The 69,660-nt window shown below is 47.2% G+C and overlaps 13 protein-coding genes across 13 annotated transcripts; 8 read left to right on the forward strand and 5 right to left on the reverse strand.

Annotated features, from left to right (window-relative positions):
* Positions 1–9,456: 9,456 nt before the first annotated feature.
* PtA15_9A382 (uncharacterized protein) lies at positions 9,457–9,633 on the reverse strand (the record flags this gene model as incomplete). The annotated part of the gene is made up of 1 exon (XM_053172584.1): positions 9,457–9,633. The coding sequence occupies one exon, from the start codon at positions 9,631–9,633 to the stop codon at positions 9,457–9,459; it is 177 nt and encodes a 58-aa protein (XP_053023810.1).
* A 947-nt stretch (positions 9,634–10,580) lies between these two features.
* Positions 10,581–11,567, forward strand: PtA15_9A383 (uncharacterized protein; the record flags this gene model as incomplete). The annotated part of the gene is made up of 4 exons (XM_053172585.1): positions 10,581–10,638; positions 11,087–11,212; positions 11,317–11,447; positions 11,526–11,567. The coding sequence occupies 4 exons, from the start codon at positions 10,581–10,583 to the stop codon at positions 11,565–11,567; spliced, it is 357 nt and encodes a 118-aa protein (XP_053023811.1).
* A 1,789-nt stretch (positions 11,568–13,356) lies between these two features.
* On the forward strand, positions 13,357–14,360 carry PtA15_9A384 (uncharacterized protein; the record flags this gene model as incomplete). Its single annotated transcript, XM_053172586.1, has 4 exons — positions 13,357–13,584; positions 13,678–14,069; positions 14,143–14,265; positions 14,333–14,360. The coding sequence occupies 4 exons, from the start codon at positions 13,357–13,359 to the stop codon at positions 14,358–14,360; spliced, it is 771 nt and encodes a 256-aa protein (XP_053023812.1).
* A 5,763-nt stretch (positions 14,361–20,123) lies between these two features.
* PtA15_9A385 (uncharacterized protein) lies at positions 20,124–24,505 on the forward strand (the record flags this gene model as incomplete). The annotated part of the gene is made up of 3 exons (XM_053172587.1): positions 20,124–20,324; positions 20,390–20,781; positions 21,136–24,505. 3 exons carry the CDS (start codon positions 20,124–20,126, stop codon positions 24,503–24,505), a joined length of 3,963 nt encoding a protein of 1,320 aa, XP_053023813.1.
* A 111-nt stretch (positions 24,506–24,616) lies between these two features.
* PtA15_9A386 (uncharacterized protein) lies at positions 24,617–25,123 on the forward strand (the record flags this gene model as incomplete). Its single annotated transcript, XM_053172588.1, has 2 exons — positions 24,617–24,774; positions 24,883–25,123. The coding sequence occupies 2 exons, from the start codon at positions 24,617–24,619 to the stop codon at positions 25,121–25,123; spliced, it is 399 nt and encodes a 132-aa protein (XP_053023814.1).
* A 1,617-nt stretch (positions 25,124–26,740) lies between these two features.
* PtA15_9A387 (uncharacterized protein) lies at positions 26,741–29,660 on the forward strand (the record flags this gene model as incomplete). The annotated part of the gene is made up of 2 exons (XM_053172589.1): positions 26,741–27,107; positions 29,653–29,660. 2 exons carry the CDS (start codon positions 26,741–26,743, stop codon positions 29,658–29,660), a joined length of 375 nt encoding a protein of 124 aa, XP_053023815.1.
* A 9,155-nt stretch (positions 29,661–38,815) lies between these two features.
* PtA15_9A388 (uncharacterized protein) lies at positions 38,816–41,636 on the forward strand (the record flags this gene model as incomplete). Its single annotated transcript, XM_053172590.1, has 7 exons — positions 38,816–38,850; positions 38,920–39,052; positions 39,125–39,154; positions 40,219–40,419; positions 40,565–40,696; positions 41,355–41,386; positions 41,468–41,636. 7 exons carry the CDS (start codon positions 38,816–38,818, stop codon positions 41,634–41,636), a joined length of 732 nt encoding a protein of 243 aa, XP_053023816.1.
* A 1,626-nt stretch (positions 41,637–43,262) lies between these two features.
* On the forward strand, positions 43,263–45,169 carry PtA15_9A389 (uncharacterized protein; the record flags this gene model as incomplete). The annotated part of the gene is made up of 4 exons (XM_053172591.1): positions 43,263–43,284; positions 43,360–43,606; positions 43,785–44,921; positions 45,019–45,169. The coding sequence occupies 4 exons, from the start codon at positions 43,263–43,265 to the stop codon at positions 45,167–45,169; spliced, it is 1,557 nt and encodes a 518-aa protein (XP_053023817.1).
* An 860-nt stretch (positions 45,170–46,029) lies between these two features.
* PtA15_9A390 (uncharacterized protein) lies at positions 46,030–49,905 on the reverse strand (the record flags this gene model as incomplete). The annotated part of the gene is made up of 7 exons (XM_053172593.1): positions 46,030–46,075; positions 46,149–47,176; positions 47,254–47,688; positions 47,768–47,865; positions 47,936–49,352; positions 49,426–49,472; positions 49,863–49,905. 7 exons carry the CDS (start codon positions 49,903–49,905, stop codon positions 46,030–46,032), a joined length of 3,114 nt encoding a protein of 1,037 aa, XP_053023818.1.
* Positions 49,906–55,665: 5,760 nt separating this feature from the next.
* On the reverse strand, positions 55,666–58,720 carry PtA15_9A391 (uncharacterized protein; the record flags this gene model as incomplete). Its single annotated transcript, XM_053172594.1, has 13 exons — positions 55,666–55,899; positions 55,981–56,010; positions 56,097–56,315; positions 56,389–56,910; positions 56,982–57,087; positions 57,168–57,251; positions 57,332–57,455; positions 57,554–57,594; positions 57,698–58,043; positions 58,135–58,286; positions 58,371–58,415; positions 58,493–58,510; positions 58,593–58,720. 13 exons carry the CDS (start codon positions 58,718–58,720, stop codon positions 55,666–55,668), a joined length of 2,049 nt encoding a protein of 682 aa, XP_053023819.1.
* A 1,073-nt stretch (positions 58,721–59,793) lies between these two features.
* Positions 59,794–60,519, reverse strand: PtA15_9A392 (uncharacterized protein; the record flags this gene model as incomplete). Its single annotated transcript, XM_053172595.1, has 3 exons — positions 59,794–60,190; positions 60,271–60,360; positions 60,467–60,519. The coding sequence occupies 3 exons, from the start codon at positions 60,517–60,519 to the stop codon at positions 59,794–59,796; spliced, it is 540 nt and encodes a 179-aa protein (XP_053023820.1).
* Positions 60,520–61,285: 766 nt separating this feature from the next.
* PtA15_9A393 (uncharacterized protein) lies at positions 61,286–62,049 on the forward strand (the record flags this gene model as incomplete). The annotated part of the gene is made up of 4 exons (XM_053172596.1): positions 61,286–61,415; positions 61,507–61,613; positions 61,720–61,884; positions 62,017–62,049. The coding sequence occupies 4 exons, from the start codon at positions 61,286–61,288 to the stop codon at positions 62,047–62,049; spliced, it is 435 nt and encodes a 144-aa protein (XP_053023821.1).
* Positions 62,050–62,881: 832 nt separating this feature from the next.
* On the reverse strand, positions 62,882–65,239 carry PtA15_9A394 (uncharacterized protein; the record flags this gene model as incomplete). The annotated part of the gene is made up of 12 exons (XM_053172597.1): positions 62,882–62,913; positions 62,991–63,034; positions 63,115–63,409; positions 63,479–63,617; positions 63,689–63,755; positions 63,829–63,896; positions 63,980–64,089; positions 64,181–64,194; positions 64,266–64,295; positions 64,380–64,534; positions 64,608–64,689; positions 64,782–65,239. 12 exons carry the CDS (start codon positions 65,237–65,239, stop codon positions 62,882–62,884), a joined length of 1,494 nt encoding a protein of 497 aa, XP_053023822.1.
* Positions 65,240–69,660: the final 4,421 nt, after the last annotated feature.

Below are 69,660 nucleotides of genomic sequence, written 5' to 3' on the forward strand. Positions count from 1 at the left end.
CTGGGTATTATGTGTGGTGCGGGAGCTGGGTATTATGTGTGGTGTGGGAGCTGGGTGATCTGGGTGAGGGTGAGCTAGGTATGCTGTGTGGTGAGGGAGCTGGGTGAGCTGGAGAGTATGTGTGGTGCGGGAGCTGGGTGAGCTGGGTATTATGTGTGGTATGGGAGCTTGGTGTGGGAGCTGGGTGATCTGGGTGAGGGTGAGCTAGGTATGCTGTGTGGTGAGGGAGCTGGGTGAGCTGGAGAGTATGTGTGGTGCAGGAGCTGGGTGAGCTGGAGATTATGTGTGGTATGGGAGCTTGGTGTGGGAGCTGGGTGATCTGGGTGAGGGTGAGCTAGGTATGCTGTGTGGTGAGGGAGCTGGGTGAGCTGGAGAGTATGTGTGGTGCGGGAGCTGGGTGAGCTGGAGATTATGTGTGGTACGGGGGCTGGGTGAGCTGGAGATTATGTGTGGTGCGGGAGCTGTGTGGGCTGGAGATTATGTGTGAGCTTAGGTATGATGTGGTGAGGTAGCTGGGCAAGCTGGGTATTTTAGGGAGCTGGGCGAGCTGGGTATTATGTGTGGCTTGGGAGCTGGGTGAGCTGGGTATAATGTGTGGTTTGGGAGCTGGGTGAGCTAGTTATTATGTGTGGTGGGGGAGCTTGGTGAGCTGGGTGGGTGAGCTGGGTACTATGACAGGTGCAGGAGCTGGGTGAGCTGGGTAGCATGACAGGTGCAGGAGCTGGGTGAGCTGGAGATTATGTGTGGTGCAGGAGCTGCATGAGCTGGGTGATCTGGTGTGGTTGGTGGAGCTGGGTGAGCTGGATCTGTGTGGGTTGGGCAGAGCTGGGTGAGCTGGCTACAATGAGGTGATTCTGTGAGCTGGGTGAGCTGATGATTTATTTCATTGGGCTGCTGTACTCTCCTCAGAATGTGGAGAGCTGGCTCCTTTAGCTCAGGTACCTATACGGTTAAAAACCATTGATGTGCAGAGCTGGCCCCCTCAGCTCTGGGAGCTGTACGGTCGCAAACCAAAGATGTGATCACTTTTTCTTCGGTTTGGGACCGAAGAATCCGTTTGCCAAAACTCATTATTCTGGTGGGAATGCACATCCACTGGCAATGCTACCTCTTCAGAAGAGTGCTGCCAAGCTGTGCTAGAGAGTGCTACAGCCTCCTCTCACCAAAGAAACGTGGAGGGATCCTGGATTAGACAAGTTTAATCCAGCCACAATTTTTTAGCTTCCTTCTGGATAGTCAAGGTTCTTTAAAGGGAAACCTATGTGGTTCATTTCTTACAAAAACCACAGAAAAAGAAAGCAGTTAAGCAGGGACAGCCCTGTGATCAAAAATGAGGCAAAGGCCAGCAAAGAAGAGCAGATCAAGCAAGACACAGAGTTGTACCTCTGAGATAAACAAGGTTCAGTGAAAGAGGTTATTTACTGTCAATATCCTAGGCGCCTGTGACGGTAGGTATACTGGGAGTGTTGTAAACTCTTTGGTGGTGATCCTGGGGTTATCTGGGGTGTGGTTCTGGTGTGCTGGAGTCTGCAGATCCGCCTCAGGCAAGGGGGATCCTGACTACAAAAATTTTCACAGTTTGCTTATGTAATTTACATATGTACATGTGGTTTGGCGCGCCTGGTGGCGCCGACACGTCACAACTGTGCATGCGCACCACAACTCAATAACTCAGGGAAGGAGTATAGTTACAAGGAATTGATAAGTTGTAACTAGGGTTAAAATTGCCTGAGGAAACAGAATATGAATTCAAAACAAGGTTATCTCTTAAGATGAAAAAGATATGAAGTAATTCATATGTAAAAAGTAGAAAAAGGCAGACTTTAGGTCAGCTGAGTTGACTCTAAGGCTGACAATGCATCAGCGCACTTATCTTAGTGGTTAAAGCAACAATCATGAAGTTTGGAGTCATGGGTTCAATTCACATAGTGCACATCTATCTTGGTTTCTGACATGGTAGCGAGAGTCTTCAGCTTAATAAGCACACCCCAAAAGGTGGAAAGAGATCTCAAAGATGACTGAATCTTGTAGTTGTAAAAGCTATTTATGCACTCTGCATAGAGCAAGGGGGGTGTTATATTCTATTCCTACTCTAAGCATTCTGACACTGACTCTTTCTTAGACTTGATGGTCCTGATATAGTGATAAGCAATGTCAATAACACTTGTCATCCCAGGATTACATACAAGCATAACGGCGTATAATATCTAGACTAAATGAGCCCAGCATGCATCAGTGCACTTATCTTAGTGGTTAAAGCAACACTCATGAAGTTTGGAGTCATTGGTTCAATTCCCATAGTGCACATCTATTTTGGTTTCTGACATGGTCATCAAGAGCAAACAACCCTCTTGATGACCAGCAGAGACTGGTCATCAGACTGGTCATCAAGTGGAGCACACCACTCCTCTCAATGACTGGTCCAATTGGTCAATAAGTGGAGCACAACACTCCTCTTGATGACCAATGCTTGTTTCCTCTTGCCTGACCGGTAGAAAGGAGTGTCCAGGTTTCTACTCCAAAAATTTTGGAGTGCATGGTTGGGCACTCCAATTTTTGGGGATTTTTGAAGTATACCATCATCCACTCCAAAGGTTTTGAGGTGCATGGTTGGCCACTCCAATTTTTGGGTATTTTTGGAGTATACCATCATCCACTCCAATATTTTTGGAGTGGACACATGTGCACACCAAAAATTTTGGATTGAACTAATGTTCACTCCATTTTTGGAGTGCATGAAGCAAATATTTGGTGTGCATTTAGCCTGCCCCAAAATAAAAAAACCTGAAGAAAAGCTCTGGAATTTTATGTGTCTTCTGGTCTCTCTTGCTTGAAGTGACACCACCTCCATCTTCCTTTCCAACTTTTCAACTTACTTTATCTACGCCTCTATGCTGATTACATCATGCAGTGTCTGTTGGAACAAGAACAGCACATGGCCCAGGGCACCCAAAAAAGCCACCCAGCCTTGGCTGCTGGCCATCATTGCTGCGCGCTCCTCCTCATGCCGCTCATGACCCTCTGACTTCAACCCCGACCGCTCCAGACCCTCAGCTGTGATCACAAAAGCCCATTCAACCCTCTCCCACTTGCCCTCCCGGCCGCCAAGCGGAAGGCCCGGATTGTCAAGAAGGGTGGTGTAGGGACTCTTGTGGGACACTAAATGTTTATTTGGTGAAAATATCCTCTGAGGGGGAAATAAATTGCTAATAGGTTGAAAGGCTATGACAACTTATGGGTGGTTTAAAAGACCTGCCCCTCTAATGGTACTATGCAAATAACTAAGAGTCTTGTAATCAATATTTATAAAGATGTGGCTGATTCCAAGATAGATCTTACATTTGTATAGTAATCTCTATCAGACCTAGATACCTCAAATCACTAATCTTGATGATGGGTTGTTGATGAGAAGGTTGGTAATGATCTCTTCCTTAAAAAATCTCTTGATAAGGCACTTTAATCAATACTAGAGCTCCTGGTTGCTACTACTACTACACCAGGAAAAAAAATTAGTCACTTGATGGCAAGTGACATGATGCAGCTTTGTTTTCAGCTCCAACACTGCTCCAATGCTGCTCCTCTCCAACAGCACATCTAGGGCTTGCATGACAGGTGTCAGGATCAAAGCACTCAATGTGACAAAACCAGATGATGCTCAGCTTTGGCCCTGGCCCAGCTGATGATCAGCTTTTACCCTGGCTCAGCTGATGCTCAGTTCTTGCCCTGGCCCAGATGATGCTCAGCTTTGGCACTGGCCACCTGATGATCATCTTTGGCCCTGGCACAGCTGATGCTCAGCCTTGGCCGTGGCTCAGCTGATGCTCAGCTTTTTCCCTAGACTAGCTGATTTTCAGCTCTTGTCCTGTGCAAGCTGATTCCCATCTTTTTCCTTGGCCTGGCTCAGCTGATACTCAGCAAGCTGAGCATCAGCTGACCAGCTGGCCCAGGACTGGTTCAAAGGTGAGCATCAGCTGGGACAAGAATAGGAAAATGCTGAGCAAGGACTGGTACAAAGCTGAGCATCAGCTGCACCAGGACTAGTACAAAGCTGAGCATCAGCTGCGCCAGGACTAGTACAAAGCTGAGCATCACCTGAGCAAGTACTGGTAAAAAGGCTTTATTCCGGCTTTATTCCAATTCTGAGAGTGAGCTGTGTGAAAAAGCTGAGTATGAGCTGAGTATGAGCTAAGTATGAGCTGGATACCAAAGCTGAGTATCAGCTGGACAGGACTGAGGATCAGTTGGGCTCATCAAAAACTGAACAGGACCTCCTTGGTAAATTTTGGAAGTTGAGGAGATGTTGGGAGATTGGGGTAGATAGTGGATAGATATTGGATAGATGGTGGGTAGCTGGCTGGAGCTGGTGTGATGTCACTTGTCATCAACTGACTATTTTATTTTCCTGGTGCTACTACTACTAATTGTTATAATTGTTGTTGATGAGGTTGGTAATAATCTCTTCCTTAACAATCTCTTGATAAGACACTTTAATTACTACTAGAGCTCCTCACTACTACTACTACTACTAATTAAAACTTGACACTACAACTACTACTACCACTACCACTAAACTACCACTACCACTAAACTACCACTACCAGTAAACTACCACTACCACTAAACTACCACTACCAATAAACTACCACTGTAACTAAACTAACCACCGTGACCAAACCTCTGTAGGCTGATGGGGAAAAAGATCTGATGAGGGGGGGAAAGAGGCCTCCTTATATATTGAAGGGTGAGGGAATTTGGCTCCAGGGGAACTCCTTGTGAGGGATATTTTCTGCAGGGGATATAAGTTGCACAGAAAGATATGCATGTGTTGCACTGCCTGCCAATTTTCCAAACAATGAGGTAATGGATTCTGCAGGAGGGGATATCAGTTGCACAGCAATATATGCATGTGTTGCACTGCCTGCTAAACAATGATGTAACTGATTCTGCAGGAAAACTCCTTGAACACCTTATCTGCCTGCATGTGCTGCACTGCATGATATCATGTGTTGCTAGGTGACCCAAACAACCTTCTGTAACCTACCATATGCCTGCATGTCCAGCTGTTGCCTTCTTCCATCCAGAATATTGGGGGTCAAAGCCTCTCCTCCAATATTGCTCCTTCCTTCCTTCTTCCTCCTCACCTAATTAATACTTCCATCCATATCCCATCATACTGAATCCTAGACACTTATAAAGTAATATACCACCCTTATAAAGATAATTCACCCTTATAACACTGCCTTACTTGATACACCACACCATCCTCCCTTCCATTCCTGGTTGAGACATGTGCTCCCAATACCTTCCACCTCTTTTATTGATATACCACACCATCCTCCCTTCCATTCCTGGTTGAGACATGTGCTCCCAATACCCTCCACCTCTTCTATTGATACATCCCTCCACCTCCCTGCTGTCCTACCTATTCATGTTCCTCCATTCCATCCCTGATCACACCGTCCATCCTACATAATCCTAGTCTGCCGTTCCATCCGTGATAACACCATCCATCATCCATCCGTCTGTAATGACTCCATCCCTCCCATGTACACATACATTGCTTGTATTATATATGACTTCCTCCTCTTATAATGAATGATAGCTGTATCTATGCTGTCCAAATACCTCTGCAATGTGCTTTTGGAATTGTCACGCCAATGGAGCACCACAGCGGGGCTAAGTTCCACACCAAAACCAATGCGCTACGGCAACGCCAATGGAGTGGTTGAGGAACGGGGAAGCCCATGCACCCACTGGTCCAGTCATGTAGGAGGAAACAAATAATATCTGGGTTGTGTTGATGGGGAACAAGGCCTTGTTCCGGGTCATATAGATGCCAACCTGGCAGGCAAACATCTCCGCCGCCGCTCCGCGTTTGCCATTAAAATTTTCTGGTTGGGAAACTTTGGGGGCCTTAGGTGCAGCTACCTCTGCTCCGGTGGTTGGTACTTGCATTGGAGGGAGGGGTGGGTTCTGAGTTTGGAGTGCGTCTGCTAACTTAGCCTTGGCCTGGCGGTGTTTTGCCTCCTCTTTGTTGGCCTTCTTAGTGATGTTGGCCAGTTGTTGTTGGAGTTTGGCGGCTTTGGAATCATCCATTGTATAGCTAGGGAAAAGGGTTGGGTGTGATGTCAGAGCGGAATATTCAAGGTTTCTAGGAGGGGAGTTGGGTTTGGGTGTGATATTGGAGCAGGATTTTCAAGGTTTTGGAGGCAGAGAAATCTGGTTTCTGTTTTTCTGTTTGGTTTGTTGTCTTTGTCTCTGTGAATTAGATCCTGAAATATGTTATGGTCTGTTCTGTGGAGAGGAAGAGGGAGTCTGGGGTCTGGGGTTCTGGATCCTATATGGTTGATTGCAGGATGAGGAGCAGTCCAGGATCTCCAGGCTCTTGAATATTGAGAGTGCCGCCTTTTACATGTACATTTAAGCTATGTAAACGGAGTCTGTGCTACTGCTCATAACAGAACCTAAACAGTCCCATCTCATTCAAAGCTCACCAATGAAGATTGTTGTCATACCCTTAAATCCTCCCAGTGCTCACCCCACACCCTTGCACCCAGGCACACACTTTTTCTTCAATGGGGGGTGGGGGTGGCTGGTGCATCTAGATTGACTTTGAACATGGGAGAGAGAGAGGAGATTGGGCATGATTTGAACTGCTCTCCAAGCCACCTTGGCCTCTAGTACATATAATTATCCATACCAAGCCTCAAGATCTCACCAAATGGACCACAGGAATAGATTCTATGGACAATTTTACCCTTAGTCACCACTTGAGGTGTCACTGGAACCCTGCTAGATGGGAAGTTACACCTCTTTGGACCCCACTAGACACTTATCACATGTTTGACACACCCAGTCACCAGCCTTTCACAAGCCCCAGTCAAGGATCACATCATTATGCTTATACATACCACAGGATACAAAAATAAATCTCCCCATCAGACTACAGTCATTACATAGTGTCAAGTATTCCCTTATTTCCATACTATGACATCATCTTACACTGTGTCTGCAGCATCAGATTTCATTTATACACTCACTGAACCTGCATGACAATTCATGCAGCCTACTGTCACTTCCTGTCACTTTCATGCGGAACCAATGCAGCTTTCTGACATTGTTTATGTACCCCTGACATGTTATGACATCATTTGTACCTGCTGCCACCAGCTAAAATGCCACATAACCCCTTTCTATTCTAGCTGAAACTCTAACACAGGATCCCCCCTCAGAGGGGGGGGCTAAAATATCTCACATTTGTCTATAAAAGGAGCTCCTGATTTTCCACCCAGTTCTCTTCTCCTCAGTTCAGTGCTCACCAGTTATTTACATGCCACCCTCACACTTACCCTTACCACCATACAACCAACAATGGGCCTATACTATACTCTACTATAACCAGGCCTTTCTGTTATTGTATAGGTCTGGTTGTACCTGTGAGAATTCACGCCTAGGTGAACAGTATCTTTCTCACAAAGTGAGAAAGATGCCGGGATCTCAATCAGCTGCGGAATCTGGTAAGCAAAGCAAACCATTTTCCGCAGTCAAATCAAGCGCCGTGGGATCGTAAAACTGAAATCATCTATTGATGCAAACAGGTCCGATCCACGTGAGCAGCAAGATTAGGCTCAAGGAAAATCCTGGCCCCAGATCACTATCCGAGAGAATTACAACCAGCGCCAAAGGTAAGCGGTTTAATTAAAACTCAAGGATAGATGATTAAAAAGAGTTGCTAACGCGTTACATAATAGCTCTAGACAATGTCAGAGAAAGCCAGACCAAACACACCGAGTCCACTCAAAGAGTTGGGAATACCGGTAAGAGTGTTTGCTCTTAGATCAGGCAGACAGAAACAAAAGGCTAAGAGAACAACACCGTTGAACTGTTACAGACAACGTTGCAACACTTCTCTGCTGTTTTGCTGTCGCTCAACCAAATAGGATATAAAAAGGCAACAGCCTTATCCAAGTAAGAAAGATTGCAGCTCAGATAATAGTCAGCAAAGACTGACACTGAACTTGCTCCATTCTTTCAGATCATCCTTAGATCATCTCAAGCCAAAGAACCATCCACGGTTCCTCAAGTTCTCTCATTGAGAATAACTTCTATCCATCCTTTCAGATAGCGGTCTTGTTTCTGCTCTTAGGTAAAAAGGAGATTTCACTTCTTTTACTTTATAACATAATTGTAAATACAAGATAAATTAAACCTGAAGACTAATAAGAATGAAAATCTTAGTTCTCTGAATTCTTTCAGTACCACCCTATACTAATAACTGTACTAGTATTGGCTCTTGCTGAAATTGGCCCATATAGTATTTTGTGGTTTTTCTCTGTAACAAAAAATACAGGTATAGTAACATTTTTTGCCCCTGGTTACCACGATAACGCACTTAAACAGGTGTAAACGTAAGGCAATGACATGTGGGTTCCTGATGATTGTACAGGCAAACCATGCCACCTACCTGGTCCTTGTGGCAATAGCAAGGGCTTATTTAGGAACAACAGGTAGGTATTATTCGGTTGAGAGATTGTTCTCTGTGGCTACAGACGTGGTTGTCTGTTCCTTTCAACTACTTCAAAATCCTTTAGCAGCCTTATGTGGCTTTGTGAGTATTTTTCCCTCTCAGGGGACTTTGCTGAGGCCGGAAAGGCTTTGGGTGCTCTGATCCCCAACCCCAAGAAACAGATAGATTTTCATCCCTACTGAGTAGTGGTACTGGCCACATCTGGCCAGTATAGTATTGTGATTTTTTTTATTTCTTCCTTCATTTGGATAATAGTATTGTGATTTTTTTTATTTCTTCCTTCAGTGGTTTTGAGGTAAGGGAAGGGGAACAGGGTGCTTACCAGCTACGTCATCCAGGATAGAGGGACCCTCTATCACGTCCCCTACAGTAACGCATTGGACACTTCTGCCTAAATATCCTTTGTACACTCCAATGGATGCATTGTTGACTGTTTTGGACCCTCAAGATGTACAATGGACACTCTTGATTGACAATGTCCAATGGACGGCTTTTTTTGATGTCAAACTGATGGATTGGTGGTCTGAGCATCACATGGATGCTTCCAGAAACATCAAAGTGATGCTCAGCGCACCTCACATCTGCTGGATGCCCCCCAGGCATTCCCTGGATGCTTCTCAATCAGAAACGTCCGCGGGATACAGTAGACCCATTTACAACCCAATTCCCAGCTAGCAAAGTTTTATGAACTTATGATTAACACATTTTATGCATACATAAATTTCTACTTTGAACACCGTATACATTTCTGTTAACTTTTTGAGACATTTCATCCTCCAAAATTCATTAGCACTGTTCACGTAAGAAATCTATGACCATGTGAGAGATATACATCAGCATACTTTCCCAGCCAAATTGGCTGGCACAATGGGATAAACTTTATTTCAATCTTGCTGATGTTTAGCTTACGTGAAGAGTGCTATTATTTCCTACATTCTGGTTATTGTGTTCCACAGGGGGGCCCTAGTCGCACTCGTCAGTCGAGCTTGCGAGCTCTGCGAATGCGAAGAGGGCTGAAGAGGGTCGCCGACTCGCTTGGGCTTGACTTGAGGAAACGGAACATAAGGGAATATCGTTTGTCCCGCCGTGATGATGATGTCATCCATCGACGTATTCCGACATGGTTTGGCACAAGTGACGTGATCCAGTACCCAGGATCCAGTCGGACTCGTGGTCTTGAATCTTCAGCAAAATGTCGCCCGCTTCTCCCTTTGCCAGATCCTATACGGGCAGGGATGGCAAACGGGAAAAACCAGCCCTCTCCCGTCCGGCGTTTCAGCGTATCCCGACCAGGGCGATGGCCGTCGTGATGCAAATACCTATGAACACAGCTAATTAACCCCAGCTTAAACAAACTAATATCGGCTTTAACTAATCCAGTGCCCTAATCGCAAGACACTTTGCCCTGGCCAGTCTTTTCGAATCAACTGTACTGGCTCCAATGACGCGAGATTTAGCTGAACTTTTTTTGTCAAACGCACATGACCTATCGCGGCCACCCCAGTAACACCATCATATGTTTTCTATTGCGTCTTGTGATGTGGTGATAAGGGTTCATCAACACCAGTCTTGACTCTTCGCGCCATCGTCTCGCCAGCTCTACTCGTAAGATTGGAACCTCAGTCACCCTGTCGCGTATCATGATGCGTGTCGTTGCAGTCAAACAATCATGCTTTTCAGCCAAGCCAGCTATTATTCCACCTCCGTGAGCCAAAGCCGAGATTCTCAGGTCCAGAGGATTGACCCTTTGATGACCGGTAATGCAAGCGGCGGCCGGGCTATTCCTGGCATCTCCCCACGCTCAAGCACCTGAACTATGCGGGGGCAAGGGCACTTCACAGATATAAAACAAACTACTCTCTCTTTCACCGGCGCCTCTCAACAATCATCACATCCACATTTTCCGATTGATCCTGAAAGCCATTATTGGTCCACTAAGCTTGATATCCCCTCTCATCGGCAACAAGCCAAAAGATTGGGTTTTTCAGTTTTGTTCTTTGCTCGCTGCCTCAATTTCATTATACCAAGTGTACAGAAGATCAGTTCGGACGCGATGGATAAGTGGAACATGAACGACTTGGCGGCTCAAGAAAATCAACCCTTGACATCTGGTAAGAAGACATACCTGGTTCTCGTATTAAAGCGACGGAATGAAATCTTGAGTTTGGACCAAGAGAGCTGATATACTCTACACTTTGCCCCCTGGTCCGAAAAATGAAAAAGATGACAGGGTAGATTGGGAAAATTCATTACCACGTAGGGAGAGGGGCCAAACGTTCTTGGAGAACAATAATTCTGAGCGCCAGAGTGAGTTTTCCTTTACTCCTTGCAACTAATTCCACTAGGAAGAGAGAAATTTTTGCTAACTAGGAATTCCTTCTCATGTATAAGACCTAGTCCAAAACCTTACCAGGTTGTTTGGCGCATTTCAGACCAACAAAAAAGTACCAAACGAGGTAGTCAATGAAGCCCAAGAAAATGGTAGGAACACGATTCTCCTGACAATTTTTCTTCTTAAAAGTCCAGTGTTCTGAAAATCTGTGTACGCGCGATTTTCAGGGTGCGCGGCTCATACTTTGAATGCCATTGACTCTACACCGGAACCGACTAACGAGGCTGAGTCGGCCGCCAGCAAAACACCTACCCGTGCACCCAATCGCAAAGGTCATGCAAGAAAGCACACGAGTTTGTCAAGACTCCAAATATTATTACTTCTATAATTGTGTTTTCATAGCAGCAGGATGGTGTCTCGCACATGACTAATTCAGATGCTCTCTCTCTGATCTTAGTGGCTCAGATTGACTACCATTTAATTCCAGAACCTTTCAGCCTGGGAGAGAGCCCTCCAGAAGTTAAGCGGGACCAAGGCCAGGTTCAGAGTGGCAGTCAACACAAGTCGTCCCCGGGAAAATCTGACATGGTGTGTATCCTTACCCGCCCATGAAATATTTCTGGTGATTTAGTGTTCATTTCAAGCTTAATTTAACCCTTTGAATAGTCCGGAACCTTTGCCTACCCATCCAAATCATTCAAGTCGTGATTCTAGGGATAAAATCGTATATCACATACATGCTTATGCTGGACATAAGTTGGATCTTCGAAATACAAGTTGATGTATCTTAGTGGTCAAAGAGAAGTATATCACACAAAAGCTTCTCTATCCGCGATGTAGTGTTACTTCTTTGGAGAACTTTCTAATATAAACGAATTCTATTATTACATTCAATTGGAAGTTTTTACTGTTTGATTAACACCTAAGCCCTATCCTGAGGCCTTCGAAGGCTTTTGAGAGGGGATAATTATTATTTCCAAGTTTCCAATTTTGAGTTCAAGCAAGGTTTGGCAGTGTGGGTGCAAGCAACAGTGTATCCGCTGCGCTACGCTACAAAAAGCGGCCTTTTAGCTTAGCGCAGCGGTTGACCGCTACGTGACCAGACCAAAAAGCGATAGCGCAGCGAGAACACCGCTGCGCTACTCGCCACGCGCAGCGATTGTCCGCTACCCTCCCAGGGCCATTAGCAAAAGCGCAGCGAAAGCGAAAATTCGCTACGCTACCCGCTAAATTAGCGGATAGCGGAACAGTTTTACGTTCTAAACATGTTTTTATGTGTTTTAAAACCTTTTTCCTTTTTTTTTTTTTTGGCTCCCATATGGCATAGAGAAAAGCGGCGCTGACCGCGACGTGATCGCTTCTAGCGCGCTATTTTTATATTTTTTTCCTGGGAGAATCAAAAAGCGCGTAGTGCAGCGATCTGCCCGCTGCGCGTAGCGCGTAGCGCAGCGATTTTTCGGGTCGCTGCGAACCGCTTCGCTACGCTAAATGCAGCGCAGCGGATACACCGTTGGTGCAAGCTTGGATTGTCCTCAATTGTTTGTAACATAACCTTGAAAGATTGACTTAACTTAATCCATTTTTGATTGGAGAGGAGACACTGTCCTGCAGTGACCCTCCGAAGAAATTTCCTACCCTTACGCACTAATTCAACCCCACGGCCTGAGATAATTTGGAAAAGGGCACTGAAGAACTTCCCGGGGGCTAAATTGCTTGATCTAGAGGGACAGGCTAAACTGTACTGCCTGGTGGAAATTGATCATTGAGATCAAGTCTTTACCAGCAAACAAGGGTTGGTGGACCCTTCCAAATCAAGCTATTTAGGCGACGGGAAGCGCTCCACTCTTCAACACCTATTGGGTGACTTCCCGTGGGATCTGGGACCCTCCCAGATGCCGCTTTAGACCCGAAAATTCTAGATTTTCGCAGGGAAATCTAGCTTTTCGGGCTCTAAACCGTTTCTGGGAGGCTCGCAGATCTCGACGGGAAGTCATCCATTAGCTACGCCATTTATCATTGCGTAGTTAAGCTTTGGGGCAACAAAATATTTATGTACAACATTATGGAGAACCTTTCCATATTATCCCTGATTGTTTTGGCTCTTGAGTGGCCCTCAAATTCTAAGAGTCCCACCCACAAATCTGTGGAGTGTTAAAATACCGGCTTAAAGATTGCCAAGTGGCGGGTGCCCGCGGTGTGTTCCTGTTTTTCATGACTTTGGAATCCGTCCCCGGACTCAACACCCGCAGGTGGTACCGGCACTTGAGGCGGGTGATTTTTGCCGAGTTTGCTTTTGAGTTTGAGGTGCTGGAGTTATGCCAGCTAGTTCATCAATATCCAGATTCCAAACGGCATTTGCACGCACCTTAGGTGGAGGCAGCTGGGCGGGTCTAGTGGATGTTTTGAGCCCAGGCCCGGCGAGGGTGGCCACTGGTGTTGAGATTTCGAGACAATTCAAGAGCGAGACACTCAGGAGAAGGAGAAAGCGACGGCAAGGATGGACGGAAGCAAGAACAACAAGAACGAGCAGAACAGCGAAGCCGAAGAACTATCGCCGATCATCACCACCTTCGACCTCCCAAGCACACCCTCAGCGCCGCCACCCCCAGCAGCAGGTCCGACAAGCCAGAAGCATCATCATCATCATCAGACGACGACGACGAAACCGCTCCAGACGAACTGGAAGTCGGACACACGCAACTTCCGGATCCAAGGCTGGGATCCAGTGCTGATTATCTCTCAGATCCTGGCCATCCAGGCGCTCCACTACGTCATCCTCTCTATCATCACCCCGCCCATGCTGCGATGGTTCGCGAAGCCTGAGCAACTCGAACTCGAAGGCGGGCCCCGGAACGTGGCTATGATCATTGATTGGAGAGCGATGGCTGGCACGACGACTCTACATACCAATCAGTATAATCCAAATCATCGTCTGGACGGCTGGGCGGGCTTCGGTAGACTGCCAGAGTCTCTCGGCCGGAAGCCATTTCGTGTCGGCAATCGTCTCCCTCACATCAGCATCAGCAACCCCACAAATCACTCCAATCTCTCCGACTCTAACCTCGGCTTGCTCGATAAAATCTCCCTCGGCCTCGGGCCTGATTGGATCCAGAATAACTTGAACTATTCTGGCCGCACCGCCGAGCTTTTCTCGGACTCGAATCGCGCCTGGGTCATCTCCATAGCCTGGCTAATCTCCTCATTGATCGGGTAAGCATCTCCTTTCCAATTAACCAGAAAAAAAGGGAAGGAAAGATGACTGAAATGTACGGGAAAAAAACAGGGTGTTTATATTATACGAGATAGTACGACGACCGAAGCATATCATGGACCATTCCCTAACGATCTGTCTGAACCACTTGATCCTCACCACATACTACTCGGCCCATCTGCCCTCCTCACTCTGGTTCTACTTTGTCCTCCTCGCCTCCTCCGTGCTCCAGATCCTCCTCACCGAACATCTCTGCGTCCAGCGTGAATTCCGCGACGGTCTCGGCGTAGGTTGGAAAGTCGATCATCGTCCGCACGACTCTTAATCCTTCCCCAGCCCTACTCCTGTCTTGATTATGCTCTATATATCAATTGGCAAAACCCCTTTCCACCCGACTAATTCCTCCCATATCCTCAAAAATGTAATCCTCTCGTTATTCGTCTTCTCGCATCCTTTCCTTGCGCGCCCCCATGTCTCCCCCGCTATATCTCCGCATAGAAGACGTCCTTGCCCTCAACCTTTGAGCATGTATATGTTTGTTCTTCTTTTCACTTGACATCCACATAGAAAGCACATCAGTCAATGCACAAACATTGAATGTACCAGTAATGTATTAAACAAGAGTAATGGAGCAAGAGGGAGAAAGAGTGATGTTTTGGTTGGCTCCAGTATGCTTGTGGGTTGTCCCAAAGTGTATAAGATAACAGGAAAAACTACTGCCAGCATAATTAGTTAAGTTGAGGGGATCCCAGGTCAACTGGGATGCCCTCAACCACTGTAACATTGGTTGATGAAATATAAATTCAAAGGGGATACCTTGTGGATTTATATTTCATGGGTTGGAATCCACCAATTGTAAATTCCTACTCAAGGCCAACTCAAATACACCACTGGGTCACTTCCTGTGTGTAGAGACTGTAAAATGAAGATGTGTCTGGTGAGAGTCAAACTCACAACCTCAGCTATGCTGAGACACATACTAGAGTGCTGCCTTTACCAACTAGGCTACATACGCTTGTGGCTGCCAGCTGGGTGGTTGGTTGGTAGTGCTCATGGGTCAATCCAACAGCCCTCCATACTATGGTGATACATCATGGTAGCAGACTAACAGACAACTCAACACCCCCCCTTGCTACATGATGGGAAGTGGGGATTGACCCCAAGAGAGAGTGGGAATGAGACCCAGGAAAGATGGTCAGCGTAGGGATTGAACCCATGATCTAGATGTAGGCTTATAGGGGTTTGCGTGGTCTTACAAGTAAGCATTCACAAATTCATCAAGTCTCTATTGTAAGCAAGTTGCACTCAGGTAGCTCTGGGCTCATAGCCTGTAGAGACTGTAAAATGAAGATGTGTCTGGTGAGAGTCAAACTCACAACCTCAGCTATGCTGAGACACATACTACAGTGCTGCCTTTACCAACTAGGCTACAGACGCTTGTGGCTGCCAGCTGGGTGGTTGGTTGGTAGTGCTCATTGTTCAATCCGACAGCCCTCCATACTGTGGTGATACATCATGGTAGCAGACTAACAGACAACTCAACACTGTGATTGGTGTTGGTTGGTCCAACATTACATGATTGGAGAAAGCTGGAACAACCAATTACATGATCAGGATTGGATCCAGCCAAGCCACAATCTGCATGATTGGGGACCAATGGTCCCACCATTCCCCCAAATTCCTGAGGAACCTCAACAATTCAGCCAATTGGCTCAAGAGATTTGGGCAATATGTATACTCTGGGCCAACGGTGGTCAGTATTGCTACGGTGATGTGTAATTGTCTGGGCCGCTCCAGAATCCATGCTTATTGCCGCAGTGGTTAGTGTGCTTGGCAGGCAGTGCTGGCCTTGCGGTTGTAGGTTTGAGTCACCCTTCTCTTGGCAGCACGCTGCACAGCTGCAATGCCATGATTGTGACATGGTTGGGTGAAGCTGGGGGAATTGGTTGTGCCAATGTTTGACCCACCATTCCCCTTTGGGGATGTCATGGTTGCAGTGGACCCATGCTAGTCATCAAGCTGAGTGTTTAGTTAGTCCAACTGTTTGTTGAAGCACACTTTTTTTTGGTGCATTTTGATTTAACATTGCACACTATTAACTACAAGCAACAACAATAGCCATCAGCTAATAAAGAACAGAGCCTTCAATGGCTACAAGCTATTCCAACCCTGAGTTGCAAACAAAGAGATAGTTCAGAAGAGAAGAGGAGGAAAAGATAAGGAACAGGAAAAAGGAAAAGGTAGAGCTAAAAACATGGGCATAGTATAAGCGGGCAATGATCTGTTTGGCTAGTTTTTTGTCTCCAGATAGTTGAGTAAAACTAGGTTTGTATGCAGGAAGTGTTTTGTGTTTTGCATAAAGTACAACCAAGCAGACCCCATAATCAGATTCTATAGTCAAATTTACCCCTAGTTGCTGAAGCCCCACTACACTGGAAGTTAGTACATCTGAACAACCTGTAGCACCCAGTCAACCCTCTGTCACATATCTCAAGTCACCTGTCAGCTGGATACTATAGCAGAGCCACTGTAACCTAAAAATATAAATCAGTATCACATATGAAAGAGATATTATTACTCACTCTTACATATGTAATACCATAAAAAATAACAAAAAAATCATTAAACATGAAAGAGACATTATTACTGTCTCTTAAATAATTATAAGTCTTAATATTATTTTATATTCTTAATCTACACCTAAATTAACCTAGGGTACTTCACTCACATGTACCCTTAATTCTCACTCCTTCATTATGCATGTAATTACACAATTAGAATTTACAAGTTACCCCCAAGTTGAGTGAACTGTATTATTTTATCCATATGGAAATATGCTTGTAACAGTTTATGTTTAGTTTAGAAGATAGCCCAACTTATGTTGAGTTAACTCCAAACCCACCTGCTGCGCGCTACGGCCTGTGACACAAAAGTTGTGTTACATGTCTGCCCAAATCCAGTTCATGTGGATGTGAAAAAAATATTCCAAATGCAGTAAAACCATTCAATACTTAATGCATACACAGGACAGACCAATTGGGAAGTACTGTGGCCCATTTGAACAAATATGATACATATACCAGCCCATCTACCTGGATGATGTAATCCCAGCTACTATGGCACCATCTGCCATACCAGGATATTTAATACAGGGACCTATAAGTGGCTATTAAATATTCCCAATAGGGATTAGCTACTATGGCGCCATCAGCTCCGCGGACCGCCAGCATCCTGAACTGTAGGCACCCAAAATTGGCCAGTAGATATTCCCAAAGAAGACTAGCTTCTATGGCTCCATCAGCCAGGCTGGAAATCCGTCTGACAGCACCTCAAACAGGCTAATGAATCTGCCCAAAGAAGAATTAGCCCTTGTAGCATCAATAGCCTGTCCAAAAAGAACCCACAGTGGCCCTGTAGCTCCCCTAGGCTCCCCATTTAAGAGGCCCTCTGGCCTGCCCAAAAGGCATTTCCTCATTCTTATTTACACTATCATAATTTACCTGCCTTTTACACGTGCTCAATAGCCTCTTTCCAGTCTGGTATGCACTTTAGTAGCCCATTTTTCCACCAGAAATTACTCAGTGTCCAACCAGCCTTCAGAATAAACCTCTTCAAGTGCTTCCAGCTGCTCAGTTTCTACCCTGAAGAACCTCAAGACTTCAAGGGCTTTTTACTAGTGAGTTAAAACCCCTTCTCTTGAGATTATCCACCATTCTTTACTAGGTTTAAACCCCACCTGTTCACAGGCTCTAGTGCGTTTCAGGTACCTAGATCCTCTGAATTTGCACAATGCCTTTGAGTGATTACAACACCCCTGATTCATCAGGCCCTACTTAAATTAATTTTATTCATATAATTACTCTATTTTTGCCCTTATTTTTACTTGCTCAAATACCTGTCCTGAGCAATTTACCCATGAAAATGCAATGCCCTGGGGTTCGGGGCATGTCAGAGCGCCATCCCAAGCCCGGACCCCCGGGGTCCAATCCCTGGGGCATGGCCTTGGGACATGGGTTTGGGTTACAGCCTTAGGTTGGTGTAGGGTCTAACCAATCATGAGGTAAATGTTTTTTCAGATATCAGCCAGCTGTGTTTGACCCTAAATGCCTTAGCAAAAGGCGTGTGTAAGGTCCAGACTTCCTTATGCATTCCGCATCAAAGCACAATACACAGATCTTCCTGCCCCCCTCCTCAAGAGATCTGGGCAAAGTTTTTTGCTTCACGTATGTTTAGTTTGGTTAATCTGTGTCTTGTGTTGGCAATTTGTGGAGCAGAACAACACGTTTCCGGATGGTAAGAAATGAGCCTATTGAATCACAACTTTCTTGTTGTTCATTGTTACTTTCAATTGGTCCAGGATTTCATTTTTCTTTTGGACAACCTGTTCAGCACCGTCATCTTTGCTAAGGATTAGATACAGACCCTGAAAACCCGTAGATACCCAACCGGGTATTGGGTTGGGTATCCAATTGGGTGTACTGGCAACACAATTGGGTATCCAACTGGGTATATGAATGAGAGGCTGGAGCTTGGAAAGTTTTTCCAGCCTCTGGTGTGCCAGTCTCCTCATACACCATGACACAATCAAGAAAGAGACCACGCCGCCAGACCTCAAATTCACCGACTTCCTTGCCTCCAGGACCGTCAGATGGTCAGACCAAAGCAAATCAAACAGATGTCATTGATGCAGATATCTTGGTTGCAAATGATGATGTCACAGATACCTCAACTAGCTCTCTGAAAAAAGCCCCTTGGACCAGCCAGCCTAGTACCAGTCGGGAACTCTCTGACCCTGAAGAGATTGGTAAGCTTTCTTTTTCCTCTTAGACCTCGTTCATCTTGCTGAATTTGGCATCTGATATGTTTCCTGAAAGCTTGAGCTCAGAAAATTGCCACAATGGCAATCAGTGCCGCCTATTCCAGCTACCACCAACCAGAACTATCAACACATCTTGAAAAAAAGGGACGGCGCATGATTACGTATCCATGCAAGACGTTGGCCGTCCAGAGACCCTTTCTCAATTTTCTGGACTGACCTTTATTCCGGTTTCAGATGCAGCACAAAGATACACCGGCCCACGTATGACTTGTCATGTAGTAAATTGCTGAAACATGCCAATGGATGTCTCAAGAAGCTGCGTGAATCAACTAGCAATCAGAATCTGGCCGGTCTTGGTGGTTGTGGAGGGGATATTGATTCGGAAGAGGTGAGTGACCAACATGTCTCTCTCTCTGTTTTTTCTGGTTACAAAATCTGAGTGCCTGCCTATTGTTTCTTGAGGTAAACCAACTGTGCGCTATCTGGTGCACAGAGGCTGCACAACCCTTTGCTGCTTTGGCGGAAAAGGCCCACAAATCTATTCTCCATCCAAAATTTGTTAAGCACATGCCGTCAGCAAAGGTATTTTTGAGATCAATTCATATGATCTATACTTCTGTTCAAGACAGTTACCGGGATAATTTAGGGCCAGCCTAAAGGCACGCCAAAAAATTCCCCAGCGCACGCCAAAAAGGTGTGCATCCAAGGTACACGCCAGGTTTGGATGGCGTGGCTGCCAGTGTTACGAGCCGCGCCCGCGCGCCATAGCCTATCCCTAGACATGTCTTGTAGCTACACATACATGTCACAGCTCCTCATCATAAAGAGGAGCCGGGGGGAGATCTCTATACTCTCCCCATCTAGCAATTTATCTCATAGCTAGAAACCCAGACTGAAGACCCAGAACCCGTCTCCTTCCCCCCCCCCCCCCCCCCAGAACCTGACCCTTACATATTGCTAGATCACCATACGGGGAACGAGGCCAGAACCAAACACCAGAACAGAACCAGAACACCAACAGAACCGGGCAAACGAACCAGAACACTGAACTACAAACTGACACAGAAACAAAGACCGAACAGATCGACAACAGAAAACCCCACATCCTTACACTGACATGGCCGACGAAATGGCGGCACTCCGAGCCCGGCTGGACGAATTGTCGACAACAATTCAGGAAGAACGCGGCCTTCGTCAACAAGATGAGGCAGAATTGGCAGCGGCTTGAGCTGGAATGGTCGCCCCGGTCGTTGTTCCAGTGATCCATGAACAACCCGCTAATCAGAACCCGGTCGAAGTCCCGGCGAAAGGACCGAAGATAGGCGTTCCGGATAAGTTTGATGGCACGAGGGGCGCCAAGGCCGAGGTCTACGTGACTCAGATCGGCCTCTATGTCATATCCAACCCTCGCTTGTTCCCGGACGACCGCAGCAAGGTTATCTTTTCCATCTCCTACTTGACCGGCCAAGCTAGCACCTGGCGCAACCCTACACGGCAAAGTTATTCGCGGGTCAGCCAATCTCGTACGTCGAATTCTCCACCGCCTTTCAAATGATGTACTACGACACCGAACGACGACCACGCGCGGAGAAGGCGCTTCGCCAGCTCAAACAGACCAAATCGGTTGCCCACTACACCTTCCAGTTCAACCAGTATGCCCCGGATACAGGATGGGAGACCGCGACCCTCATGAGCCAATACCAGCAAGGACTCAAGAAGGATGTTCGGCTCGCCTTAGTTATCGCGAGGGCCCAATTCACGGCGCTCTCCGACCTCGCCAACCTCGCATTGAAGATCGACAACGAAATCAACGGCACTGATTCCGCTCCCATCGACGCTACCCCCACGCCGGACCCAAATGCCATGGACCTCTCGGCGATGAAAGGACACCTGTCAGTCAAGGAGAAGACTGACATGATGAGAGCGGGATTGTGTTTTCGATGCGGCGACCAAGGCCACATCGCGAGGGAGTGCCCGTCGAGACCAAAGGGGAAAGGCAAGGCAGCGGCCAGGATTGCGGAGTTGGAGGACGAAGTACAACGATTATCGGAGAAAGGGAGGACGACCGAGGAGGTGGGGAGGGCGGAGGGATCAAAAAATGGCGACGCTCGGGTGTGAAGGTTGTGCCTCCCCCGAGCGGTAGGGTGGATGTAGTTTCTCAGATTGGAGCTTGTAGATTTGTAGTGCCCTGCAATCAATCCAAGGCTTTTTGTATGCCTCTCCTTTCTTCCTCTACACCATCCCAGTGCCACAACCGCCCCACACGCTACATTTCTTATTGACTCAGGAGCCACTCACGATGTCTTGAGTGAATCATTCACCAAGAGGCTGGGCCTCACCACTAGACCCGCAGGGATTGAGCGGACTATCACCGGATTCGACGGGTCCCAAAGTCTTTCATCCCGCGAAATAGACCTAATTCTCGACAATGACCCGACGCATTCAACTTTCATAGTAACCAGACTCAAAGACTCCTATGACGGCATCCTCGGCATGCCGTGGATCAAGAAGCATGGACACCTTATCGACTGGCGTGGACGCCGGTTCCGGACGGATTCATCAGGGGTTGCCACCGCTGACGCGGTGTCGTCTTGTCCGAAAAAATCCTCGCAGGACGGGGAGGAGCCTGTAGCGGGGAAAGCGAGGACAATTGACGAGGGGGTGCACACTTGTAGTGTGATAACGCCCCCGCAATGTGAGCCCGATTTCCATTCTCTTTCATCAGATGTGGTAGGGACAACTGGCAAACAGGATCTCCTTTTAGAACTACCACAACCAGACCACCTGGATCGCACCGCGGGCGCCACACTAGGCTCAGTGGAAGACAGCATCGCAACCGCACAGGTTTCTTCTACACCGCCAAACACCTCAAGAGACGGGGAGGAGCCCGTGAGGTCCGCTAGGTTAAATGACGAGGGGGTGCACGTTTCGTGCGTGATTACACCCCCGCAATGTGAGTCCACTATCCCTCATTACCCACTGTACCAATTAGGAACAACTGGCAAGCGGGTACACTTTCTAGGATTCTCACAGACAAACAGCGGAGCGGCGCCGGATGTATGGGCGGCCAAGGCTTTGTGGTCCACATCGGCTCGATTAGCGGCAGAGGCGAAATCCTCGACACCAGCATTGACGGCAGAAGAGCTAGTGCCAAAATGCTACCACAGCTACTTGCATATGTTTTGCAAGTCGAATGCTCTGCGGCTACCCCCCCGTCGAAAGTATGATTTCAGAGTAGAGTTACTTCCAGGAACGCTCCCACAGACCAGCAGAATCATCCCCCTATCCCCAGCCGAGAATGAAGCACTCGACACACTCATTAAAGAAGGCTTGGAAAGCGGCACCATAAGACGGACAACTTCCCCTTGGGCGGCACCGGTACTATTCACTGGGAAGAAAGATGGCAACCTAAGGCCATGTTTCGACTACCGCAAATTAAATGCAGTGACAGTCAAAAACAAGTATCCACTACCTCTTACAATGGACCTTGTGGATAGTTTGCTCGACGCTGACAAGTTCACTAAGCTAGACCTACGCAACGCTTACGGTAATCTACGGGTGGCAGAAGGCAACAAAGAAAAATTAGCGTTTGTTTGCCGGGCCGGACAATTCGCGCCGTTGACAATGCCATTCGGGCCCACAGGGGCGCCGGGCTTCTTTCAGTTCTTCATGCAAGATATTCTATTGGGAAGGATTGGGAAGGACGTTGCGGCGTACTTGGACGAAATCATGATCTACACCCAGAAGGGCGTGGAGCATGAGGCAGCGGTTAGTAGTGTCTTAGATACTCTCAGCAAACATCAACTTTGGCTCAAACCAGAAAAGTGTGAATTCTCGCGCTCGGAGGTCGAGTATTTAGGCCTACTGATATCATGCAACCGAGTGCGCATGGACCCGGCAAAAGTGACTGTGGTGTCCGAATGGCCAGCCCCAGTGACAGTGACCGAATTGCAAAGGTTTATAGGATTTGCCAACTTCTACCAACGTTTCATAGGCGATTTCTCCAAGATCACCAGGCCTCTGCATGATTTAACACGCGCGGACATACAATTCTTGTGGGACGGACGGTGCCAGGAGGCGTTTGAGACGTTGAAAACCGCTTTTACCACGGCGCCAATCTTGAAAATAGCCGACCCATACAAACCATTCCTGCTGGAGTGCGATTGCTCCGATTTTGCACTAGGAGCAGTACTATCGCAAGTCTGTGATAAGGACAATGAATTGCATCCCGTAGCGTACCTCTCTCGGTCCCTCATACAAGCTGAAAGGAACTACGAAATGTTTGATAAAGAACTTTTGGCTATTGTGGCGGCGTTTAAGGAGTGGCGACACTACTTAGAGGGAAATCCAAATCGACTGAAAGCTATCGTGTACACGGATCACCGAAATTTAGAAAGCTTTATGACGACTAAAAGCCTCACTCGCCGCCAGGTCCGATGGGCAGAAACATTGGGCAACTTCGACTTCAAGATCGTTTTTCGACCAGGACGCCAAAGTGCTAAGCCTGACGCACTATCGAGACGCCCGGACCTAGCCCCTACGGGGGAGGAGAAGCTCACATTTGGCCAATTGTTGAAGCCAGAAAACATCACTCCGGAGACGTTCACTGCAATAGCAGAGATGGGGCCCGACTACGTCGAGGTGGACGACTGCTTCATTGACGACTCAATTGACCTCCAAGACGCGGACCGGTGGTTCGAAGTGGATGTAATGGGGGTCACGCATGAGGAGGACAACAGAGAATTAATTCCAACGGACGTAGAGTTGATAAATTCCATCCGCAAAGCCACTCTAAAAGACCAAAGACTAATTCAGTTGATTGGACAGTGTCAGGACACATCGGGTGGGACAGAGGAGTGGTGCTTCAAGGACGGCGTACTCTACCGGAGAGGTCTGATAGAAGTCCCGGCAGACGAGACAATCAGGACTGCAATCGTGCAGAGCCGTCATGACTGTCGTACGGCGGGGCATCCGGGGAGAGCCAGGACACTGGCGTTGGTACGGCGATGTTTCAATTGGCCGTCACAGAAGAAGTTTGTCAACCGGTATGTTGACGGATGCGAATCGTGCCAACGAGTCAAGTCGTCGACACAGAAACCTTTTGGAACGCTAGAGCCGCTACCGATACCAGCGGGCCCTTGGACGGACATATCCTATGATCTCATTACCGACTTACCTGAATCTAACGGCAGCAACAGTATACTCACAGTTGTGGACCGTCTCACAAAAATGGCCCATTTTATACCTTGTAAGAAGTCCACGACTGCCGATGATTTAGCCGATCTTATGCTCCGGTATGTTTGGAAACTCCATGGAACACCAAAGTCTATAGTGTCCGACAGGGGAAGCGTTTTTGTATCTCAAATCACCAAGGAGCTCAGTCAGAGATTAGGCATCCGACTACAGCCTTCGACAGCTTATCACCCTCGAACGGACGGCCAATCAGAAATTGCCAACAAATCTGTTGAAACATACTTGAGGCACTTTATCGGCTACCATCAAGACGATTGGGAACCGTTGCTTGCGTTGGCCGAATTCTCTCACAATAACAACAGACACGCATCAACGGGAATTTCTCCCTTTAAGGCAAATTACGGCTTTGATGTGACAATATAAGGAGGGATACCGTCTTCTGAACAGTGTTTACCGTCAGTGGAAAGAAGGCTCAAGACGTTGGCAACGGTACAAGAGGAGTTAACCGCATCATTGGAGGAAGCACAACAATCAATGAAAAAACAATTCGACCGGAATGTCAGATCAACTCCAGAGTGGAATGTGGGCGACTACGTGTGGCTCAATAGCAAAAATATCTCGACTACAAGGCCAAGTCCCAAACTAGGGCACCGGTGGCTAGGCCCATTCCCTATTTGCGCTAAAATCTCGCAGTCAGTGTATAAGCTGACGCTTCCCCTCTCTAGGAAAGGGATACACCCAACATTTCTTGTTTCAGTGCTCAAAAAACACCTTCAGGACACCATTAAGGGGCGCACCAGGGAGGAGCCGGAACCGGTAGTGATCAAGGGCGAAGAGGAGTGGGAGGTGGTGGAAATTTTGGATTGCCGGAGAAAGAGAGGGAAACAGGAATATCTGATTGCGTGGAAAGGATATGGGCCGCAGGACAACTCATGGGAACCAGCAGTCAACCTCACTCACTGTCAACAGCTACTCAAGGATTTCGACATCAAATTCCCAGAGGCGGAGAAGAGGCACACCAGGTCAAGGAGATTCAGATGAGGGTTAAGCTTTTTCCCCACGGGGTTTTTTAATGCTGCCCGGGGACGAGGACGCAGAGCCGGGGGCTTGGGCGTTAAAGGCGGGATAATGTTACGAGCCGCGCCCGCGCGCCATAGCCTATCCCTAGACATGTCTTGTAGCTACACATACATGTCACAGCTCCTCATCATAAAGAGGAGCCGGGGGGAGATCTCTATACTCTCCCCATCTAGCAATTTATCTCATAGCTAGAAACCCAGACTGAAGACCCAGAACCCGTCTCCTTCCCCCCCCCCCCCCCAGAACCTGACCCTTACAGCCAGTCACGCCAAAATGCATGGCGTGTGAACTCCGCTTGTCCAATAATATTGGCGTGCTCATCACAGTACTCCAAAATATGCTTTTTAGAAGGCGTGCTCAGGTTGATTACTCCACAGAATTGGCGTGTACTATGTGTGCACGCCAGACCTGACGAGCTTCTCCCGGGCACTCCGTTCTATTTTGGCGTACTCAAACATAAACGCCAAGCTGAAGATCACAGATCTTGTTCAAGTCCATCAAACCCACGCACCCTCAAGACAAAACAGCACCATCCACAATGTGAGCCTGAGCCTCTATAGTGGCTACAGGACACAAGAAAAGGGGGGACACTGGTTGTTTTTCTTGGGATAAAGAACTACAAACAGTGAGAGAGAGAGAAAGAGAAAGAAAGAGAAAAAGGAAAGAGAAATATATGATCTGGAGGGGGTCTATCTACTCCTTATAGGAGGATCCTCAAAAGTCAACTTGAATCACCTGGAAAAGTGATAAGGACAGCTGTGCCAGACCAACAGGGGCTACAGCCTCCGCGCGCACCAAGGAGACGGTGGGGGGACACAGAATAGTAATACTAATCTGCTCTGATTTTTAGACTGAGTCTAGGATTAACAGAGTAACCTGTGATCTTGAGCAGAGTTGAAGTGAAAGCAAGACAGAGGAGCAATCAAGAGACACAGAGAATCACTCTGGATAATCAAGGTTCAAAGGAAGAGTATACTTACTGTCAATAACCTAGGCGCCTGTGACGGTAGGTGTACTGGGAGCGTGGTATCCTCTTGTAGGGTGATCCTGGGTTATCTACGGCGTGGTTCTGGGTGGTCTGAAGTCTGTAGATCCTCCTCAGGCAAGGGGGATCCTGACTTCGAAAATTTTCACAGTTTGCTTATGTAATTACATATGTACATGTGGTTTGGCGCGCCTGGTAGCGCTGACACGTCACAACTGTGCATGCGCGCCACAACTCAAGAACTCAGGGAAGGGGTAGAGTTACAAAGAATCTTTAAGTTGTAACTAGGGTTAAAATTGCATGAGGAAACAGAATATGAAGTCAAAACAAAGATATCTCTTAAGATGGAAAAGATATAAAGCAATTCATATGTAAAAGTAGATAAAAGGCAGACTTTAGGTCAGCTGTGATGACTCTAAGGCTGACACACAATGTCAACCCCAAACCCGCCCACCACCACTACCGACAAAGCATCATCCGCTGGCGTCACGGTCCCTCCAGAGGTTTGGGAACAAATGCAAACTCTTCTGGCTCACTTTGCTCCACCAACCACTGCTTCAGCCTTGGCTCCAACCGTCACATCACCGGCCCCAATGGTCAAATCTCCTCCTCCTACAAAATCACCGAGCTCAAAATCTGATTCTCCTCCTCCTACAAAATCACCGAGCTCAAAATCTGATTCTCCTCCTCCTACAAAATCACCATCTTTACCTGGACCGGCATCAATTATGGAGGGCAAAGAAGATGATATCCCGGTCCAAGAAGATGACATCCCGGTCCAAGAAGATGACATCCCGGTCCAAGAAGATGACATCCCGGTCCAAGAAGAAGATATCCCGGTCCCGGTCGAATCATCCTCCCCATATCAACCCAGCAACCCAAGGATCCAGTCTCAAGTTGAACCTAGCTCCACAAGCATTGTGATAACCGACCTGAAAGGCTATAACTACCAAACAGGTGGTAAGTGAACTGTGTCTCTCATAAACCGTTTCGATCTAATATTGATATTTTATGAGTATTTTATGTGTATATAGATCCATTGGATCCACCACCATTGGAGAAATTCAACTCAATGGACGACTTGGTCCGCTTCTGTCAAGAATGGGCTAAGCATCACGGATACGCGATTGCAAAGGCCAACTCTCACGCTAATAAGAACGTTTATATCCGATGTGATCGATATGGAGAATTTCGCGGCTCTGTTTTGAATCGATCTGGACGAAAAACCGCCTCGGCTAAGATCTCCTGCCCTTTTGAAGTCAAAGGGTCCGTTCCCACGAGCAAGAAGGTTGTGAACAAGTATTGGTCCTTGACGACTCTGAATGGGACCCACAATCACGATCCATCGTCTGGAGCTTTTTCCCACACCGCGCACAAAAAACTCCTGCCGGAGCAATTTGAGGAGATCCAGAAGCTGTCAAAATCCAATCTGAGGCCAGCCCAAATCCTACTCCAACTACGAACGTCCGATAATGAGACCTTTGCGACCAACAAGACTGTAAGTAATGCGCTTCAGAAGATACACCTCAAATATTTGGATGGACGATCCCCCACCGAAACCCTCTTGTTGATCCTGAAAGAATCAAACTGGTTGTATGATGTAAAGGTAGACTCCAGCGGCCATGTTGTGAACCTCTTCTTTGCACACCCCGGATCAATCCATCTAGCTCGAATCAATCATCACATTGCGCTATTGGATTCCACCTACAAAACCAACCGCTACGATCTCCCTTTGCTGCACGTGATGGGACAGGCAGCCTCCAACCGATCTTTTTCTATTGCGTTCTGTTTTATGACTGATGAAGACGTAGACGGGTATGTCTGGGCTGTGAATCAACTCAAGAAACATATTTGGTGCCCTCAGCGCATCCCCCAAGTATTTATCACTGATCGGGACTTGGCATTACGAAAGGCACTAGCACACGTCTTCCCGGACTCGCAAGCGAACCTGTGCGTTTGGCACATCAACAAGAACATTACATCGAACTGTAAGAAACATTTTCCTGCAGTCAAGCCGAAAGACAAAGAAAAAAAGAAGAAGGAAGGCACCAAGAAACCCAAAGATCCGTGGGAAATCTTCATGCAGCTTTGGCAGCAAGTAACCTCGTCAAAAACAAGTGAGCTCTACACGGAACGATTCAAAAACTTGAAGAAGTTCCTCTCAACCCGCCCAGCCGTTCTTGAGTAACTCGAAAAGAATATAATCCCGGTTAAAGAAATTTTTATCGTGGCTTGGGCCTGTCAATACCCTCACCTTTGCAACCTGAACACTTCAAGGGTTGAATCCGGACATGCGTATCTCAAAACCTTTGTGAAGAACTCAACGGGCGACATGCTATCAGTTTTCCATTCACTCGCTCATGCAGTAGACATGCAAATCAATCACGTCCACGAGTCAGTTGGAAGCAATGCGGTTAAGACGCTGGTAAATGTGCCAAAGATGTTCATCCCTCTCCTTGGCCATATCTCGACATTCGCTATCAAAGAATGTATTACTCAATACGAATGGCTGCAAGATCTCGATCCGACAGAAGAATGTTCGCAAACGGTTACAATCGGCCTTGGTATTCCTTGCGCCCATAAAATCACTGAATTAAGGGAAGCGGGTGATACTTTGTCACCCGATGACTTCCACTTCCGATGGCATCTCAAATATAATCCAGAAATCACGGTAAGGAATCTTGTACATTGAGCATATAAATTTGACGACTAACAAAGCTTTTCGCCCCAATCGAATACAGCAAAGTGACAAAGACGAAATCGACTTAGATGTTGAGATACGGAAGATCACGGTGGCTCTCTCTCAAGAACAGCCTAACACTCTTGTGAGTCTCATCGACCAGGTCCATAAGATCATTGCTGGCACCCACCAGGCCGTCCTGATTCAAGCGCCGCTTGTCAAAAAGAATACAAAAGGGCGACTGACTCTCAAAAAGCCTCGTTCGACTTCAACCAAGAGAAATCCCTCGCAGTTTGAACTTGTGGAAGCTCAACTGACAAAAACTGAAGCTAATCTGAAGAAAAAGAAGAGGGCCTTGAAGGCTCCAAAACAAAACTCAAAACGATTAAAAAAAATCATTCCGACGATTCCGATGCTGAACCATTGTCTGATGGCCAAGAAGTTACCAATACTAAACCCACCACACAAAAATCAACAAGATTAAACCAAGTGACTGAAACAAAAGGAACACATGATACACTGTCTGAATCATCCAAATCCAAAGATTCTAACAAGACAACATCCAAAGAAGGGTCCGACTCCGAAGAAGAAACTTCAGAAGCCAACGAATTCAGGGAGATCCTTTCCAAGGCCAAAAAATTACATGTAATGCTGTCCGAGGCCGGGTCCGAGGCCGGCAAACCACATGAAGCTGAAGAATCCCATCAATCGGAGCCGGATAAAGAGGAAGTTGTAGATTCTTCTTCGCTTGAGGTGAGATTTGTCTGTGATTATATTATCAAAACTGAAATATACATGGCTGATTTATTTATTGTTGATGATTAGCGCTATAAACACCAGTGTCCTCCCTTGGTACTTCCCTATATCAAGATTGAGCCAAAGGATGGTGTCAGACCCATTCCCCCTCCACTCTTGTCGAAGCAATTGGTTTCAGACGCTGCAAAGGGCTGGAAATATAATATTCTCTCTGGTGTGCTTCTTTAAAGCAAGAAGTGAATATCTTATCTTTTCTCTTTTCTTCCTGAATATCTTTTTGTTTTCTCTTTTCTGCATGTAAAGAATTTTTTATGTTCTTTGCACGTAAAAAACTTGCATTTAATTTTTTTTTCCTCAGGTAATGAAGTGGAAACTTCCCAGAAGATAAATGTGAGGGGCTGGTGTGGCATGATGAAATTGGGATGGGTCCAGAGGCCAAGAGTTGTCTCAATCTCGTGGTGAAACCTACTCGCGACTCGGTATACACTTTTTATTGTAGGGTGGTCATGCACGCCAACTTCAATGGCGTACATAGATACCTACGCCATTATTTTCATTACTTTTGGCGTCCTCTTTTGCGCACGCCATATTTTTGGCTCAGACTTAAAATCACGCCAGCTTCTTGGCGTGAGCTTCGACATACGCCAAATATTTTGGCGTGTCCATGAAAGAACCACATTTTTTTGGCGTGCGCTGGGGAATTTTTTGGCATGCCTTTAGGCTGCCCCATAATTTAAAGGTAGACAGCTCATTTAATCATTATTTCCTTTCAGTGATGCACCAAAACTGACTATTTAATAATCTTTAATTATTTTTGTTGGTCAGAAACATGTGGGTGCCATGTACCTTGGGGCCGATCCAACAAAAGCGCGCTGGAAATACCCACGGTGGGCTTGTCCAAATGGCCCTTGATGTCCTCAGTTGCCCAAAGTCATTCTAAATTGTCCCCATTTTTGCCTGCATATCTGATTGTTCTTCAATCTAGCCAATTTGGTCAATGTTGAGCGGGCTTTCTTGTTTGGAAAGGATTATGTATCCAAAAAAAGACACCGCCTCAGTACGGTTTCTATCAGCAGGGGGATGTCAGTCGCTTTTTACTCAAAATACCACTTGATCCCCCAGTATGCTCAGCAAGTGGAAGGATGGGCTCCACAATGAAAAAAGGAAAAATCCAAAAGGAAAGGTAAAGATCAAGTGTGATCATGCAACCCAATTTTTATTACAAATTTTTATCTACAAACAGATCTTGTACATATGATCAACAAAGCTTTGTACCAAAAAAAAATTAACTAACAAATAGTCGCTTCAGAATTGAAAACAAAAGCTGAATTCGTGTCAAATATATTGAGGGTACCCGCGGCACCCGCCGCGGGTACTGGCGGTACCTGTCCGCAGGTGTTGGCGGTACCTGTCCGCAGGTGTTGGCGGCGAGTCTGGTTACCCACAATTTTACAAAATCACGGCGGGTGTCAGCCACAGAGTACGTGTCACAGTACCTTACACGTACCAAGTACCTGCAATTGTTCACATTACATATAGTACATTCCTTTTACACCTTTATTACATATGTATATCATTTGATACAAGCTTAAGAATGTACTCCTGTTATACATTACATTACAGATAACCATAGTTAAATACAGTTACCATAATGTACTGTTGTTATGAGAGTTAAGTTACGTGCAACAGTAAGATTACAATACATTGTAATATTACTGTACACGTGAAATACCCCAAGACAGGTATCACTCATTTATCCCCTGTTACGCCTCAGTCCCCATTTACATAATATATTGGTTATGATATAATTACATAAACAATACATGATGTAATCCAATTCAAAGAGCACTGAATGGAATCAATGATTGGTTATGATCAGCTAGTGTGCACAGCTACTGATCCAGGATCAGTACTGATCATTACACTGCCCTGATCATTTCCAATGTTGATCCTCATGAGGATCTGCTTCCCTTGAGCGCTTCCAGTTCCCCCCTGGTCCTGAAGCGCCTCCAAGCGCCTCATATTCCCTCCTGCTCTTTCCCCTCTATATAAACACGCCCCTCAGGACTTTTTATCCCTCAGAATATTATTACAGCAAAGTTTAACCCATACTATAGTTAAACAGTGCTTTCATTCTCACCCATCATTCAATTCAGGAATACTCTCAACTCTTGATTACCCTTACCTTTCTGTAGGTAAAACCACGAACCCAAGTTGAGTTATTCCTTGGATGCCTATTAACACTCTGTGTTGATCTGGATGCGCCTTAATTGAGCAAGCCTCTCAGTCAAGATTACTGATAGAGTGAAACCTTTTACAGGTCTTACCACGAACCCATTGGCCCATCCTTGGCATCTTACACCATCATCTTGATAGTAACAACCCTCTCAGACACGGTTAGTTACATACAGGCTGACAGCGGGTACCCGGACAGGCCGTGGGTACCCGGGTCCCTGTGGCCATCTCTACTTTGGTCTTGAAGATCTTGAAAACTGTTTTTTGGTCAACTTTCATGAGGTCCAAAAGCTCCGGTCTAAGTACATTGGTTTTGATTTTAGGATCAAGCAAGGTCAAGCAGAGGTAGAATGGTTTTGCAATGGCCGCATCAAAATAGCCATGCAACTAATTGAGCATTTCTTTGGCCAAAGGTATCAATTCACAAACCTAGTACATGTTTGATGCCTGTATTGTCCAAAAAAATAAAACAATCATTTTTTTTCCAGATGCAATAAGGAAATTTTTTTGAAGAGAAGCCTACCTCTTCAATTTTTTTTTATCAACATCAGGTATACCGGCGCAGCAAGCACTAAAGTGGCAGTCTTGTCAGGGGAAATGGTCTGATTTGCCTCATCAAGAGGCTTCAAGAAGTCACAGAGTTGTTTGAATTTGAGCCATTCAGTTTGGCTGAAGTCATACTTATCAGTCAGGTCATGCGTGTTTCAGAACACTGAGATACACAAACAAAGTTTCCAGGCGCGTTCTAGCATATAGAAGGTTGAATTCCAGTGCGTACTAACATCCTGAACCAAAGTTAGTTCCTCTCCTTGCATTCTGACAGTGATTGTCTTGAAGGATGCAGCTTTCTGGGGTGAGTGTTTCAGGAACGAGGTGAGCCTACTGATCCAAGAGATGATAGATTTGACTTCAACAAGAGGTGGAGGATCATTCAACAGGTCTGATAGACAATCCAGTACCAATGATGTTGATGCTGGAAGCTGGGTTGGCTTGGAGAACGCTTTGATTCCCGCTTGAGCAGCAAGATGAATCACATGTGCCATACAATTGAGGAGGCACTTCTGATTATCAAATTAAAAAAGAGAGTGTAGATGAGCTCCCATTGTTTGGTTGTTGGATGTGTTGTCTGTGGTAATGCAAAAAAGTTTGTTGCTGATGTCAAAATCTTGGAGCACATTGCCTAAATGATCTCCAAGTGAGACTCCCGTGTGACTTCCCTCCACAAGTTGGGCACCCAGGATGATTGAACATAGAGTGAATTTGGCATCAATCCAGTGTGCTGTAACTCCAAGTACTGAGCAATTGCATGGGGAAGTCCAAGTGTTGCAAGTCAGGCTGATTTTTGATTTGAGTCGTTGAAGCTGCTCACAGAGGACATTCTTCCCTTCCCAAAAGGTTTTTAGAACACAATCCAAGATAGTGTCTTTGCAGCAGAGAAGCTTCTCAAGGGTTGGGTTGCAGAGACACAGGAAGCGGTGAAAATTTTCATCCTCAACGGTGTAGGAAGAAATGTTGCAGGTGACAAAAAAGCAAGTAACCGCCGAAGTCAAGGATTTGCAGTCAAGTAGCTTCTCTTTGTGCAAGAATTTGCTGATTGCACCAGTACTTGCCTTTTCTTCATATATCTGATGTTTATGATCCAAATGATTCACCATAATTTTTGTCGAGCATTTTTTGTCAACTGCTACACCACGGGCCATCCAGGACATCCATTGGTTGGACCAATGGTCGCACCTTTGGCTTTCTGGCTCTTGCGCGGGGGAGTCCATCCTTTGGACGGACATTGTACTTCCCTTGCGTCGGATGGTTTGGACAAACCATCCCATGTACGGACCAGGGAACGTTCAGCGGATGATTGAAGGACCATCCGCTGGATGGCTCCACGCTCCAGCGGGCATCAAAAAATCAGCCGCCCAGCTGGCCAGCATGCACCACTGCTCGCGGAGGGGGTGTAACATGCAATCTGTGGCACAACTGATTGGGGAGCCTTGCTCTCCCAACTACACCACGTAGATAGCACCTTGAAATATCCTCACCTTCATCACCAATAGACCGCAACAAACAACACCCCTTTGCCGTCCAACAGTTTATTGGAAACTCAGATCAATTGCACAGTCTTGATCAAGGGTGTTTGAGGGTTTTTTTTTTTTTGGTGTCCATTGGACATCCTCATGAATCAAGGGTGATTCCTGGTGATGCACAGTGTTTCTTGCGATCATTGGACACTCAACCGAGAGTGTCTGCTGGGCAACTTGTTCGGTGTCCATCAATTGGACCAACGGTGAAACAGATACTATACAATACAGTATCTTCAGATACTTGTGTATTGTATCTGTTGAAAAATACAAAATTGTAAATACAAATGTATTGTATCTGCCTGAAGATACAATAACATAGTATTGTATCAATAAATTATTAAAACTTGATTTTCTTGTTTTTGGCCACTATGGACTGTATGCAGAAAAACTATCAAAAAACGTAAAAATACAGTATCTTGTATTGGGCTGTATTTGCAACAAGATACCAAAGTTTGAATACATTTGTATAGTATTGGTCTTTGAATACAATACAAATAAATAGTATTGGGTGCAAAACAGATACACCACGGGGCGGGTTTCTGGGAAACCGCCCCATCCAATGGACGCTTTTGCCCAGGAAGCGTCCAGAGGATGCTCCCAGAGCATCCGATGGACGCTACCGGGCAAAAGCATCACTTGGACGGTTTCAAAAAGCGTCCAAGTGCCGCTTTGCTGGCCAAAGCATCATTTGGACGCCCAAAAAATAGCATCCATCGGACACTCCTCCAGGAGTGTCCGATGGACGCTTTTCACGCAAATGTGCGCTCCGACAATCGGACACTCCAGCCGGAGTGTCCGATGGACACCAAACAAGTTGCCCAGCGGACACTCTCAGTTGAGACTGTCCGGAAAAGAAGGCTGCCCCAAAACCGCCGTAAATTCCGCGCTCGTCGATAGAACTCGCGAAAATCTGAATCAATCAAGAGATCAGATCCAGTTGGTTCATTTGAGCCAATATCATTGTGATAAAGCTGAGGGGAAGGTATCCATTTCAGGGTTTGAAGTCTGGTCAAGCTACCATTGGGGGCGCGCGCCCCGCCGTAGGAAAAGAAAGCAGCTCGGAAACTGCTGTAAAAACTCCTCTCCTCAATACATAGATTCAATTGAAAGCAGAAACCCGGTATTTTGATTTGAGCCAATCATAATGAAATAAATTTTATAGTAAGGTGTCTGTTGTAAGAAGGAAGAAATAAAGAAACAGATACAAAACCTGTGCTTCTCAAAAAGGAAAAATGGTGAGAAAAATATATCATTGGTTAAAACTATATAGCATCCTCCTCCTCCTCTTCTTCTTCCTCAACCACGTTGTTTTCTTGAAATTCAAAGCCATGTACACCCCAGTTTTGCAGGCCATCTAAAACACATCGAATCATCTCTTGATTGGAAATCTGAGGGAAATCGGTTAGAGAAATTTGATGATGCTGAAATGGATTATGCAAAGAGGCGGTATTGATCACAAAGTTTCTGTTGTCAGTGTGTTGAACTTGAGCCATCCTGAGTTCTGTTTCTTGGCGTTCAATTCTTTCTGGTCTAGTATTCACAATTGGGCAGTTTCCTCGGTTGCAATTGTGCTGAACATTGATACATGCTTGCACATCCTGAAATTTATTTTTCAATGTCATTTTCTCCAATTTAAAAATAGTTTGCAACATCCAAAACTCACGTTCACATTCACATACTGCTTAGTCTTTGTCCGGCTTATTTCCCGCATTGAATAAAGGGCATTCATTTCCATCAGCCTGAAATGGTTAAAATGGATATAGAACTTTGGCTTTGTGCTTGAGTAATGTTCCCACAATGATTCTACTGATCCAATAAGTAATTTCGAGCCATGATGTGGAACCTGGAAGGATGAAGTGATTCAATGAGGGAAATTAAAAGATTGAAAAAAATAAATCCCAAAAATAAGATGTATGACACACCACAACAAAACATCCTTTCTCCAAAACTTCATGTGGCTTGATTTGAACTTGGCAAACCTGTCTAATTCTTTTGCTTGAGCAGTGTTCAATGAGTTGTTGAGGTAATTCAAGTTGATCTTCTTCAGTGACTTCAACAGTTTTTGCAAATGGATACTGCTGGGGTGGTGGAGGATTTGATGCAGAGTAGTTGTAACCAAGAGACTTTCGGATGACCTCGTTGCGTAAAAAGATATTAAGGGTGTTCAAAGTTGAAATCATAGAAATTTTCAATGCATAAAATCATAAAATCATAAAACTTTCAAGTGATGATTTCATATGTACCATTCTAGAAATGTTGCTCTAATTTGAGTGCTTGGGTGCAACATATTTTTTTCAGCTTAGAATTTTATGATTTTATGGTTTTATGATTTTATGCAAGTCAACTTTGAACACCCTAATTGAGGACTGCTTGACCGGCTCTCGAATATGTTTTAGTTGACTCATCATACATATAACCGCCAGAGAGAAGAAATCTCAAGACATAATAATTATCAAAGGTGATACCAATATCTCTTCCTGGACTTTGTCTGTTGGAGTGGATTGACACATTTCGTAATACACCATTGAATGATTCAAACTTTTCAGTGGCAAACAGACTTGCTGGTCCAAATCGGAGGATTGATTCGGGGAGATGAAGAAGGTGGTGGAATTTTGGTTTGTTGACCCATTGCGCAGTAGTTTTGATAGCATGATAAAGGAAATTCTTGATGTAAGACTTGAGATGTGCTTGGTATTCGTCCATGTTTTCAATTTTGGTAATGAAGATAAAGGGAGCAAGTTGACAGAGAGCGGTCCAGATTTCTTTGCGTTCGGGAGTCAAAAAATCAAAAAAGAGAAAAGGGGCGGCTTGAACAAGGATCTTGAATTCTTTCCCGACTAGACTTTTGATGTGAGTGACAAAAGATTTGCCATTGATTGGTGGAATATTCAAGCTAAGAGTGTTGAATGATTGGAGCCGCGCAACAAGTTGAGCTTTTTGATGGGGTTTCAGTTTGTTTCCAGAAAGTACATCCCTCGCCAGATATTTGACAAATCCAAGAAGAGCAACGTGGAGGATTTCGACCGGAGTGTCTTTAACGCCATCAAAACCTGAAAAATAGAATCCAAAACAGACCAAAAGATTTTCAATGAAAAACATAAATAAAAATGCAAGTAGAAACGCATGTCAGAGCGGGCAAACCTTCAAGCTGGAAAATGGAATTGAACAATCTTTCAGGATGATTCTCTTCAAGATTTTCCATCAATTCTCTAATCCGCAAATTTTTCTTGGATTCTTTCAAAAATCGGTTGTTTAGTGAGTCGGTGACACCCCATTCCCGCTGCTTTTGAAGAAACTCTGCATGACTTTCATCAATGGCGGTGGTGTATAATTCATAGGTTCTTTCATGTGTAAACTTCCAACACCGTTTGTTCCCTGTGGCCTAAATTACCCCAAAATTATTTAAGATTCATGAAAGGCCTTCACAAAAATTTAAACTGACCTCTGATCCATCAGGATTCATCCGCAAGAACTGTAAGACGTAATCCAGTGTTTTCCTCTGATCCTTGCCTTCGGCGTGTAAAGTGCACATTCGACAAGGATTTAACGAGCTTCCAGGATTTGGTGTGTTTGTGATCTCAGCATGCATTGGAGAGTCACCCAAAAACGAGAAAACCAGGCCAGTCACCAAAACCTCCTGCATGATGTGTGAATCAAATGCCGTAAAACCGTGTCTGGTGATTTGACTATGGAGATAAGTCCATTGTTAGTCAGAATAGTGGAGAGAACAAATTAATCAAATTCAGACTAACTTCATTTCAGCAACTATTTGCTCCAAAATTTCCAATGCAGAAGCTCTATTGGAGGTTGAGAGGAAGTGGCAATTGTACTCCTGATTGGAGAGATTTGGTGGAAGACCGGAAAGGGTAAAATAAAAAGAAACATGCTTGTTGAACTTCTTTGAGATGTTTCCAGAAGTATTGTCGCAATACAGGGTGATTGGAACATGTCGAATAATTCTTCCATCTGCCTCTTTGCGCCAAGGGTTAGGGAACTTGATCTTCTTATAATGGTGGTTGCCATCATGCTCTGTTTAATCATGAAAAAGAAATTTTTTAGCAATTGAGAGAAACATAATTGGGATTCAACATCTGAATAAAAAAACCTAGAAAAATGAAAACATACCATAAATTGAATTAGCGCATGCTTCAGAGATTTGTTTCCCATAAATTTGAATTTCATCATAAGATTTATTGAAATCACTTGTAGGGATGGAAAGAAGATCAAAGTGATTGAATTGAATATTTTGAGGTATTTTCATTCTAACTAATTTTTTCTTCTTTTTAATAAAAGGCTCAAACTCTGGTGCAATGCATTTAGAATAAATCTGGGAATTATGGGAATAAAAGTAAATCGGAATTACAATTAATCCAGAAAATAATTCAACAGGTTCAAAGAGATAAAAGTGTTTCCCCTTGACCTCACACATGGGAGCACGATGTTGTGGCGCCAACTCTTCAAGCCATTTCTTGGATTGCGAAAATTTGTAGAATCCTTGATTTGTCATTTCAGGATAATAATTGATGTGTGGGCTGACTAACGGGTTGGCCAAGTCCTTTTTTTCCAGAATATAGATGCATTGTCAATTATTTGGATTGAAATACTAATTACAAGTGTATGGACTTCTTTCATGATAAACACAAGCAAAAATCATCTTTCATTCATATCAACAAAAGTGTGCCTTACCTGAGATAAGATTCCCTTAACACTGAGGGCAAAACAAGGGGTTCCAAAGGCGCTTTTGTGAAGATTTAGTTGAGTTGGGAGTAATTTTTGGATGCGGTCTCGCGCGCTTCGGACAGTTGCCCAGGATGGAAGCTGGATGTCGCAGATTGACATCACCGCTTTGACCTTGTTGTAAATGGCTCGCGAAATCAGTGAATGGGTGTGCCCAATCAACAAGGACCCGACGAGTTCCTATGTCCAAGTTTGGAGGAGTGATATCTGATGGTAAGTTGATCTATTCTTGTTGATCAGGTGCTCAGAATTCATCTGAAGAAACTAACCATTCTGCTTTTGAAAGGGAACCACCTCTCTCTTTCCGCCGGATCACCACCATCGCCGTCGTCGTTGCCTTCGCGGTTTTGATTAGGTTGCTCCCCGAAGAACTCTTCATCCTGCTGGCAAAGAACCTCTGCGAGATGTGCATTTATCAAGTCATGCACCCTGATAGTTTCGTTGAGGTTTACATTTCTAGAATCGGTTGATTGCAGAAACCTGGCTGCTAGTTCTATTCGATCCAGATCTTGTTGAATGTTGTAAGTGTCTCAATTATTGTTGTCATTTTTGGCATTTTCTTGTATGTCCGGCTCCGAATCTGTTTCCTCATCTTCTTCCTCAATTTGCTCGCGACGTATCCTCACACGTTCTTCGTCATGCTCGCGAACCCTTGCGCGATGTTGTCCCCCCAAGGCATGTCTACAATAGCTCGTGATCTCGCTCCCCTCACACAAGGTACATTGGTACACGACCCGACCGTCTCTTGGCCTGACTCGACTCACAAAAAAAGGAGGTAAACGGTCTTGACGCCCCCAAACAAATCAGCTTGTGTTTTGCAAAAAAATCCAAGCAAAATAATATACTGACCTTGCCTTGGCCTCTCCATCACCCTCCGCTTATCTTTTCTTTGCCAATATAGCCGCTTCTTCTGGATATGGTCGTGGATTTCCGTTAGATTTTGCTCAAGTTTTTCCCCTGATTTGTGGCGTCTGATTGGGTGAAGTGGCCATGTGCAAATTCAAGGAGCTTCGCCACCGGTGCTCCTGCAAATTCATTGCTGTGAAAGGGGTCGTGGTGAGTGGTCTGCTTGACATCATGAACCCCTCTTCTCAGAGTGGATTTAAAGTTCCCGCTCAGGACCCGCGGTTGACCATTCCCTTCTGTTGACCTATCCAATCTCCACACATCTCTCCCCCTGTCAACGTTCTTTTCAAATTTGCCATCATCAAGACCTCATGGCGCCAATTCGAAACCCCCGTTTGAAACTCCCGGCCAGGAAGAAGAGAACCAAGCCGCCTGAGGCACAAGCGGTCGACAGTTGAGTATTGTTTGTTTTATCTCTTGCCCCTGAGCCAGATTCTTTTTTTGACCATGTTCCGCGCTCAGGCTCGGCTCAGCAAAAAACCAAACGTTCATTTGGCCAAACCAGTCTCAAAAGTTAAGCTCTCTTCTGTTGTTTCTGTTTGTACATTTACCGTTCAATTGAACGGGCGGCTCTAATGAACATCCAGGTCAGATACAAAATAAGATTGGAAAGCAAGTACACACATTGTCGTCATCCCATCAAGATTGGCCGGAGCGTTCTGATCCAAGCGAATCCGAGGATGATAACAATCAGCGCAGCAATCCAGGTGGCGAAAAAAACAGTGATCTCGACGACAGGAGTCCTGATATTGACCCAGTTATTGACATGTGGGACCGTGAATTCCGGCAAAATCATTCTGCCGGGATTCCCGGTCTTCAGCCTAATTCGGGGATTGGTAACCAACCAGAAGAGCAGTCACAAGCTTTAACGCTTGCGGAGGTTAATGAACTTTGAAAAATGACGACGTTAGATGACAGTCATTTCCGGGAGGCTTTGAAAGTATTAAAATTCAGTCTTATTTTTTCTTTGCTACTCATTCTTCATCTGAAATCTGGCCTTTGCACCCCTTTGCACCCACACCAAGTCGCCCAACACTGCAATCGCGTTCCTAGTCCTGAAGGAGCTTGAACGGACTCAAAACTCATCTGAACCACGATATGGATCCAATGATCCCGTTGGGGCTCCCGACGAGTTTGAGTACAGCACTGTGCTGAAGGTTAGGATTCCTTTCATTTTTACTATTTAACAACGGACTTCATAACTTTTCTCACATTTTTTTTCAGAATCAGATCCGTGATCTTTCTAAGGAGGCGTTCCTCAAACCCACCATCCAGCTCTACACACGAGGGCACTGGAAGCCTGGGACCAGTGACCACTCGTTGTTCATGGACACAATGGTAAGATTTTGAATTTCTCTCCTGTTTGGTGGCCATGACATCCATGCTGATATTTATTGTGCAACACATTATCAGCAAGGATTGATGGCACTCCCTGCTGAGTTCCGCCAAAAACACTTCCCACCGAAGATGGAGACCAACCGCAAAGTCCAATCCAACTTCTACAAGTTGGTCCGTGAGCTCCAGAGGCGCCTTCGACTGGCCGTCCGCGAACGCCTTCTTGCAAATATCGTCACTCCTGCTGGCGATCTTATTGAGGAAGGCAACGTTCCAAATCTCCACCAACTTGCGAGGTCGATTTTTCGTTTCCTTCACCCTGATGAGGCCACGATGACGGATAGCGAGGTTGACGATAACATTCCAGTGCTCTTATTGACGCGCATTGGGCACCTTCGATTACAAACAATCAACCGACTGCTTCACTCAGAGATCAAGAAGGTCTCTCAATGGAACATGATCAACGAAACACTCCGGGAGGTAAGAGGTCGTGGGAGTGACTATCAGGCTGCGTGCGTTGTCTTTCTTCTTCCTTTTTTGGTAGCTACATATGAACTGACTTTTTTTTTGGTTCATTCAACATTCCGCACCAGGTTTGGAAAAGCCATCCTTGCAAAGGACCACGCACTTTTTGGCCATTCCAGATCTTTTGTTGAGATCCTCGAGGAAGACGAGGAAAACATCAAGATGCCAGATGACGACAAAATTCAAGTCCAACTCAATCAGATCATCCAAGAGCAATTGCAAGCCCGCCACTCCTGAAGCTCATCCAGCTGAGCTTTTCTTTCTTTTTCATTTGTTTGCCTTTCCTTTTTTCCAACACTCTATATTGATCACATCTCACAAATCCTCAGGCATGTATTAGTATAAATTACCCCTAGCATAACTATCTTGTAAGTGTAGAATTAGCGCAAATTAACGAGTTTGGTACATTATGTCACAGTAAATTATATGTATTTTTTTTTAAAAAAAAAAATACGCTCAAAAACCATCCAATGGATGCCCCTTTTGGCATCCATTTTGCATCCTGACCTGGATGCCGCGTGCACTTATCATGTGCCAGACCATCCATTGGACGCAGGCATGGATGGAAAAAAACCATCCATGTGACCCCACGTTGGATGGTTTGTCCGAACCATCCGACGCGAGGGAAGTACAATGTCCGTCCAAAGGATGGACTCCCCCGCGCAAGAGCCGGACAGCCAAAGGTGCGACCATCGGTCCAACCAATGGATGTCCTGGATGGCCCGTGGTGTACAAATACAGGCAGATACAGACACATGTATTGTATTTGTTTCACCGTTGATTGGACACTCCAGCCGGAGTGTCCGATTGTTGGAGCGCACATTTGCGTGGAAAGCGTCCGTCGGACACTTCTGGAGGAGAGTGTCCGATGGATGCTATTTTTTGGGCGTCCAAATGACGCTTTGGCCAGCAAAGTGGCACTTGGACGCTTTTTGAAACCGTCCAAGTGATGCTTTTGCCCCGTAGCGTCCATCGGATGCTCTGGGAGCATCCTCTGGACGCTTCCAGGGCAAAAGCGTCCATCGAATGGGGCGGTTTCCCAGAAACCCGCCCCGTGGTGTACATAGTTTTGAGTTGCAGATGCTGGTACCTTCAAGATTGGAGTTTACCTGGCAGACATAAGTGATGTTTTTGACTGTTACCATTTTGAAATATGTACTGCCAGACCCAGCTCTTCTCAATCACCCTGTTTGGTGTTTCATTGGGTGCGGGGGTCAACATCTCAAGGTCTGAGTTTGCGGGGTCTATGAGTTCGTCAGGTGTTCGCTTCGAAGCCATCTTGATGGAGCCGCTACGTTGCCAAGTTACGCCGTGTAGCCCATTGTTTAGACAAATTCGATGCAGCCACCAATGAGAAGACCTGAGAAGACCCGGTGTACCCGACATTGGGTACCGGGTACACCGGATCTCATGTCGGCATACCCGGTACCCGACCCGACCTCCTGGATCTAATCCTTAATCTTTGAGCTGGGCGTTTCCGGCTTTTGCGTGTATGATGGAGAGGCCAGGTCGGCCGGTCTTAGAGGGTGGCGGCGGGGGTGGTTTTTTGGGGGCGGTGGCAGTAGTCGGCGCGTAGGACTTCGTCAGAACCGTCGGCTGTTTGGGGAGTTGCCCGGCTTCTGTGGTCTGGACTCGGCTTCTGAGTTACGCTGCTTCGCAGGTCCCGGAGCTCCTGACTGTGAGCTCAGTGAGAGGTGATTGGGGGGATGGGGGGTGTGGTGTGGTTGCGGACAGAATGGGCCGATACCCAGTTGCCCGGTGGTGTACCCGCTGCACCCGATCCGCGGTGGATGTTTCAAGCAGCCACCTTCCTGCGTTCCACCTTCGAACTGACCTCTTTTTCCTAATTGCACAACCTCAACGATGGGCGTCCCAACCCACTCGCGTAAGTCTAGCAGCCTTCTCCGGTATCTGCTCGTTTGAACGCGGTACGACAAGCTGATTGTGCATTCCATCGCAGCGCTTTCTAACGAGCCCAAACCAGCACCCCTGGTCAGTCCTCCCAATACAGTCGCGCTCTCGGCGATCATCTCAGGGTGTAAAGTGTTTGCCAAACGACTAGACGAGCCCGAGGCAATCAAAGCCGAAGTCCTTGGCATTAGACCCGCTAGTGTTCAACGACGCTCTCGATTCGCAAAACCCCTGATCAAGGAGGAAGAGACGACGGCCAATGGCGTAGAGAAGGAAGCTGAAAGCTTGGAGTTCTAGTTCAGTCAACCCCAAAACCTTTTCTGATTGGTTATGTTTTCTCATTCTCGCACTCGAAATCACTCAGACTTTTCTTTGGATGTGGTACTTGAATTCGGGCTCCTTAGCTATTTCTTAAAAAACTAACCGGCGGGCGAGTTGAACGAATCACTGAGTCACAGGGGATATTTATTTCAGTTTGCATTGGATAGGTTACAATAAACGATTGGATGAATGGGTGGTTGGATCTCGAGTCCACTTGGATCAATCCATAGAGTGGCCCGTCGTCAACCCAACCCCATCAACCTCCGCCAGCAGCACAGCTCCTTTACCCAAGCAATCAGGAAAACAGGCACGGAAATCGTCGGTGATCCATAAACGCGACAGCTCTAAGCTCCGCAAGGTGGCCTTGAAGAACGCTCAAAAGTTGACCCACGATGACGAGGAAGATCAAGATCAAGAGGAACATGATCACGAGGAGGACGAGGAGGATGAAGCAGATGACGACGAGGACGACGATGATGATCTGGATTCAGATCGGCCACTCAATCAGTTCTCTAAGCAAGACGAGATCGAGAAGCTGAGGACCTCTGGTAGTATGACCCAATCACATCATGAAATATCACGCGTCAAGAATCTGGATCGGATTCAGATCGGCAAACACGAAGTCGAAGCCTGGTACTTCTCACCTTACCCGATCGAATTCGCCCACATACCGATCTTGTACATCTGCGAATTTTGTTTATTGTTTTATGGATCAGAAGCACAGATCCATCGACATCGAATAAAATGCACCCTGCTGCATCCGCCCGGGAACGAAATCTATCGCTCAGAAGAGATCCATTTCTTTGAAATCGACGGACGGAGACAGAAGACATGGTGTCGAAACCTGTCGCTCTTGAGCAAATGTTTTCTGGACCACAAGACGCTCTACTACGATGTCGACCCGTTCTTGTACTACGTGATGTGCCAGAGAGATTCGAATGGACTGCACTTGATTGGGTACTTCTCCAAGGAGAAGGAGTCGGCGGAAAACTACAACGTGGCGTGCATCTTGACCTTGCCCCAATATCAACGGCTCGGTTTCGGGAAACTGTTGATCGAATTCAGCTATGAGTTGTCGAAGAAGGAGGGCAAGCTGGGCTCGCCCGAAAAACCCCTCAGTGACCTGGGTCTGCTCTCCTATCGTGCCTACTGGGAAGAAACGATCGTCGGATTCATCCTCGAATGTCACAAGAAAAGCGAAGGCGTCAGTATTGATGAGATTGCTCAGAAGACGGCGATCGTCCATGGCGATGTGATGCATGTGTGTCAAACATTACAGCTCTTAAAATAGTGCGCATCTTTCTCCTTATGTTAGGCGGAGCAAACTTATCAACTAAGATTTTATCTGATGGACTCCCTTGCATGATCTATCGAATCTTTTACTTAGTCGGAATAAACAGCATATTATTTGTTTATCGGATGCAATCATCGAACGGTTTGAAAAAACAAGCAGAAAGAACCGCAAACGCATCCAGCCTAACCAACTGATTTGGAAACCTCCAGTATTCTCTAGAGCTCAACTTCAATTCGGATTCTAATGCTAGCGGAAACCTCTCACTCCCTTTGCAACTATTGCCATCACTTGTCCAGCACCGACTCTCATCCAGTAGGTTGTGAATTGCAGCAGTCAGCCCCCCTCTAAGAAAAATTGTTGCTGTTTCTTGGTAAGGACTTCACGGGTCAGGTTGTTTGGAAAAAAAAAAACGGGCGCTGTTTTGGCCTGCTGTAGATTGTGCCATTGTGCCAGGAGAAGGCTTGATTAAAGGCGAGATTAAACCACGACCGATGCGGTTGCTCTACCGCTTTCGGCACATGAGAATGCGCTTCTCCCCTGGAAGCAACACAAGGAGTCAACATATGCATGTATAGAGTTGATTCCACAACGACACTCACGCATGAGGATGTGTGTGTGGTACTTCACAATAACTAGTAGTAATGATTAAAAACAATCAAAAAAGGAAAACAGAAGACGAAGTGTTCATGGACAAATAAAATGAAGGAGTGACAGATAGATACATGTACGGCATCGGGTTATGGCGCTTTTATGGAGTACTGAAACTGGATATCATTTGTTTTTGTTGGCTTAACTTTTGTGGCTAAATCAATCCATCCTTATGAGAGAGAAAAAAGAGGGGAAGCTCTCAAACGAAGAGAAACAAGCGTGCCGCGTCCCGATCCTGCCTGCTCTTCCCGGCGCTCCCACATCCGTGCCCGGGCCTGATCCCCAAACTCTAAACCCCTGATCACAAAACAAAGACGAGAAGATGGAGAGCCAAGGTATCCAAGAAAAGAAAGGGGAAAGAAGGAAGAGATATGCATGTAAACGAGGGTAAAGAAGAAAAAAGAAAAGAAACAGAGGAAAAAAGGGCGAGGGGGTCCTGCTTTTTGTGTGGTTGTTTTAGGTGGGACTAGTTTGGTATCTAGAGACGGTGTTCCAAAGCATGCTACATACGCGAGAAAAGCAAAGTCCCAGATCAGCCACCAAACAGAGAGCAGAAAAGAGAGAGGGAGACGAACCTAGTGCCGAAGTTTTTCCAGCGAAGAAGGAGATCGATGTGAGTGCGCAGCGAGACGATGAAGCCCTCCTTGCCGGCGGCGACGGCGTTGAAGTCGATAAGCTGTGCGAGGGAGGCGGGCTGGACCCTGAAGACGGAGTGGTTGATAGGGGAGGCAGAGGAGGAGTTGAAGGCGGGCGGGGAAGGGGGCGGGGGGGCGGAGGAGAGGGCGAGGGAGTAGGCCAAGTGCTCGGTGCTGGCCCGTTTGAGCGTCTCCATGATACAGGAGGACGAGTCGGATGGGGAGAGGAGGGCTGGAGGGCCGGAGGGACACGAGAAGGTCGTCGCTGGACCCCGCATGATCAGGCTGCCCAGCACATAGCCCGTGGCCAGGACGAGGACGATCGACGAACACAGCCGCACGCGCCGCCGCACGCCGCCCTCCCATTCCGGACCCTCGCCCTCTGCGTCTTCGGCGGCCCGCGGACTCAACAGCCCCAGGGTGCTGAACAGGCCGTCCAGCCTCACGGCCGCCGAACGGCCCCAGCGGCTCCAGTATCCTGGCCCCTCCTTCTCAGCATCGCCAGTCTTCTTCTCTCGTTCATTGGGCACAGACGTAGTGGGACGGCAGGCGGCCGTCGAGGAGCTCGCGCCGTCGTCCTCTTCTGAGTCGCCCGCTTCCTCCGTCGTCGAGGGCCCGGACCGAGCAGGCTCGTTCATCTCGCGCTTGATGTGCTCGATGGCGAGCTTCAACACCTGCGGATCGATCCCCGCGACGAGCTCCAACAACGCGCCCGCTTCCCCCTGCGTCTCCTCTTCTTCTTGCAGGGGGCCCGATTCCGAAACGGCGTCGGTCTGCACTTGCAGGTCTTCCATCTTGGGTCGGTAGACCGGCGGCGGCTCCGGGACCGGGTCCGTCTGCGTGTCCGCCGTCTTGAACGCCGTCAGGTCCGCCGTGTCCGTCGCCGCGTCTTGTAGCTCAATCTCCTCTTCGTCGATGAATGTCGAGCCTTGCTCCCCCTCTCCGGCCCCAGAGCTCTCCCCTCGCACCTAAAAAGAAATAAATAATCCTTGCTTGTGAGCACGGCATTTTCAAGACAGGGGGTCCAGGCCAGAGAGAAACATACCAGAGTCTTGCTTCGCTTGTACCTCCTGATTCGGATCTCCTGGAAGATCGCATCTCCGTCGATCTCAGGACTCGGTTCACCGGCCCCAGCATCCTTAATGATCCTGTTAATTTCAGCAGTCTCGTCGCCGGAGGTATCGCTACCGGAGTCCTCCTGGGGCCCGTAATCGCCCGTACTGATCGCCTTCTTGAACTCCTCGCCGAGGTTCTGACTGAGACTTCCCGCAATGCTCGTCGGCCGACTGTCCGCGACACTCGATCCCGCATTCCGCGTCCGTTGCTCATCGAGCTCGTACTTCAGTCGGTCAATCGTCGCCTTCAAGTCTAGGTTCGCTTGCTTTTGCTCCTCTAATATCTCCCGTGTCGTCTGTAGTTCTTGGAGCTCCATGTTCAAGTTTTTGATGTGCTCTTCACGCATCTGTCGGTCAAGTTCCCACTACAGAAGAAAAAAAAAATCGGTACTGTTTGAGACTCTCTGATTCCTCTCGATGAATGGATAACGAAAGGAGCCTCACTTTTTTCACTTCACTGGCATGCGATTGGATGCTTCGGTTAGTACATCGCAGTTCTTCTTCTTTGAGATTAAGCTGAGTCCTAAGTTTTTCTGATTCGGCTGTGGTCAACAAGCAAGGCATGTAAGTTCTCATGAGGGCCCGAGGAAGGGAAGAGATGCTACGGCTTACCAACAGCTTCTTCCCATTTGATCTTGATCTTATGGTAGTTCTCTTCGAGAAGACTCTTACTAGAGTTCAGTCGACTCATCTGGTCATCCGAGTTAGTCAGTTGGTAGCTGAGAGTAGCGGAGAAGTTGGCGAGATCCTTTTCGGATTTTTTGCAGCTCGAGAGTTCCTGTTTGAGCTCTTCGAGCTCGTCGGTCAGTCGACCGAGCTCATCGTCGTGCATCTTTTCGAGGGCGACGATCTGGTTGACGAGCTCCTTGTTCTTAGTCCGGAGGTTCTCGCAGCTCCGGGCGAGGTCTTCGGCGATCATCGGCTGGAGCTCGGCTTGCGGGGTCGGATAGCCGTCCAGGCCGACGCCTGACTCGTAGAGACGGGTGAACACTTTCGAGCTCGGTCGACTGCTCTGATCTGGCCGGATGCGGCGGATGATGTCGGTCGGATCTGACTCCCCATCCTCAGCTGGGTCTGGCAGGGCCCCAGCTTCCGGATTGTCATCAGATGAGTCGTATAGGCCGCGTTGACGGTTGCTGAAGATGACCGAGGACAGGTTGTTGGGTGTAAGGCTGGTTTCGGAGAAGGACTGGGACTGAGGATGACGGGTCGAGAAGGGGGTGCCGAGGCCCTGGGGGGTTTGATTGGAGTTGTGATCACTGCTGTCATCTTGATCCCCCTCTTCTGTGTTGGGGGAAGACTGGGAGCGAAGAGTGGCGGAGATCGGTCGATGATGGGCGAACCTGGAAGGGGTGGAATGATGCGAATGAAGATCGACGCTGGAGACCTTGCTTCTTCGGCTTGGTGGGCGAGGCCTTTTGAGGAAGGTGTCACCGAAGCCGATGGGGACCGAGCGGTGCCGTTCGGGTGCTGGAGGTTTGCGGGGAGGTTTGGGGGGTGATAGTGGAGAGTTGGATGAGGATTGCTGGGTGATGGTCTGTTCTTGGGTGCTGTCGAATGAGTTGTCTGGCTGGCTCAGCTCGGCTAGTTGGTCCTGTTGTTCGGCTGAGATGGATGGGGCGGGGGAGGGGGAGTTTGAGCCGTAATAGATGCCACTGCGGGCGCCAGTGCTGCTAGAGGGCGATTCGGCAGTGCGGATACGTTGCTCGGGGGATGGCGATCTGCTGTTCTGGGATGGCTGTTCTGAATCTGGATGAGCAGGGCTGGGTTTGGCATTGACTTGCTTGGCGGTCTGGAGGAGGTCATTGAGGATGTCGTCTCCAACGAGTTGTTCAGGGTTGCTGGCGGCGAAGTCCATGATCTGTTTGAGGGCATCGTTGGAGAGATAGAGGGTTTCCCGCGAGTCTTGAAACTTGGCAAGGATCTCGGGCAGTTGTCTGAGAGTGGTTGATCTCTGGCCGGTGGTCTTGTCTCTTCCATAGCCAAACGGTTCTAATGCGATGGCGAGGTCGGTTGTACTCAAATCGAGCTGGAGATGGACATGGGAGACGGTTAGCCTCTGACCTTTTTCTTTTTCTTTTTTCTGTTACTGATTGACTTACTGGATTGGGTTCATTTGAGCCACGGTTGACTGAGTTGTGTGGTTTTTCTTCTGCTGGTGGTGGTGGTGGTGGTGGTTCCGGTTGGCTGTGTGGGGTTGTTTCTGGTGCTGGTTCTTCTGCTGGTTCTGGCTGTGGTGTTGCTGGTCTGGGTTGTTCCTGTTCCTGTTCTTGTTCTTCTTCTTGTTCTTGTTCCTCTGAGCTGTTTTCCATCGTTCTTCTTGTGTGTGTCTGTTGTGGTTCTTGCTCGGTTTGAGTTGGATGTGGAGCACAGTGGCTGCGACCATGTCTTCCTCGATCCGGCAGCTCGACTGCATTTTCAGTACATTCCTTTTTCGGATCACATCAAATAAATACTTCCCTCAGCTGCAACAACACCATCTCCTTCATCGAGCCCCGGGACGGTGTACTCCCCAAAAGAACTTGGTTTCAAATTCAACCTTTTTTCCCCTGCTTGGGCCTGGCCGGCGCGTCAATTCGCATCTTTTTTAGAGCACATCAAGCACCGCCAACCACACAGCCTTCCTCAGCAGAGCAGCTCGTGCGGCAGCGGGACGCCGCTTTTGCTTAATACTGCCAACACTTTTTATGATGCTACAATCTGAATACATATGTATCTACATAGATCATCTGAAGGCATACCGCATACCGCACAAGGGCATAATACATAGGCACGAAACACTCACACACTCAGAAGGCCATAATGTGCCAAATAAAGTTCAAACTTTTTTAATGATTCCAGACTTCAGCATGTAAAATGCGGGATATAATGTAAAACCTTTGTCCCCAAAGCAACGTCTCCGAATTAGTATATCGGCTAGTATGACCGCCTCTCATGCAGTGCGCGGTAGAGACGGGTTCGATTCCCGTATTCGGAATGTTTTCTGTTTTTGACTCTGTGAGCAGCTTCATAACGACAGACGCTGTCAGCACGCGAGGGGCTCATTCTCCCTCTGCATTTTGCTTCATCGCACATGCCGCAATTAGCAAGCAAAGCAGCCATCCACTCACTTGCCTTTTGTCCCCAATAGGACGGTTCACATTTGAAGTTGGGCGCTGCTGGTTTGCTGACGCGGCGCTGCTTGCAGGCTTCAGAAATTAATGGACATAACTCCCAGCCAAATGTTGCTGAAAAATTTCAAACGTGAACCCCCTAATGCACCTAATGTGCATGACACCCATTTGCCGAGCCAAGTGAGAGAAGATAAGGGTCAAGCCAACGGTATGACTATCTCAAAAACCTTTTGGTGCAGCCCAGCATGCCAACAGTGTTGCAGTCCAAGCCGTCTCCACTCGTCCGTCTCTGCACACGTTTCCGGGATGACCTTTGCCGCAGCCGCAGCAGCCAATGGTCTTCCCGTAGGCCTCAGTGGTCCCTTCCTGTCGGTAGGTTTTCACTGGGGCCGGTGTCCGGGTCTCGGTGGAGAGTCTCGAGTGTACTAGGTCTCACTACCTGCGGGGCTTCGCGACCTGTTAGGAAGGAGCCCCTAGGTGGGTAGTAACCCAACTCGACGACCCTCCTCCTGAAGCAAAGAGGAAAGAGTGGGAATGGCTTCCCTTGGCCGAAGTTGAGAAGGGGTTCGGGCTATGCCCATAACTCAGGGAGAAGCCTGAGCCTGCCGAACCCCCAAACTTCGACCCTCAATCCTCCCGGAACACCAGATTGGTTCTCAAGGAAAAGGCAGAGAGTTTAATCACGCGATGACTTCCGTAAGTCTAAAGTTCCTAAAGCTGCAAGAGTTCTGGTTGGGCGCTTTCATTTTCTTCTGTGTAGCGCAGAGGGCATCGCGCTTCGCCAAGCTCTCCAAAACAGTTCCGTTTTCTTTCCGCAAGCCGGTGGGCACCCGGCGTCGTGATAAAGGTGCTAAGTTTTAAGCCGTGAAGGCATTTTCCCAGTGTCCCCGAGCAGATATCATGAGCGAAGGCGGTAGCCACCTCCAGAATCGGTAGACGCGTGTTGTAGTAGCCGGAAGTTCAAAGCGCACGATGCTGGTTTCCTTTTGAAGGAGAGGAACTTTCTAAACCGCGCGAGTCAGAGCCGCGAAGGGTACTTGCTTCCCCGCCTTGTAGTACTAGGATATCCGACTTTGAGGTTTTTCGAAGGGTGTGACCCGAGGAAGTGAGGTCCGTAAAAATAAATGAAGCTGTCTTCATCGTGAATAAGCACAAAAAAGGGAGGGAACACATGTTGATAGGGGCAAGACGGCAGAGACAATCAGATCAAAAAGATTATCTGCGATAACAAATGTTTCAGGTCATCCGGAATAGGAACAATCAACTGATGTTTCACCGCCTGGCCCGACCGCACTCCCCTCGACAAGGCATCCGCTTTATTGTCTCTGGATGTCACCCTCCTTGCTACCAGCTCCACCCCTTCCTTAATTAGGATTTGCTGAATCATGATCCACAACCTCCAAAGCTGTGATAGTCTTAGCTAACTCGTCCATAGAGTACGGCCTAATGTAAAGCTTGTAACAAGCCGATCTCTATCGGCCGAGCGTGCAGATGGTCGCAATGTCAACGCCGAGCGCGTTACGAATCGAAGCACCACCTACTCGGAAGGAGTGGCCTGAGACTCCAACATGCCCCAATTTTGCCCAGACCTGAGTCAGGCGCCCTACGGCTGCATTCTTAGTTAGGTTGATTCTATCCGACGACGATTGGAAACCAAATAGGGAGTCGCCTTCCGATTGGCAGGTGAGTAGTCGTCTCTTGACCGCCTCGAGTGGACAGAGTCGATTTCCTGTCGCCGTCAGACGTAAGTGTTGAACCCCAAGTGGTCCGGACGTTTTAGTAAAGCGCAGTGAAATGTTAACTGCCGAACCGTCAGCTGCGAAGACGACGTCCGACTTCTTTACCCCTCCGTCGAGGGTTGGCTTGCCAAATTTCGAAGGGTAGGTTACTTCCCCTAGCCTCGCCAGGCCCCAGAAGGCCACCAGATCCAAAAGTGCTAGGTCGAAGTCATCCCCGCCTGAGAGTTCGTCGGTCAGCGCGATAAGGTCGTAGATCATAACGGCCTTTTTCTTCTTTTCCTTCGCGCGGAGTGCGTCCCGTTTGGCCAAGCTTTTCAGAATCAGTTTTAATCTTCTCTCGCAAACCGGTGGGTACGCTGCTTCGTGATAGAGGTGCCAAGCTTTCAAGCCGTGCAGGTATTTTTCGAGTGTCACGGAACAAATCTCTTGGGGAGCCATGGGATGTACCTATTTCCCTGCCCACAAGCAGAAATGGTAGATGTCTTGCGTAGTGGCTGGAAGATTAAAGGGTATGGCGTTGGTTTCTCGTTTAAACGAGAGGAATTTTCTGACCGCAGAGTTATAGCTGCGAAGGGTGTTTGATTCCCAACCTTGCAGCACCAGGATGTCCAGTTCGGAGGGTTCTCTAAGGGTGTGGCCCGAGGAAGTGAAATCTTTAAAAAAGAAAGCAGCTGATTTCATTGTGAGAGAGAAAACACGCGAGTGAGAAGGAACATGCAACTCGATGCCAGGGTAGCGGCGACAAGCTCAAATCAAAAAGATCACTTGTGATAACAAGTGTTTCAAGTCTGCTGGAATCGGGACGACCAGTTGGTGTTTCACCGCCTGGCCTGAACGTACCCCTCGCGATAAGGCGTCCGCCTTATTATCCTTGGACGACACCCTCCTTGCGACCAATTCCACTCCCTCCTTGATCAGGATCTCCTGAGATATTACGATCGAAATACGGAGTAAACGATTCTCTGATGTTACGATCGAAATACGGAGTAAACCCGACATCAAAATGATTGGGTAGAGAGCCTTTGATGAACATGATCGTCGTTTTATCAGCGGGTCTCTTAGCTACGTTGACTGCAGGATTTATCGCATCACTTGACGAAGAGCGAAGGATGTCCGGTTTATCCGGAGCGGTCAAAGACGTCGCATTATCCATCTTTCCGTAGAGACGTAAAAAGAAGTCAGTTGATTTCTTGTTGCCCTTTGCGAAGGCCTCCATCGCTCTTTCCCAAATCTCTTGACGATCCGACTTCTCTTGCGTATCGCTCGTGACTTCGGGGGTAACAGAAGAAGCTACGACAGCGGTGGCCATCGTGTCACCCGCACTAGAAGCTTTAGGTGGCTCCGTCACCGAAACTGCTCCTGGTTCGATTATCAACGGCAAGTTCGACAGAATAGCTTTGTATCTGGATGCCATGTCCCGCTCTTGACCATCCTTTGACGGATGTCCACTCATTCGGATATTCAAACCCAATGTAATTGCCGTCCTTCTCATCTCCTCTAGATCTACGATTAGTGTAGTAGTGAATTGTGTCACGTTGCCAATTCTTGTCAAACATAGTCAACGGAATGGGACCCCTGAATTCCTTAATGTTTTTATCGAAGTACGGAGTAAATCCTACATCGAAATGGTTCTGCAGGGAGCCCTTGATAAACACTATCGTCGTTTTATCGGCCGGTCTTTTAGCCACGTTAACAGCCGGATTCACCGCGTCACTTGAAGAGGATCTGAGTATGTCTGGCTTGTCCGGTGCTGACAGAGACGTCGCATCACCCATTTTCCCATAGAGCCTTAAGAAGAAGTCCGTTGATTTCTTGTCACCTTTTTCAAAGGCCGCAGTTGCCCCCTCCCAAATCTCTTGGCGATCGGTCTTGTCTTGAATAGATTTATCCAAGACTGGGTTGGATATGTTGATGGATTCAGAAGTGTTTAAGACCGTCCCATCAACTCTGGAGACTTCAGGTTCTTTAGGAGGTTCTGTGACATTAACTGCTCCTGGTTCGATGATCAACGGCAAGTTCGATAATATGGATTGGTATCTGGAAGCCGTGTCCCGATCTTGACCGTCCTTCAATGGGTTAGGGATTTCTGTATGAAATCGAGCAAATTACGATTCATTGACAAATTATAATCCATCATTATTAACATCATATCGAGCAATTTACGATTGATTACACATATCAAAAACCATCTCAGCAACTTTGAGAATGGCTAACATTTTGAAACTATCTTCACTGTTTGTATCATGGGACAACGCGGTCTCCTTCCCGAGTGGTTCACCTTCAAAGACGCGATGGATGGCATAAAATAACACCGTATGTATCAGCGCTAAACCATCTACTCAGGTTGCATGAATATCTCCTAGGAGAACTAACTACTTAAGTTCTCCTGTTCACGTCTCTCTTCATCGACCGGTATCGGTAAGCCTCGATCTTCAGACATTTCCGATGTGGCCGTAATCTGACCTTGACCTGCTGATGCGGCTTGGTTCTTGGGTGATCTGTTAAGTCGCTTGTTTGCACGTTTAACCATTTCTTTGACCATGTCCTTCAGTAAATGTGATGCTACGAGTTCAGAAGATGAAAGCGACGTTACTAGTTCGGAATTGATTATGTGATTATTGTCTTGACGATATAATTCAGTTTGAAAAGATTTTGAAAAGGAAACTGCCGGTGCAGAGCCGATGAGTTTCAGAGAGATGATGGAGAGAGCTTGGGAGGAGTCTTTGTGCGGGGACAGGCGAGTCTCAAGGAGCTAGATTATGAAGGTTGTTGTGACTGGCGCATGAGCCCGGTCTCAAACCTAATTGCTCATAATCTAGCCTCGACTCCCCCGGCCTGGCCTGGGCGCCCTCCTTCGCGTGCTTGGACCTAGGCGACCTCCCCCTGCGGGTCCGGTCTCTGTCCATGCAAACATTGTTTCAAGCGCTGCATACCACATACCAGGACCCTGGAAAGCGCGGCCAGAGATTAGTAACCAAAATGTATCATTTTTCCATGCCACTTTGGCTCACAGCCCAACATGACACAGCCTTGATCACACAATTTTGAATTTATTTTGGTCACACCACACTTTCCAGGGTCCTGTTGCGCACATACACATCTTGTTTCAAACAGACAGTGCCAAAAAAGGAAATATACTGATGTAGGTGGTTCCAGAGCCTGGATTTTACTCAAAAGATTGGAACTACAGCTGTTTCAAAGTGGCCGTTTTCCAAGGTAATATAAAAGTGTGTTTAGCACAAGCTTGCCAGGGTCCTGACCAGATCCAGGGCAGATCTTCTTGCTTGGGGGTGAACTTTTGTAATATTCCGAAGGAAGAAATTGCTTGTTTCACAAGAGGAGGATGTTGTTTGCAACGAAGGGAAAGAGTGACAGCAGACAAATTAAACAAGTAAAGCAAAACAAAAGTATATACAACAACAGAACAGAAAATGTGAGGGCAGCTATATATGTATGTTTTTTTGACACAGCGTGTGCAGATGGGGAAGACTCAGTCTGACTTGCAGGGAACGTTAGAGGAGAGACCGAAGACGGAGCCGAAGCCGGGAGACTTGGTGTCGGGCGAGCCGATAGAGGAGTGGAAGCTCTTCGTCATCTGCGGCGAAATTGGACTGAAGCCTACAGAGCCCCGGCCCAGCGAGATCCGGCGCTGACTCTTGAACGTGAAACCTACGATCCCGAACAACACCGCCCAGAAGAATAACCAGTGGGGCTGGAACAGGAACTGCAAGTTTTTGCAAGGTTTATTGTCAGTTCGTTTTGCTCTTGGGGGTTCATGTTAATCGAGGGGAACCTCAAGACTAACACTGATAGATGATGTAAATTGGTTGATTCGCTACCAAGAAGAAAGCGCAAAAGAGTCAGTTTATCAAATAGGAATGCCACGGAAGGAAGATTAAGGATCGGAGGGTAAAGACGAACCCAAGACATTCGACTCATGAATGTTCCAGACGCTTTGCCGGACAGTTTGCCCATTTCGACGGCCAAGAGGGTCTGGAAGACTGAGGAAGGTTTGAATTCGATATCACGGCCGTCTTCCTGTGAGTCAAAATAACGGTGATGTTTGGCGTCTACAATGATGATCATGCTTGAATCTCTGGGATCTTCGGTCGGTCGAGGAAGGTTGACTCCGTAGGTGGTCTGCCCAAATCCATCCAAGATCTCTGAAGTTAGAAAAGAGAACGTTTGGAATTGAAGACGAGTGCGGACTCACGGAGAGCCAATTTGCCCAGATCTCACTGTTGACCCAGACCCAGTCTACTGTCAAGTCATCGACACCCCGGGCTTCCTGGCTCTTGCGCCACTGGAGTGCCCATCCCTTCATCTCATCCTTAAGCTCAACCGATTTGGGATTAGACTTTTCAAGGTTGATGCCTTCGCGGCTGGGAACGATCCCACTGAGGATGGCGATGACGACGAGTTTCTTGGCCCCCGATGCGAGCACCCGGTGAAAGTTTCGCTGGTCGAGTTCGTCAAGGATCGGGATCGATTGAACTGCAATCCAATGGCGGAGGGCGACGGTCAGCAGCCGGTGTCGCAAAACCGCGCTCGGCTCCTTCTTCGGTGACGCCTCCTCCAACACAATCTTGGAAAATGGCGTCGGCTCTCCTTCTTTGAAGACGAGTAGGTAGGGATGGTAACTTGACAATCCCAATCGGTCGTAGATGTCCCTCTGGTCCGACTTGAGGATGAACGCCGAGCCAAGCAAGCTTTTGCCGACAGTTTGGACCGCGTTCTACGAGAGGAGCGTTCCGTTAATGATGCACGTTTGACTAGTCGCGCAGGGCCCAGACGTAGGACACTCACAACTATCGAGTACGGGGTACGATTCGTGTGCAGGAATAAGAAAAAGATCTTCGACATCTTGATTGCATGGTCCAGTTCACGCATGCTGATCTCGTGCGTCCCGGGACTAATCAAACACCAAGCCAGTCAGCTATGGACGGAATACCTGAAAACTAAGACGTGGATCGGGCAAAGAAGGACACTCACGTAGCAACAGTCTTGCGAATAAAATCAATCATCGAGGTAGCCTCCATTGGTCCTGAGTAGCCGAGTTGGGTTCCTTCGTGGTGGCTAGTTTTTTGTAGGAGAACAGGATCACCGCTTGAGTTTCACATTCCCTGCGTGCCGGTAGTGTTGAACAAAAGGCTCACATGAGGAAGGTAGGAAAATCCTTCACGTGTTCAGTTTTGCAGAGCTTCTTATTCCATTTGGCTTCACAATCGACGTCGGCCACATTCACCTCGTTCTTCAGCAGACGTGCAACTTCTTCCCAGACTAATGCATTGTAACCAACATTACAACGAAATTTTCGAGCCATATCAGCCTCTGATCTTGATGAGTAAATTATGACAGGGAAGAGCAGCTGAGCTTACCAGGAACCACTTTGCGACACTCTTTGCACCATGCAGTGTGACTAGATCAGATAAGAGGAGGCCGTGGACAGGATTAGCCATGCGCGAAGCAAAAGGAAGAGTACCACTACCCAGAGCCGGGGGATGTAGGAGAAGGCAACGAACAATTGTATGAATATCGGATAAGGATTGATGGTTGGGTCAGTGAACTTCTTCCAGTTATCCGGGGTAAGAGTGGTGACCCAGCCGTTGGGATTGGGTAGCTCGAGGGGGGTGTCAGTCGGGATAGGAGGAATGGGCTGGACGGTAGGGTCCTCGGAGACGGGAGGCGGCTGGGCTTGAGGGACGGGCTCATCAGACGCGTATGTCTCGGGCGACGGGGTGGAGTGGAGAGGCTCATTGAAATGTGGTGTATGGTGGGCCGACTGTGACTCCGAGCCGATCGGCTTCCGGTGACTCTCGATTTTGTCTACCAAGTACATTTTGATCGACTCAACAGTTTTATCGCCGCCTAGAGTCAAGCAAGCATGAGGATAGTTCTGTGCTCAGCGGCTCCGATTGGGCGAAAGTCCCCAAGGGAAAAGAAAGCATATAGACTGAACTGTAGGTTTCTTTGGCTTTCCCGTCTTCGTACAGTTTCATCGTTGGATATGAGTTGACGCCCAGTTGAACGCATAGGTCGCCTTGTGCAACGCAATCCACCTGACCCATCTTTAATCCTTCGACTTCATACTGCTTCATCTGGTCAACCAACCTGCGCTCCACGAAGAGGGAGGAAACAAAGGATTTTGTTTTAATGAATGGGTTGAAGGGTGAGATTTGAGGAACACCGACGGACTCTATCCAAGTAGGGGCAAAGTGCTTGCAGGCCGAGCAGAATGGCCTACGGGTCCGAAAGGCAGAAGGTGAATTGGTAAGTCCACAAAACAAGGAAATACAAAAGCAAAGAAAAAGATGTACGAGTAAAGCTCGAAAAACCTGTTGACAAAGAAAGGCAGAGGTGTTTTGGGCTTAGTTCTCGATGTCAGCTTGCAAGTTAGTGGGGGGCTCAAAGACGGACCATAATCCGTGCTGAGTCAAGGAATAAAAGTTGTTCTCGTTGAGCTGTACCCCAGCCTGAAGGTCGCCTGCTAAGATGACTGATGAGAGGAAAGTGATGACATGGGAGAAAGAGATAAGTATATTCATCTTCTGTGGCTCTTCTTGCTCTACGCCAATGGTCGAGCAATGAGTTGTGGATGGGTGGATGGGTCAGAAGGGGGGGCAGAAGGGGAGAGGTTGATTTTGTATTTATGTCATGGCGCGGTGCTCGATCAACAACAGCCAAAAGCAGAGCAACTCTCTCTCATTCATCAAAGTCAAACCAATTGCAAATTCGATTCGGATTAGTTGATCAAATTGAACGCATTGAGCATTTGAAATTTGCCTGTGTGATGCGATAGGACCCAGGAGTGACATGGTTGGCATGTGGGCGCATGCTCTCCATGCACCGGGATGACGCCGGATGGCAGCGGGAGCAGGACCACGGGCCCGGCGGGTGGTAGTCAAATCGGCCATAGTCACCGGGAATGCGATTGTGCGCTTCCTATCATGGCGACTTGGCTATGGCAACCGCAAGCCTCGCGGAGGGAAGGGCAACACCGATCCTCCAGATCCTTACACCCGGTTCCCCAAGGGCAGGAGGGACCCAGCCAACAAAATGGTGTGATCTCGTCGACCGGGAGGGGACAACTTCGCCGGCTAGACTGTACAGGTCTCCTCTAACGCACTGGCACTAGGCTGAGAGGAATTGCCGGTCAACGGCTCTGTACAGCCTTGCCGACCGCTCGCCCAGACCGGCAGCCCGATGTCAAAGATTAGACAGCCGCAATCTGACCGGGAGGCCGGGTTGCCTGAGCCACATGGGTCGCAACCGGCGGCGTAAGGCGCCGTAGCTGTCTTGCTTGTCGGGCAGTCATGTCTTTCGCAGACAGCTGTTTGACAAGTGTGTAAGATGTAGCCCGGGAGGGCATGTCAAGCTTTCTTTGGATTGGCTGCAACTTGCTGTACCAGATCCTCTGGGCCATGAATGCTCCGCTTCCGCTTGATTGCGGCTTTCACACCCCACATGGATTTGGCAATCCAATAACCACCCCGTACATGGAATGCAAATCCCAATTAAGAAGTACAAAAGATCATTCGTTGAGTATGTTCCCTATCGAGTGGAAAGATATAAGACTATTACACGAGTTGAGGGAAAATCTAGAGGTGCCCAAAGGGCATTAAAAGTTGAAACTACCGGTCGAATAATTCAGGCCGTTAGAATTAGAATAACCGCCGCCTTGAGCTCCCGAGGAGCCGAACCCGGAATGGTTCGGATTAGAAGGATTAGGATGCGATCCGTTGGCGTGAGCAAGACTGTCGTCGAGGTGAGGAGCAGCCGAGCCAGAGCCATCGATCATCATTTCGCCCACTCCGACCGTCTTGGCCAAGCGGAACTCGTTCTGTAACAAGTTCCGCATCTTGTCCAAGGTCAAGATGAGTGTCTTGACCGCCTCTTGGATTGCTTGGATCGGCGTCTGGGTGCCGTCCGTCTGGACCTTGATGATGAATCGTGGCTCTAACGGATGGGGCACTTTGTAGCCCGCAAAAATCACATTGGGCGACTGCAGCAATTGTCTGAGGACAAAACGGGGCAAGTCAGATCGACAACTCAAAGAGGTACTTTGCTATGGATAAGATAAGAACATTCTACTGACGATCTTAGCATATTGGCCAGGGTGTGATCTTCTTTGTTGACAGTTACAGTACATGCATTGGGGATCTTTGTATCTTCATCAATGAGTAACCTGATTGACATTTGAAGAGCGAGGATAGAAGGATGAGTGACACATCGAAGAGACGAAAAATGCAATGAGTGGGTTCGGATGTTCACTAGAAAAGAAAACGACTTACTTTGATTCACCCTCGCCTAGAGTGTACAGCTCGTATCTGTTGGGAGCGTTCATGACGATTACTTATTAGAGACTAAAGACGCGAAACGATAACCGGCGAGTCTTTGGTCAGTTTGGGTGTTTCCAAGTCATTTTTGATCAGTACAGGGGGGCAAAAGTTGAGGATCAGAGCAGAAGATTCTCAGTTGATTGGCTGGAACTTCACGTGTTGGGATCATGTCACCACCTGCGAACAGGTTCATCGGATTGACAGATTATTTTGTACACGATCTCATCACGTACTACGAGCGAGATGGGAGGGAGGAATAGGGTACTGACGGGTCACTCGTGGTTCTTCCCAGAATTTCCGACTCGATCAAGCTGTCGACGGAGTGAGAGCAAGGAGAGGAAACACTGTCATCTCCAGCTGGATTTGCGATGGCAAACCGATGTGCAACAAACGTTGTGCGAGCGGCCTGGGTGAAGGGATGGCCAGAGGATCGTTTGCGGAGTTGGGGACACGGGGCAGGGCTCATGCGTGCATCGCGTCAGGCTGGGCTGCGTGGCTGCGCATTTCGCAATAACCCGCAGACGAAGACCTAACCCTATTCTCTGCCTCCGCGCCCCCCACGAACCGGTGGTGATAGATCCAGCGCACGCCGGGTGGGAGTCGAGAGACAGGCGAGTCCACCGGCGATACCGGGCACACTCACGAAGCAACTCAAGTAAGTCTACCTCAAGGTGAGCACCGTCAGCGTACCAACACCCGCAAACCACTCGAAGAGCTCCCTCCAACTGACCTTCATCCCACCGATCATCGTCCACCTCTCAACCTTCCAGGATGCCTACCCGGTTCTCCAACACCCGCAAACACCGTGGACACGTTTCGGCCGGTCATGGTCGAGTCGGCAAGCACCGTAAACATCCCGGTGGTCGTGGTCTTGCTGGTGGACAACATCACCACCGAACAAGTCTGTCTCTCCCCATCTAAGCGCCCCTCTCAGAGCTCAAGAAAGGACGGATTCCTATTGACTCTGTCCCCGTCCTTATTATGATTTCCAGATTTTGATAAGTATCATTACGGTTACTTCGGAAAGGTCGGTATGAGGTATTTCCACAAGACCAAGAACCAATTCTGGCAGCCCGTGATCAACGTCGACAAGCTTGTCGTAAGCCTCCCTCCTCGCCTCCGCGTGTCCTACGCCCCATTCACACCGCCGCTCCCGCCTTGACTTGTGTTGACTGACTGCTGATTTCGTTGACTTCTCTACGCAGTCATTGCTGCCCGAAGGTCAGCGGAAACCACAGGGTGACAAGGTCCCTGTTATCGACACCACCGCTCACGGTTACGGAAAGGTCCTCGCCAAGGGCCGATTGCCCTCGACACCTTTCATCGTCAAGGCCCGATTTGTTTCCAAGAGAGCCGAGGAGAAAATCAAGGTAAGATTTCTCATTGCCCCTCTCATCTCTGAAACTAAGTTTTGATGAACTGACCTCTAACTACACCCTTCTAATCTTTTCTCTCATCTTCTGTTGTCTTTTTGATTCAACTTGTTTTTGTCGGACTTTCAGGCTGCTGGTGGTGTGGTTGTCATTGAAGCATAAATTTAAAGAAAAACCTACTTCCAGTGTGCCCGGATTAACTTACATGTGATATGACGAGAATTATGCCTTCCCTTTTCCCCCGCATACTTTTTTTTTCATGGACCGCCTGCCAACACGGCCAGATTAATACTCAACATGCCCCTGCGTCTTGGGTGAGTTGTATGGTCGGGTACCTGGTTGATTGGCATCCCCCGCAACCTCAAGTGAGCCCCGCGCGGAGGATGCACTGCCAGTGGAGCCAAGTAGGATCTACTCCATGAGGTGATACCCAACTCATGAACTAGCACAACCTTGACCCCCCACTAACTTGACCAAGTCCTTAACAGAGGGACAACACTGTCCTGCAGGGCAACTGAAGACTTGGTACGATGTGACCGTGTGAGTGATAAGAAGCATTTTTAATGGACTCATGTCACTTTGGCTATGTAAAAACATTTCTTGTGACGCATGATTTATAAACCTTTGGATCACCTTACACATCTTCAATTAAGCAATGAATTGATGCGAAAGCGCTGTAGCTATTTATAAGATCCATCTATTCTACAACAAATCTGAGTCGGATGAATTAAACTTGTGACGCAGTTGGGCTATAAAATCGGAGATCTCAGCCTCTGGGATTGATTTAAAATTTTCCTTCGTATCTGGGAAAATTTAAAAAATGCTGATACAGGATAAGGGAGGCGAGACTAGGTTAAAATTAGGTAGGAAGAATGCTAGAAAGTATGTACCCCACCAGTATTGGGAGCTGCTGCTTTGAAATTGTTCAATTTCAGAAAGGAAAATTGGACAAGGCCAGGGCCGTCCTCCAAAATTCTCCGATAGATATTTCGTCTCAAGGTTGTCTTAACCACTCTGGCTGGGGGCCTTCATTCAAATACAAATCAAATTAGCTCAACATGCAGAAATTTTATCTATCAAAACTATTCTGTATCAAGACTTACAAGTTACCGCTGGCAAAACGTGAGGCGAGTTCCTTCCGGTGAGGCTGGCACAAGGAATATGTTAGACTCTTTTTGGCAGTGATTCCCCAGTGTAATGGTTCTGTAATGGTCCTTTAGGGCTTACTGGTACCAGTGTTGCACAAGTCGTAACAGTCTCTTCTGCAGGATACTTGCGTTTCCATTAGGGTAGTAAATACTATAACCATCATCATGGGTGATGTATTTGCAACACTGATCATCGTGGCTCATAACATTCCAAGCAATATCTCCAACGTTATTGGTTTTGATCACTTGATTGAAGAATGTGCTGAGTGTCAAACCCCCGTTAGAGCCCGTCCAGTCGTATTCTCCAATCAGAAGAACCTTGTTGGCTGACATTGCCAAACCATGATCTTTCCAAAATGTGAAATTGCTGGGGGCTAAAAATGGAGATGAAATTTGTCAACAGATTGCAAGGTGAAAGTTTGACAAATGGTTTATAAGCGTACGGTAAAGATGGTCTGAAATGATGTCAATTGCATCAACGTCTAGACCTTCAATATCATCATCATCACTATCAAAAACACCGTCAGACCCATCGACGACGAGGTGGTGGGAATCGAGGCTTTTAATATGCCGTGCAATTTCCTTCAACATGACAAAAGATTAGATGTGGTTTAATAAATCATACAATCATATTACAATGCGATGCCTCTTACATTTGTCCAAGACGCAGGTGGGGCCCCTTCTTCGAGATCAAACGCACCGAGTTCGTTCCCTGTTTCCCTTGAGTTGGCGGAAGATTAAGGCTAAGCGACTGCCTAAAATCTTGCTGTCCCAACTTCTAACGAAAATTTACCAGGCAAGAATCGTCGGGTCATCTCTATATGCGATACCAGTGTACTGATTGACATGCGTAAGGATAACCTGCATCGAAAGTGCCGTGCCAAGCTGAGTCAGAAGTGCATTCATGCGGGCACAAGGCAGATAAAAGTATTTAATGAATTCACCTCGATGTAATCTTTGAAAGATTCAATCACGTCTTCGTTGCGGTAAAAGTTGCTTTCTGCATCTGCATCGGTTGTGTTAATTCCTTCCCATTTCAGGAAGGTATATTTCCCTGGTAATGTTAGTTAGATAATGTTTCAGCGTAGAAAATTCGAGATTAAGTGCGATTGGCGAGACAGGCTGAGTCAATTGAATTAACTTACCTCCGTGGTAAAAACTACGGCGAAAAAATTCATTTCACAAGTCAGGATCGTAAGCAACGCACTGAAAGAACTGGATAACACCTACCGATAATTGTCTGTCAGGGGAATGATTAACCTGGCGAAGGCATGCCATTTGGTTCAGTACGGGAGATTGCGTATTATTAAGAGGGAAGAACCGGCTTGGTAATCGTTATCGTACCTTATCCCGTACTGTCGAGCCGTACCAATGGCATAGTCAATGGATTGAAATGCATCTTCATTCGTTTCCCCTTTTACCGGCCAAACACTAAGGGGATGGCCCACACTGACTCCGAGTGAAATCGACCGCACTGTATTAGCTCCCATAGCAGCTGCCTATCTCACCTCATATTTTTTATCAGAACTTGAAGACGTTTACGTTTTGCTGCTGAAAGGAGGAATGACTAACAATTGCAAACGCTTCGCGCACGCGTTTTCTTGAAGGGTAAGAAATGCGTCTTCCTTCGTTCTCATCCAGACCCAGCCAGTATCTATAAAAAGTTGAGCATGTTTCCAATCAGCCACTCTCTTCTTCTTATTTGATTCAAATAATGATCCCTATTCTGGAAGCTTCTTAGCCTACATGTTAGGCCCTACTGGTCGGTAGGTAGATGAGCCGGCTTTTAATACTGTCTCCTCTCTTCGAATAAATGCCTTTGGCGTCGGGAGGAGACCCCACGGTCCACTAATGGTCGCTGCGATGGGATTGTGATATTTTCCCGCACAATTTTTTGTTGCATCGGGCTCCAACAAGTTATCGGATATGTGACATTGATCTTCACGGTGTGTTAAAGTTGGTAAAGCGGTGGGCACAAGTGAGCCTTGCTGAACCGCCGACCAGGAGCTTTTTGGCGTGACCAAGTCAGTTGCGGCTGGAGTCCACGGAATGGTTTTGGTCGGAATGAGAGGAGGTAAATCTCGATCCCGAGAAGGATTTAGCATTTTATCCAGGTGTTCATCGCCCCTGAGTGACTGGGAAGTTTTTGCCGGACGAAGTAAGGTGACGAGAACAAGCAGTGGAAGTTTGTTCATCAACTTCATCTTTTTACCTGCCCAGAAGAGCCGAATTTCCACTTGTCAACAGTGTCAGGAGGTGGCTTAATTGAGCGATGAAATGAGTGGCACTACGTGAAGGGATGTTGCAACAGAGAAAGAGGCCTGTTGGTAGAACTTTCTCCTAAACGCTTGATAGGATTCCCGTCGAAAGGAGCAGGTGCTACCTTGCAAGAAAAAAACTATGAAAAAGAGAGGAAGGAAATATTTCCATAATCCAGATTATAAAGTGAATTGTAGAGGCATAAAATAATCCGGAAAGCCCTTAGCCACTGGAAAACAAGGAAACATATTTACAAGGAAACATACGAGGAAACATACGAGGAATCATACGCCGTAAATCTGGCTCGAGGAGATTTCGTGTTGTTGGATTTCCCGCGCGGAATATCCGGTAGCGGTCACGTGCTATCCGGTAAATACCCGGAATATCTGGTCGGATTCTCGGATTGGGCTCCCCACTCTCACGCCCATCGGGCCCTTTTTTTTTTTTTTATAAGTGAAATTTGGCCTATGGCATTGCTCACTATGAATCTTAGAAACATCCTGATGAAAGAAAACAACTCTAAAATCTACTACACAACGCACAAAGCTTAGGGTGAAATCAAGTCGAGGATTGAGGTCATAACATATTTAATTGAGAGTAAACAAAAGAAATTGAGAGGGAAAGAAGGGGAATTGGGGATCATCGGGGAGGAAGTTGATCCGGAAATCAATTCCTGTTGCGCAAGAAAATTGCCAAAGCCATCTCAGCTTTCCGGTTGTTGAGAATTTTGTCGAGTCTATCCGCTCTGAATCGAACTTTCTTGTGCCGAAGTTGTTTTCGAAGAACCACCCTCTGACTCTTGAATTTCGGACAGAAATTCATCAGATGGAACACCGTCTCCTTGGCCCCACAATTAGGGCAAAGAGGATCGAAGGCCCTGCAAATGCAAAAAAGATGTCTTCTCAGTGCACAATGACCCGAAGCTAATTGATTCACTAGGGCGCTATAGCCAATAGGTAAGTCCGAGGGCGCCGGTTTTCTAGTAGACAGGCCGTCCACCATCCTTCGAAGCACCTTCTTGCAATTGCTATTGACTTCCAAAGTCTGCGTTGAGGGGGACTCCAACGCGTCTTTGGCTAGTTGATCTGCCAGTTCGTTGCCTAAAATGTCTCTATGTCCCGGACACCAGACGAATGAGACCTTTATGCTAGCCGGGAGGTCTGCGATGACTTCATTAATTTGATTAAAAAGCCATTGCCCTGGCTTCGGAGAGGCTGGGTCCTTGGTTCTCAGGATGACACCCTGATTGTCAACAAAGATTACCACCCGTTGATGTAGCGAATCAATGTGTATCTACTTGGCCAGCCTGACAGCAGCCAGAACCCCCACTGCCTCGCTTTCATGATTCGACAAGTTCGCCTTCTTCCCTAGGGAATACGCGCTGAAAACATTCAGAGTCGGGCAAATAGCTGCACCCGCTCCTCCCTTCTCCGGGTGGAAGGACCCATCGCTGAAAACCAACAACGCCCTTGGATCACAAGAGTGTGAGGAAATGAGGGACTTAACCGAGGTATCGCATCTTCCTAATTCGTCAGGCCTAAATTGCTGTATTCCAGTTCTCTTGATGGTTGGGGATCAAAATTAAAAGAGAGGTGGATCCTCTCCGGATCCAACGCCATGGCTTCATCCACCAACTGCGCCGATAGGCCTATTCTGGCCCCATCTGGGAACCGAGCGCCTGAGTCGGCTCTGCTAGACAAAATGAAAGATCAAACCACGTTACTAGCTTTCACCGTGATTATCTTTCTGTAGAACAAAGAGAGACTAGACTTGACAAATTCACCAAAAAATAATTGAGCCGCCGATCTTGCCTGGATAGATTTGGAAGATGTTGACTTGAACACCCCAAGGGTGAACTTTCCCGTCAACCAATCCACCTTTTTGGCTAGTGTTTCAATCTTCCCTTTATTTGACCTTGTTGCCCAAAGTGCCGCGCCATAAGTGATCCTGCGGAACAAAACACTTTTGATCAGTTTCAATCAATCTGGCTCCCTGGTGCCCCAACGTGAGTTGCCAAAGATCCTTAGGTGGTTGATAGTTTTGTGAGCCTTTTCCTCCAGGGACTTGGAGTTCTTATTGAATAAGAGCTTTTGGTCCAACCATACTCCCAGCCATTTGACTTCTGTCATTGGCTTAAGGCATTGAGCCCCGAAAGGGAAGTCCCCCTCCGGTACTTTGCCTTTGGATAACCAGAGGAACTGTGCTTTGGCTTGATCAAAGATCGCCCCACCGGAGAGAGCGCTGACCTTCCTCTATCAACAGCCCTCTGGCCACCTCCGCCGAACTCGCCGCGACCAAATGGACCACGTCGTCCACATACCCTATGGAAACCAAATCTAGTGTCGTACAAAATTTTTTATTCAGCAACGAGTTGTTGTACAAGATATATAGAATCACAGAGAGAGGAGAGCCTTGGGGGAGTCCAATTTTGACGGGGAAAGCTGTCAAAGTAAAATTGTCTAGTCTGATCGTTGACAACCTGTCCTTCAGAAAGTTGGCAATTGTCAATATCAAATACGTTGGGCATTTTAAGCGGAACAAGAAGTCAATGAGCCTATCAGGGTGCACTGAAGGGTATGCCGACTTCATGTCAAGGAAAAGTGTGGCCACAACCCCTCCATTTTGACTTGACCCAGTGCTCAAAGGCAAAGAGCGCATCCTCCGTTCCCAAACCCTTGCGGCCGCCAAAATGGCCATCCGCAAGCACCCTGGCTTCTGAAAGAAATTTGATTTGTGATTTCTTATCTAAATGAAGCCGACACACTTGAAGTAAAAACATGTTAGAGAAGAGAAACAAGAACAAAGTGAAAGTGAAAGGTGAACCAACATTGAGAGCGCCAGAGACATGTGAGAGGGCAGGAGTTGACGGAGAGGACAGAAGGATAGGAGTGACAATGAATAGAAGCTAAGAGAAGAACATCAGTGAGGAACAGTTTAAAGAGTATTCAGGCTTTAGATGGAATCTCACCAGACAATGAAGGACTGAATTAGGTTGGAGAAGAGAATCGAGAAATGGAGGAAAGAGGTTGTTAAGAGTTGAGTTGATTTGGTATTGAGTTGTCTTGAAGTGATGTTGAGTTGTTTGAGGGTTTTGAGAATAAGGAGATTTTTGATCAAACAGGAAGGGTGTAAAGAAGGGTAGGAAGGGAAAAGAAAGAGAAAGGGAGCATGGCGAGTAGAAACAAGAGGAGTGTCACATGTGTGACAGACAGGTGAATTTTACAGCTTCTTTGGCCCATGCCGTGATACGCCTGGCAAGTATGAGCTCGAACAATTTACTCACGGTGCTGAGTAGTGCAATGGGGCGGTACACCCCCGGGTTGGTGTAGTCAGGTTTACCGTGTTTCCGGATGATTGCCGTAACTGCAACCTTCCAGGACACCGGGAATTTACTGTTTATTAGTATATTATTGTACAGTTTTGCCAGGTTATCTGCTAGCAATGCGGAAAAGACTTAAGAAGTTCATTGGCAATTCCATCTATTCCTGGGGCATTCCTTGTACGGACCCTCTGGATTGCCGACATAACCTCTGCCTTTGTTATCGGGGAGTAGCTACCGAATCTGCACGACAAATCCAAATTTACATCAGACAGATCAATTGTAGCATTGGTAACTGATGTTCCTTTAAAGAGAAACTCAGCTTGCTGATGCTTATTGTGCACAATTGTGCCACCAATACCCTTCAGGGGCAGAACCTCCCCTCCCGCTGATTTGGACGAAAAGCAAAGAACTCAATAGAGATCACCTTCTTCTGGATTCTCCAGGAGCCATCTCCACTTTTGCTGCTTTAGGGACCTGAAAAGCGAAAGGAAATACTCGTTCCACTGCCTATAACACTTGCAAGCCTCAGGGGACTTAGCTAATAACATCCACTTCCGCACTTGGTTATGGGTACAAAGAACCAGATCCAGGGTTTCACGGCACCACCAGACCTTTGCCTTGGCCTTATTGGACTGGACCTTGCGTCCGAGCTGTTCCTGGGCCTGTTTAAGACAAGATGTCAGTTGCTCGGCATGTGTGTCCAGGTCCTCTGGGGCCTTGGAAGAAAAGGACAGCAACTTAGCGGTTATGAGATCCATCTTCTTGTTATCCAGGTCTGACCACTTTGGAAGTCTCCAGTGATAGGAGGGGGGTGGCAACTTCATTGCAAGCTGGACCTGGATTGCCTGATGATTGGATCCAAAGTTCTCACTTGAGACCAAGGTTGTTGCAACCAGCTTAGATCCTAGAAAATTGGCCCAAATTAGGTCAATTTTTGTTCCCTTTCCTTTGGAGGAGAAGAACGTGGGGAAATGTCTCGGCGAAGAGATGCAGAAACCAAAAGTAGAGAGGAAACTTAGCAGATCACGGGCTTCTGGCTCATTT

Source organism: Puccinia triticina, chromosome 9A, assembly GCF_026914185.1.
Source record: "Puccinia triticina chromosome 9A, complete sequence".
Lineage (NCBI taxonomy): Eukaryota > Fungi > Basidiomycota > Pucciniomycetes > Pucciniales > Pucciniaceae > Puccinia > Puccinia triticina.